Source organism: Xenia sp. Carnegie-2017, unplaced genomic scaffold (assembly GCF_021976095.1).
Source record: "Xenia sp. Carnegie-2017 unplaced genomic scaffold, XeniaSp_v1 HiC_scaffold_23, whole genome shotgun sequence".
NCBI classification, from domain to species: domain Eukaryota; kingdom Metazoa; phylum Cnidaria; class Anthozoa; order Malacalcyonacea; family Xeniidae; genus Xenia; species Xenia sp. Carnegie-2017.
This window is the reverse complement of record NW_025813486.1, coordinates 16,185,494-16,239,469: the sequence shown is the minus strand read 5'-3', so window position 1 is coordinate 16,239,469 and position 53,976 is coordinate 16,185,494. Positions and strand designations below refer to the sequence as shown.

Sequence of the window (53,976 nt, the reverse complement as noted above, 5' to 3'; positions counted from 1 at the left end):
TCATGGCCCAATGGGAACAGTTCTCAGCATATTCTGGAATCTGTTGTATGGGAAATACCAAAAGCAAATTGGGCACTAAATCTCTCTCAATGTTGATGGAGTACTTGGTTGTACCTGTAAATTCAATTTAAACTCATTGTTTGCTTGAGCAATAACTATTGGAAATACCTGCTTAAAATAGTCTACCTCTGTTGAAGTTAATGGTAGAAGATGCTGTTCCTGTATGTTTAACTCAGGCACATCATCTTTTTCTACCATAACTATTGTACATGCCAGTTTATAACTTGGAAGTACTTCTGATCTCCCTGGCTCAATCTCATGGTTGATTACATTAATGTCTCCAACTGCTGATGTCATAGTTTCTTGTACATGCAAATTTTATTCAAACTCATTGTCTGCCTGTGCAATAACTGCTGGAAATAACTGTTTAAAATAGTGTACCTCTGTTGATGCTGACGTTGATGGTTGAGGAAGTTGTTCCTGTATGTTTAACTCTGGCACATCATATATTGGTTCCCTAACTATAGTAGATGCCTGTGAATCAAAACAAAATACTTCTGATGTTTCTTGATCAATCTCAAGATTCATTGCATTAATGCCAGAATCTGAATCAGACACAAAGTTACTAAAAACATTATCCATATAATGTAAAAGAGCATAAATATGTAATGCGACTGTACGGTTTGCAAATTTCCTCTTCATATCAACTCAAAGTAAATTCTTCATCACAACCAGGCAGGGTGGTAGCTTTTTTTTGTCACTGTGAACAAAGTAATAGAACTTATTGTCGTCATGCTTTATAATGTCTTTATTGAAACACTGATGTTTTGCTCCTGCTTTCTTTATCAATCGTCATAGTTTATATTCATTGGTACAGTTAACAAAAGTAAACGAAAATACACACTCCAAAAAACATCTTGTAAACTCAAGATTCGAGTTATAAAAGCAAGAGACAAGATTCAAAGCAATATTTCGACTTTATTTCAAAGGCATTATCAAGCTTAAGTGATTATATACAAGCATGCGTGATCTTAAATAATTGTTACAAGAAAATGATGTATGTAATGAAAAGAAAGAAAGGTGATGAAAAAAGGTGTTACTGTCTAGAATTACATCAATGAAATTAAAAATTAGAATTGTTATGATGAAGGCAGTATAAAGTGTTAGTGTTTTTAAGAATGAGATCATTTGTGGAAAAAGAATGCGTTTGATTTATGTCATTAATTGTGTCATATAATCTGAAAATGTCAGTTGCGGCAGTGTGAGTTTGGCTAAGGTTTCCATATTTAGGCAGGCCAGGGGAGTCCTTGGTTAAAATGCTAGAAAGTATCATATTTCTTTCCCAAAAAAGACAAAATACCAATTCTGGATAACAGCATTTTAATATATAAGGTTAGTTGTCCAGGCTGTTTTAAGTCATATATAGGTAAAACAAACAGAACCCTTCTTACTAGACTTAATAAACATCAAAAATCCAACACCAACAAAAGTGCCATTCGTAACCATTTAACAAACTGCCATGACACACAACACATAACTGACATTTTCAGATTATATAACACAATTAAAGTGCTTATCTCTCAATTTTTTTTTAATTTTCTGATTGAGGTAAAAAAATCATTGTAAATGTTATTTTACAATTTTCTGATTGATGGCTTCGTTTATGAGATAAATGCGTTTCTTTTCTCAAAATGGGCAATAATGGAGAAAAATTGCTGCGCATTCAATTTGCTTGATGAGAGCCTGAATCGAGAAGTATGTGACGTAACATAAGGACAGGAAATTTTGTGAAGTGTGATTTTTGTTATAATTTCTACTTAATCTACTATGGCTCTGCATCAAAATGCCTTATAGATGTGCAGTTTTCGGCTGTTCAAACCGAGCAAATTCTGCGGAAGGAATTTCTCTTCACCGTATACCATTTTACGGTGATGAGCGTCCTGAGCGAAGACGTAAAATCTGGGTGAATTTTATTGCAAGAAAACGCGCTCAATGGACACCGACTAAGTATTCGGCTGTTTGTTTGTTTTACTTATGGCAAAGTAATTTGGGCAAAGTTCAAATCTTTCCTGAGTCACATAGTAGACAAGCACACCAACTTGGATAATTCACTGTTTTCAAGTTGTTTTCATGGCCCTGATATTAAACCAAGGGAATATTTGTTAGAAGGTTTGTGAAGGCATTGTTTAAAGATAGCTTCCCTAACAGTTTATCACCATTCTTTGTTGTAATGTTTAAGGTTCAGTTGCTCATAAAAAGCTTTGTGCTAAATTGTTAAACCCACAGCTGATGAAGTCAATTCACCAGGCTTCACCAGTTGCTCAAACAAGTTGTTTGGAAGAATTCCATTTTGTCCTGAATCATTTTGCTCCAAATGTATTGCATGTGGGATATTTCCATAATGACAATGTTAGTTCTTTTGCAACTTCCACAATTCTTTATTGTTTTAGACACATTTTGGCATTCATCCACTTCAACAACAACTTAAGGCGTGATGTAAAGATGAAGAATGATAGAAGAATTAGAATAATTAATTCATTAGAATTTACATAATAGTTCAGGGAGTTTGAGATCAGACTCCAACACCCCCACTTGATCTCATAACTTCATAAAGTTTCTTTGGAATTTCTTCAAGATCAACATAACATAAAAATTTACATAAATGTTTATATAAGTGTTCTTTAGTATAGCTTTCCTTTAAATGATAATAAATGGCATTAGTGAAGATGTCAGCTACCATATCATTAGTAGGACAATAATTTACCACAACATTTCCTGCATTAATATTCGAACGAATGAAGTGGTATTTTACATCAATATGCTTTCTTCTTTGTCCACTAACTGGATCTTTAGATAATGCTATTGTTCCTTGGTTGTCTTCGTAAATTTCGACTGGGTCTTCTTACTCAATCAGTTTGCCCAACAACTGGACCAAATGCAATGCCTCTTGAACAGCAAGTGATAACGCAACATATTCTGATTCACAAGAGGATAACGCAATGGTTTGCTGCTTCTTTGATTTTCATGAAATTAGAGGCCCTTCCTTTGACAAACTAAAACAATATCCACTAACACTTCTTCTATCAACAGCACAACTAGCCCAATCAGCATCACTATAACCAATCAACCTCAAATTCTGATATCCCATTCGATAGCATATCTCATAATCTAACGAACCTTTCAAGTAACGCAGAAAATTCTTGGTGGCAACCCAATGCTCCTTAAGTGGTTTAGCCAAATATTGAGATAGGACGGTAATCGTCCAACTTATGTCTGGTCGTGTACATGTCATTGCATAGATCAAACTACCAATCAACTCATGATATTGCCTTACACACTCAAAGCTCTCCCCGGTAAATTCCATCTTTTGCTCTGATGGTGTGTGTCTAGGTTTACATTCACCCATGCCAAACCTCTCTAACAACCTTACAATGTAATCTCTCTGACTCATCTTAACATGCCCTCTTCCTTGATCAAACTTAATACCAAGAAAGTATGAAAGTTTACCAAGATCTTTCATTTGGAATCTACGTATTAACAGTTGTTTAGTCTGACATAGATTTTTCACAGTTTGCCGCAATGATCAAATCATCGACCCAAATAAGAATAATCACTAAGCTTTCATTAACTCTCTTAAAATAAACACAGTGATCTACTTTGCTCTGAGTAAAACCATTCTCTACAAGATGTGTATGTAATACAACATTCCAATTTCGACCTGATTGCTTTAAACCGTACAGTGACTTGTTTAACTTATAAACTAATTTCTCTTCTGAGTTAAGGGAAGGGGTTTCAAAACTTTCTGCTTGTTCAATAAATTTCTCACAGTCTATGGGTGCATTTAAGTGTGCTGTCTTTACATCTGTTGCAAAATCAAATCATTTTGGGCAGCCACTTGCATTAACACACGAACAGTAGTCATGTTTGCTGTAGGTGCAAAGGTATCATTATAATCTTTGCCCTTAACTTGGCTATACCCCTCTGCAACAAATCTAGCTTTATATGTCTTAGCTTTTCCTGGGACATCTTTAATGGTGTATACCCATTTACCCCCCACTGCTTTTCTACCTTCTGGTAAAATTGTTAAGCTGAATGTATCGCTTTTCTTAAGAGAACTCATTTCTTCTAACATCGCTGCTTTCCAGTGCTTAGCATCGGCGGAGTTCATAGCCTCAGCATATGATTGGGGAAATCCGCTGATCTTATAACAATAATCAGTATACATTAAAGGTGGCTCATTCTCACATTGAATAATTTTTGCATGGTCAATCAGGTAGTCTTGCGCTTTTCTAACTCGTTGCGGGTATCTTAAATTGTTTTCTAATCGTGAACTATTATTTGATTCTTCACATGCTACTATCTCATTCTCACCTTTACTTACATCAATCTCCTCACTTGCATCATGTACATTCGGAGTTTTTTCATGCATTGATTCTGACTCCCTTGTACTGCCCTTGCTATCAACTGGCAATCCCAAATCTTCTATCTCAGTTGTCTGTGTTTGATGCTCACAAACATTCTTCTGGATGAACTTCACAATTCTATACCTTAAAACCTTATTGCTTTTTGGGAAATACACTAAGTACGCTGGACTTTCGCTGTCAAATCCAACAAAAATTCCTTTTGAACACCTAGGACCTAATTTTTGCTTGCAGTGCTCATAAGCAAAACATTCACTACCAAATACCCTCATGTTAGCTAAGTTTAGTTTACGACCTGTAAGAGCAAAATACGGTGTCTGATTTAAGCAGTTATTCAAACATCTATTCCTTATATATGCAGCTGCCTTAACTGCATAAGGCCAAAGCATCTTATTCAATTTTGATTCTGTGAGTAAGCACCTACCCAGATCAAATAGTGTCCTCCAATGGCACTCCGCAGTGCCATTTTGATGAGGTGAGTGTGGGGCAGAGGTTTCATGCTTGATACCGTTACTACGCATCAGTGTTTTGAAGTCACTGGAGATAAATTCACCAACATTGTCGGATCTCATTCTCTTAATGTTTCCATATGGGGCAGAGTCAGAAATGAATTTCTTTGTTGCTTCAGTAGTGTCACACTTTTTCTTAAGAAAATACACGAAAACAGCCCCTGAATAATCATCTGTAAAGGATATAGGGTATTTGAATCCTTCCTTTGAAGCAGGATCTATAGGACCAGCAAGATCAGTGTGTACAAGTTCCAAAGGGTTCTTTAATCGAATGTCAGGATTTCTATTTCTACTTTGAGTCATCTTTCCCAGAAGACAAGTTTCACAATCTTTAGATCACAAGTGTAGTTTACAGAATCTTCATTTTCGTGGTCTTTGTTAGGTACGGTGGGTAAATAATAAAGTTTACCATGTTTCTCTATGTTAAACTTGGTGCCATCAGTGCTCTTTAATTCTGCTGACTGTGGGTGCAATTCAACACTTCTCCTCTCTCGGTTGCAGCTTGCACAGAAAATATATCTTGTGGATAGGAAGGTATGTACAGTGCTTTCTTCAAAGATACAGCTGTACATTTCCCTGTGGAATCAATTATGTGTATGCTTACATTACCCCTCTTTAGTGCCACATTGTTTGACTTTGTGCCATCTGCCAACTGAATGTAATGTGAGTTGGGTTTGAATGCATCGTCGAGGCTTGTAAACTTGGACTCGTTAGTGATAATGTGGGATGTTGCTCCACAATCAACCAATAACTTTTCTTGAAATCTCTTATCTTTAACATTTTGTTCTACTTTATCTTGGAATGCAAAGGAATGCTCTTTATCAAAATTTGATGTCAGTTTTACCTCATCTTTTGTCTTTTCTTTCATTCTCTTCTTTCGACATATACTTTCATCATGGGTTGAACTTTGACATGTTTTGCACCACATCTTTTTTGGTTTTTCTTTGTTTTGGCACTGTCTAGCGAAATGTCCCGGTTTTCCACATGAGTAACACTTTTTCTTCTCTTTTCCGTGATTATCATGATTGAATTTCTTGGTATCAAACTTGAAGATCGAATCTTTACCACGATGATCGTCTCGGGCTCGTTCACTTTCTTCAAAACTACGTAAACGCTTGCTTAAATTCACTAAATGATTGTTTAGTCTCGCTATGGGTAACAAACACAGAGAAAGGTTTGAACGATTCTGGAAGTCCCTTTAGTACCATGGCTATCAATAATCCCATTGCTCACAATTTCACCCGCATTCTTTAAGGCTGTTGCAGCTGTCTCAGCTCGTATTAAATATTCGGTGACAGTTTCATTTGCTGATTTCATCAAAGATGTTAATTGTGTGTACAGTGATATAATTCTTGGTTTGCTCGTCCCGCGTAATGTCCTTTTAATATTTTTAAAGCTTTTCTACCATAATCGACGGCATCTCTCATAATTAAAGATAGACTTTTATCATCAAGAAACTGGATCAACTCGGCAAATGCCTCTGCATTTTTATCTCTGTCTATATCTTCGTCTTCGTCGGCAGTAATTACTTTGTGCAACTTTTGTAAACGCATATATCCGAGGAATTTAATCTCCCATTGCTCATATTTTTGTTCATCTCCATCAAAAAATAGTCGCCCATACCTTCCAAGAACTTCTTTCCTGAGCCCATAACCTGTTGACGGTGCGTCTGTTGACATGATGGAAGATAAAACGGATTCAATATAACAACAGTTTAATATACGCAATGTTACAGAGTAGGCAGTAGAAGAGAAGCACATGGAATAATTAATTCATTACAATTTACATAATAGTTCAGGGACTTTGAGATCAGACTCCAACACCCGCCACCAATGAATGTCATGCTGCAAAAGCAACCCAGATCTGAGGTGTTACTAAAACACGTCCATCGAAAATGCATTGTGGTCAATGATGTCCCCTCTCAATTACAGGTAATTAATAATGATTATATAACATGTTGTAGCTAAACATGGTTTGAAAATCATTTTAAATAATAAAAATGTTTTTGTTTCATGCCAGCAGCTACCAGTGTGCCATTCAGCTGTCAGTCAAAAGTGGCAGTTTCAAAAGAAACAAGTCAACCGAAAAGTTTAACATGCAAGCAGCCAATAAAGGTCACAAACATCTGGCAGATTGTCCAAAAAAATAGGAAAACGTAAACGTAATTTTCACATCACTCATTTATTTCATTTTCTTTGTATCCTCTAAATTCCGACTTTTTATCATTAAATTTTGATCTTATTGTATGGTATGCACATGCTGGTAATGGTCTTCTTTCTTCTCCTAAGCATCCATAAATCATAGATGTGAATTCTCTGTACACAACACATTGTAAAAACCTGAATATAAAGCCAAATTGTTACTAATGAGTCATAACACTAAAATATACTTAAATATTGGGAAATAACATAATATGCTATCATACATGTTTTCAGATCCTGTTTCTCTGTATCGTCTTTGTTCACTGGTTTTGTATTTCTTAGTAGCCATTTTTAGCGACCACTTTTCCAAACAAACTGGTCTGAAACCTGGGTTTAGAGTGACACAATATGGAATAGTTGACAGATCTGCCAGAACCGACTGGTGTGTTAAGCTTTTAGCAACAGACTTAAGTTCTTGGCAGCACCAGGCCTCTAAAGGATTCTAAAGAAGTGTAACTTGACAAAAACCACACTTGCACCTGATCAATAAAGAAAATCACATGAATGTTTTATGCAGTGCAGTGTTTGAAATTAAATGAAGATATGATCTTCGCACTTTGCTGGACAATTTAAGCAATCGTCTCAATAACCCGAAAAATCAGGTGACTCAGCGGGATTTGAACCCATGACATCTGCAGTGCCGTGCAGTGCTCTGACCAACTGAGCTATGAAGTCAAACACCGCACTGCATAAAACATTCATACGATATTCCTTTCACGAGAAAACATGAACCCAACAAAAATTGACCTGCTCACCACTGTGTGACTTCATAGCTTAATTGGTCAGAGCACTGCACCGGCACCGCAGAGGTCATGGGTTCAAATCCCGTTGAGTCACCTGATTTTTTCAGGTCCTGAGACGATTGCTTAAATTGTCCAGCAAAGTGCGAAGATCATATCTTCATTTAAAGAAAATCACATTAAAAAATTGTAATCGAGCATCTTTTAACAATTTTTTGCCCAAAAGTAAATAAAAAAGCGAGGGAAATCTTGAATGGAAAATTGCACGCTTATGTATATATTTCATAACTAGAAACCTGAATTGAAATACATTTCATAAGTTGAATTGAAATTACAAATTTTATTACTCACCAAGAACTCAACTCAACTGTGTGATCAAGTCTTTTTGTAGCATTTCAAGTTGCTTTTATATTCATTTAACTTTTCAACGTAGTCTTCATACCATGCTTGTTCGGCCATTGGTTCATCAGCGTACAGATAGGACTTGGACTCTCCCAGATTTTCATCTATTGTATTATATTCCTGGTCATTAATGTTCTTTGTTTCATCTTCAATGACATAACAGGGAATATAATCACACTCCAAATCACATTGTGAACTATGAGAGCTTTCCGAATCAGAATTCAACTCCGCCATCTAACTGTTGATAATAAGCCCTTGACTTGTTCCTTAATTAACGTCACAGAGACTTGATCCAGGCCCTATGCCAATTATCAACTTTTACTGTCAAATTTCATATTTGATCAATAATAATTCGAAAACAACGCACAGATGTCAAACCAAAGGGCGTTTGATTGCTTCAGAGATTGCACAAAATTATGAGGAAATATGCAAAGTATTTTACTCACTTTGTGATCTTAAGTTAAGAAATGTATGTGTTGCACATCAATGGAAACACACGAATAAAATCTTCTGGGAAAAGACATTAAAACTCTTGAACCTTAGGAAAAGGGTTTTTCAAAAGATACATATGTTCTTTCCAATTGTAGATGGCTGAATGATGAAGTGATAAATTGTTACCTTCTATTACTAACAAAAAACATGGAGAAGTTGGGATTGCGTAGTTTTGCACTCACGGCACAATTCATGACAAAACTTCAATCCGTATGTCAGCCAAATACGAACATCATTCAAGCGGTCGTCTTGTAACTCTTAAATGTTTATGTAATGGGGAAATACCAAGACAGTTCCAATGGAAACATAATGATCACATTGTTTCATTAAATCAAACTTATTGCTTCACATTGGTACATCACAACTGTGGTGAGTACGTATGTCATGTTCTTTTCAACGACGATCATGCACGTATCACAAACACATGAATTGTTAGCGCATTGTGAACAATCGATTAACAAACAAACTGACTGTCTTGAAAATACTAATGAATTCATCATTCATGTGCAACTGGCTGCTCTAATGCGCCGTTGCTACATAAATGTCAGACAAAGCAACTCGCTGCATAAATAGAGAGTTTACGAAACTTCACATTTTGACGACGACGCTGGGAGTTAATGCTAGTGCGCATGCTTCTTGACAGTTTGTCTGCTTCCTTTGCGACGACGCCGTGAAATCGTCTTCTTTGGACGCATCCTGCATGTTCAAGATGGCGGATGGACATCAAAACACAAAAAGGTAGGAATCGAACAGTTTTAAGTGTTATAGCATTTTTTAGCAATAAGTTCTTGTCATGTTCAGTTTGTACTGAGATAAGGGCAAATTATTTAACACACAGAGTACTAAATCGATTTTTTTTTCAAATATTACAACTCAACTAATATTTCATTATATTTTATATCACACGAAATATTATATATTTATAATTAATTTATTTGTTTGGTTTCCTTTGCCTTCTTAATTATTTTTGCAATTTTAGCAAAAAAGCAATGACTTGGACAAATGAGCATAATGAAATTCTAATTCGTGAAATGTACTTTTTCCAACCATGGAACTTCTAAAAAGGATCACAGCAACGAGGTAATGCATGGGAAATGATCAGTGATTCTTAAATGATATGGATAGCCCAAAGTTTAACGTGACGCAAAAGTCTGTTTGAAACCACTACACTTTACTTCAAAAACAACAAAAGAAGAGCCATCTGCAGTAGAAACTTCCATTGAGGAAATTATTCATTTGTTCAGAAATGGAGATAAAGAAGAGAAAATTTTGGAAGAGAAACAAAAACAAAATTCTGTTGCAGAAGTAGAAAAGGCTGTGGAAATGAGACAACAGTCAATGGAAACATTAGCTAAAACTTACAAAAGAAAATCTCAAAGTAAAGATGGTGAAAAACCTAAATGAAGAATGTCATCCAATGGAAGTGAAACCATTGCCTATTTAAAACTAAAGTCAAAAGTTGATGCAAAACTTAAAAGAGAAGAATTGATGTTGAGAAAAGCTGAAGCTGATGAAAGAACAACAACAAAACAACATCATTTCTCAACAGGAAGATCTCACTAAAGCCTTAACTGACAGAATTGCTGTTCAGTAAAGGCAGCAAGAGCAACTAATGCATCTACTGCAACTTCAAAACACTGCTTTACTAACATTGATGCAGAATATTGTTAAAAGAAACTGAAATGTTTTGTTAAAACAGCGCATATATTTTTCTTGAGAGTAGACCAAACTTTTTTCACATACACACAATTTACTGTTATTGATAATATAGATGAAACATTCATAAAGTTATCCATAACAAGAGTATATTTGAGTGATGTTAAAAAGATATAGATGAAACATTCATAAAGTTATCCATAACAAGAGTATATTTGAGTCATGTTCCGGATGACTTAACTCTGTCCATTAAACAATTAGTCAACTTGATAACATTGAATATTTTCGAACTTTTTACACAAAATATTCATGTATAGATGGAGGTTGAAGTTCAAAAAACTATGAGGTTGTAGAACCATAAAAACAGCATCTTGCATTATGTATTTTTAGGTTCTTTTTGAAGTCAAGGAATTTAAAATAATTAAATATGTCCCCAAAAATCCATTCGACAGACACTCTTACACTGCTCATTGCTTTGTTCCATTGTTGCTGTTGAGGAGTTATTCTTGCTCCTTTAAATGGGCATTGTAGTTGAGGTTGATGAGGATAGGCAGGGTCACCATAAATGCAAACAGGAGTTTCATTAGGGTAATGAAAAAAATTACGAAGGTGTCTTTGCAATTCTTTAAGGACCATGTTTTATAGTTTGAAGGCCCGTTCACACAATTCGATTTGTCGGATTAGATTATGTAGGATCCGAAAAAATGGAATGTGTAAACACAAATAAATAGAGCCTCAAATAGTCGAATCGGTCAATCTAAAAAATCTTCTGGAAATAGAACTTACTCTATTTTCATACCACAATAAATTACATACATTTGAAAGGCTTGGAAAGAAGAACAAAAATTCGAAAAATATATCAATAAATGTAACATATAGCTATAATGTATATATGTCATTTTGCCCTGAAGAATGCATTCTGATAATATCGAAACATGTTTGCGACTAAAAAATCGTCGTTTTCTCAAATAGTAATGTTTACTAGACTATCCAGGAGTTGTGATTTTTTTGTTATCCTAGTTTTCGTATATCAATGTCAAGTATGATGACTTTGGAAATTACTTTTTATCAGCAAAAACTAAATATGTTACTTTTTGTTAGTTTCGTCGTTAAAAACATCAGCAACAGCCTACTTGTCTCGGTTTAGGGATCATTTTAGTATTTTTTCAGAAGACAAAACTAATACCAAAAATTCTATAACTTTCCTGCACAAGAACACAACTGACATTTCCTTCCGGCATTTGAAATCTTCAAAGGTGGCCTTGGGGCCTTTTCTCTACTTTACCAATTAGGAGTGCAAATGTTACATCATAAGAAATTAGTAATGCTATTGGTCCATCAAAAGTGATGACAAGTAAGAAACCATTGTTGATATCATGCATCATCAATTCGTTATTCACTTTTGATATTGCTGTTGATTGTGCCGTGCATTGTTGATTCTTTTGGAAGTGTGGAAAGAAAAGTAAGTGAACAATCATTTATAGCAGCTAGATTGTTTCAATAATGGTCCCCAATGTAAAATATGTTTATACAATGTTTATACAGTTCATTGACTTATGGTTCATGCTTTTGCAACAGTGCATGGATTCATGACTCCATGCTCAATGACTATAGATAATAAAGAAAGCTGAGCCAATGACAATTGACAATATGGCCCCATCCTTTGGCTATGAATCTCATGAAGAACTCACAAAATTTCTACATATGCTTCAAAATCTGTTCAGGCATACACAACAATCGTTATCAAACGACCATCTTGGCTTAGAGCACTGTAAAAGCAAAACTGTATACCAATTGCTTCTGCAATTTTACTTTCACTAAATGATCCTCATCCTTGAAATGATCCCTGCCTTACAGGGATGCAAAATGCACAAATACAAATTCAAACACTTCGATTACTGGTGGAAAGGTTAATTTTTGACATGGTAGTCAAATTTGAGGTTACAGGTGCTTTGGAAACATCTTATGATGAAAACCTTAGAGATATTATTTCATTTTTACCAAGCAATGGCGGAAGGCCTTCATACAATATCACAAAATGCAAATAGAGCAGTTAGAGACAGGATTGAATTGGAAAAGCATTGCAAATTTGCATAGCTCCTGGTGTGCCAATTCATTAATAATGGCTTTGTAGTTTTCCACACTTTGTACTTTGAAGCATTTGAATGTGGAAAGAAACTCTAAGATGTCTTTGTCATTCTTGCTAAATTCACCACCAAGACAGGAATCCATCACCTAAAAACAATCAAACCTGCACATTACATTACCATGTTGCATTGCCATTTCAAGAAAAGTGAATATAAATTTTTTATATGTAATCCTATAAAAAACCTGAAGAGCCTGACAGATTGAAAGTTATAAAAAAAAAACTTTCTATGCATAATTCTATCATCAGATGCAATATATTTCTGGAAAGACTTGAGCAGAAATTCTATAGTAATGTCTTTTTCTCCAAACAAAACATGTAACCACAAATAACTGAGACAACTTCAGTGGAAAGTGACTACAGTTCTTGTAGGCAAAAAACAAGACTCTTGGTACTGCTTCCCATTCTTTTTTTCTAAAGATCGTGTCTTATAAATGGATTTTTTCCTGGAGCCAACCATTAACGAGTTAAAACAATCTTGCCAAAAGTTTGTTAGCATATCCAACATCACTCCTTTACCTTCTTTCTCAGGTCTCCTCGCTCATCCAGTACCTGAACTTCAAGCAAACAATCCACGATTGCTGGGTCGCTGAAAATTGAGATGATATCCTTGCAAATGCTTCTTATTTGTATAACCACATGCTTTGCAGGATTTTCTAAACAATATGAAAGGTGGCAGTCATCACCTAAAGAAATTAAATTTAACTATATTGTATGATTTGGCAAAGCAATCTTGGTAAACTTATGAAGCTCATTTGACACTTGCGTATTGGTGGGATTTTTACTAGTCAATACATGTATACAATACTTAAGCAATGATTTAGATAAAGACAATTAAATAACGTTTAAATACAATTATGTATGAAAGTTGAATTACTGATAAAAAGTAAAAGCATCAATAAAAATTTTCCATTGGAGTGGAATTCTTAATATCTGTCATGTGTGATAGTTGAAAAAGCATGGACAAAAACATGCCCAACATGCACAATCTTTACCTTTACAAGAGTAAACTATAGTTTTAAATAGAAAACTATGGATTTTTGGTGAAAACTACAGTTTTTAAAAAAAACTATAGTTCGAAAACTATAGTTTTTATATGAAGAAAAGTGTAGTTTTTATGAGTAAGAAAACTATTGTGTTTAGGAGAAAACTATATTTTTTGAAAACTGACCTGCTCACCATGTGTATTAAAATCAAGAAGTCAAATGCATTAAAAAAGGTTCTTACAATCATCAGACAACAAAGTGATTTCTTCACTTGGTCTCTGTACAGCTGTGGGCATGTTGTTTAATAAATCAAAACTTGTAGCATTATTGATGTCAACAGACGGACCTGTACTAACTGTACAAGTGAAAGGAAATTGTGGTAAATCATCACAATTAACAGGAAGCCTTGCTTGCTGTTCTGGGGCAGTAATATCATCTTTGCATGGCAACACATTCGAGGAATCACATGGAGGCATTTGTCCATGGTAAACAGTGGCATTGGTAAGATCATTTTGTACTAGACTACCAGCATTTGAACCAGACTGATCCTCAACATCAACATTAAATGCATTATCAGGGATATTTGCATCATCCTTCAAAACAATAAAAAGGTGCATTTCTTTTTTTACTAATTGCAAATATTATTTGATTGACAATATGGAAGCACGTTTTGTCCATAACATGTATCAATGAAACAATGAAAACCGGCAATGCTGCAAGCTTTGTAAAAATAATCGCTCTTATATTATGTGTAAAAAGTGCAAAGTTTACCTGTGTTTCAACAAGGAGAGAAACTGTTATCTGGAATATCATACCAGGCAATAAGACCTTAGTTACTGTATATGGAGAATAATCAGTTGATACTTGACATACATTAAAAAATGCCATTTTTTACTATAAATAGTTCAGAGACATTATGGGTGCTGTTTTATTAAAAGTTTTGGGGTTTAGCATATAAATTGGTGTTATTTATAAATTGCATGTTTCAGCAAAATATTAGAGTAGCATGCACCTAAATGCCCAATGTGACAAATATGTCACAGCATAGAAATATGCTCTAAGTATAAAATCTTCAAATTTTTTAAACTTTGCATTTTGGCACTATTTTCAATAAAAATTAAAAAATTCAAATTTTTTTTTCAGGTTTTTCATACTTTGGGTCTTTAAGGATTAGAGTGCATATGAAATGATTTTTTTTCCATTTATATAAACATTTGCCTATGATTTCTTTAATCTAGTAGTGGAGCAGCACAGCCACAATACTCAGCTTCTAAAGCAAATTCTATTTCGTCATTGGATACGTCACTAAGGAGTCATGTGAGATATGCGCACGCAGATCGAGCAATCAGTTGCCCGCGTAGTCTTCGAGCGAACGGTTGTTTTTATCGAATAAAATCTCAACAAAGGAGCGAAAATCATGGCATCACATGACGAATTGGAAAGACGGCTATTGGAAGAAGAGCCAAGCGGTATGAAAGAAGCGACACCACCAGGGATAGCAATGCCAGAAGTGTTGGCTAGTCTCGTCGACAAAGTAGAGAAGATGTCAAGCAAAATTATCAACATGGACAGTTCCATTAAATGGTTGCAGTCCGACAGTCAGGATCCTTGCTTGAACGAAGGACCAAGCAAAAAAACGACGTGTAACTTCACTAATGGAAATAGACAAAGGTTACACTGACGGTGATGCAGAAGGATTGCATCGAGAAAGTGAACCTGATGCCGACTCGGCAAATGAAGGTAGTATAAGCGCCACATGTGTTCGACGCGAACATGACGCTCTGCTACAAGAAATCTCGCACGATTAGGAGCAAGAAGAGGAGGTTGGCGACAATATAAACCAGCAACTTGCTGATATTGTCAACAAACGATGGTCAAACAAGCTCCCAGAAGCAAAACAAAAAGAAAAAATGGAAAAGTATTCAAGACCAAGTAATTGTGAAAAATTTATTGTCCCTCGCGTTAACGCTGAGATATGGGACAAGCTTGACAATAAGACCAAGCACAACGACCTTCGCACTGCTAACACGCAGAAAACAATAGCGAAGGTTGGCGCCGTACTGTCTTTCACGACAGACAAATTGCTACAAATACGTAGTAAAGAATCACCAGACGTTGATAAACTGATCACAATGAATACCGATGCCTTGGCACTTCTTGGCCACACAATGTGTGAACTATCAATGCGTCGACGCGACGCTATTAGGCCAAATTTAAACAAGGATTATAGCAGCCTTTGTGCATCACATGTGCCAGTAACGACTTACTTGTTTGGGGATAACCTTCAAACACAACTAAATGATATTAGGGCATCGAACAAGATCAGCAAGGCAACAGTGCCTCAAAGGTTTGATAAGGTCAGGCAGTATGGCCGCCCTGACTCTCATGGTACCAACAATTCCTCCTCACAGGGAAAACCAAGAAAGAACCATTTTTTATCCAACAATCTGAATTGGAAGAAACACCCACCAAGGTCGACATACCCATCGAAAAAGCCATCAACCTTTCCAGTCAAGCAGCAACAATACCAGTAATGGCCAATAGTGAAAGAAACAAAAATATCATGACAAACTTACAGGTCAGTACTTTAGAGAGAGACTTGCCTTTATTAGTCAGGTATTTACACTCACGAGTGAAACGCTTTCAAGCAGGCCAGTTAAGTCACAAACTTTGGGAATGGCGCAAACTCACCTCGGATTCAGAGGTTTTACATACAGTCTTGGGTGAGGAGATTGAATTTAACGCTTTACCTCACCAACTAGATGCACCAAAACCCAATACATTCACAACATTCGAGAATGGTAGTGTTGCACAGGAAATAAAAAAGCTGTTTGCAAAGGGTGTCATAGTTGAATCGGCTCATGAGGCAAATTAATTTATTTCATCCATTTTCTTAAGACCAAAACCTGATGGGTCTCATAGAATGATATTAAATCTCAAAAGTTTAAATAAGTATGTGGTATATAGGCACTTCAAAATGGACTCCATTTGGAATGCTATTAGTCTAATGAAACCAAACTGCTACATGGCATCAGTTGATCTAAAAGATGCCTATTATTCAGTACGTATCTGTGCTGAACATCAGAAATATTTAAAATTCGATTGGAATGGTAAATTATATAAATTTACTTGCTTCCCTAATGGGTTAGCATTAGCACCAAGAAAATTCACGAAATTGCTTAAGCCTGTGTACTCATCATTACGGAAAAAGGGTCATATATCATCACCTTATATTGATGATTCCATTTTGATAGGTGATAACTTTAATGACTGTGCAGCAAACATTGTTGAGACAGTTAAAGTTTTAGACAACTTAAATTTTGTCACTCACCCTGAAAAATCTGTGTTAATACCAACACAAAAAATTGTATTTCTTGGTTTTATTCTAAATTCAATAACTATGACTGTTTCTTTGACACCAGAAAAAGCAAAGAAGGTAAAATTGGCTGTTACCCACCTACACTCTTGTAGGATACCTCAAATAAGAGAGGTTGCCCAGGTTATTGGGTTTATTATCTCTACATTTGCAGGGGCAATGTATGGGCCCTTATATTTTCGGATTACAGAGGGTGAGAAAGCGGAAGCCCTAAAACAATGTAAGGGAAATTATGATACTCACATGCAGTTATCCTCTAGCAAAAAGGAGCTGGAATGGTGGATAAACAATGTAGAAAGATCAAACAATCTGATCTCTAGACCAGAGCCGCATGTAACTATGTCCACAGATGCATCTAAAGTGGGCTGGGGGTGTGCTATAAATAACATTAAAACTGGAGGGCTCTGGACTCAGGAAGAGAGTCAATCTCATATTTACTATTTAGAAATGCTGGCAGTGTATTTTGGTCTCAAGTCACACCAAAAATCTATTACGAAAATGCAGGTAAAAGTACTAGTTGATAACACTACGGTTCAAAATACCCTAAACAAAATGGGAACAAGTCACTCTCCATTATTGAACAGTCTTATCAAAACTATATGGGACTGGTGCATTGTTAATGAGGTTTGGATCACAGTTGCCCGTATTCCTGGCAAGGAGAATGTTGATGCAGACAGGGAATCTCGGAGGCCAGGCACCACTGAGTGGTGCCTGAATAAACACATATTTCATAGGGCTTGCGAAACTAAATGTAAAGCCAAACATTGACCTTTTGCCTCCAGAATTAATTGCCAATTAAAGCCATACATTTCATATACCCCAGACCCGGAAGCAATTGCAGTCAATGCTTTCCATCATTCATGGCTGGGTTATCAATTTTACGCTTTTCCACCTTTTTGTTTGATTAGTCAGGTGCTACAAAAGATTCAAAAAGAGAAGTCAGAGGGACTGCTTATTATACCAAAGTGGCCAACCCAATCCTGGTGGCCAGTAGCAATGAGAATGCTGATGCAGTCACCAATCTTGCTACCACAAACACCATCAACACTAATTCTTCCCAGCAACCCATTGGAGAAACATCCTCTTCACGAGAAACTAGTGCTAGTAGTGTGTCACTTATCAGGAAACAGTTCAAAGACCGAGGACTTTCTACAACAGCTGTGGAAGTCCTGGAATCAGCATGGAGAGCAGGCACACGAAAGCAATATGAAGGGCATTTGGAAAGATGGAGACAATATTGTTATCAACGGCATATCAATCCCTTTTCTCCCACTGTAGAACAAGGGATAAACTTCCTTCGGAGTTGTTCAAAAAGGCTTGGGTACAGTGCACTAAATACTGCAAGGAGTGCTATCATCGATAGTAAGTTTATCAGATAGTACTAGTTTTGGAACACACCCACTGGTTTGCAGATTCCTTAAAGGAGTCTTCGAAAATCGTCCAGCCTTACCAAGGTACACCAGAATCTGGGATGTACGAATAGTGCTAGAATACTTAAAAACCATGCAGCCAAATGAAACTTTGACACTGAAAAAGCTAACACTTAAACTGACCATGATGTTAGCCCTTATCTCTGCTCAAAGGTGCCAAACCCTTAAAGCCTTATCACTGGACAATATATCTCGGAGGATGATAAGTATGTATTCACCTTCGACCAATTGTTAAAAACATCTCGGCCTGGGAAACACCTAAAGCCTTTCATAGTTAAGAAATATGACCCAGATGCAACACTTTGTCCGTTCAAACTCCTTACGAGTACATTGAAAGAACAAAACTATTAGAAGTAATTCCAAACAGTTGTTAATTTGTTTCCAAAACCCTTTAATGTAGCAAGCACGGACACTATCTCGAGATGGCTTAAAACAATGTTAAAGCTGGCGGAATAAATGATTTTTCTGGCTACAGCACAAGAGCAGCATCCTCGTCAGCTGCAAACAAAGCATCCATATCAATTGAAGCAATTATGGAAGCAGCTGGGTGGTCTAATGCTTCAACATTTCAAAAATATTATAATAAGCCATTAAAAACAAAAGCCGACTTCGGTTGTTCATTATTAAATGCTTCCAATGACTAAGCACGAATTTTTTAATAGTGAGAAGTATAGTTATATGTGTTGTTGAAAAAATTGTCAATACATTTGGGATTATGTTAAAGCTCGTGATCACAACACTTTGAATATCTCACATGACTCCTTAGTGACGTAGTCCAATGACGAAATAGAATTTAAAATTAAACGAGACTTACCTGTAAGTTGAAGTTTGATTGTAATTCTATGAGTTATTGGACAAGGAAACTAGGAGTCACCCATTATATTGGAGGGATGTTTAGTGTAAAAAATCTTATTGCACCCGCCCTAAATGGTGAATGCTGTTGAAATCACTCGCAGCGTAGAAAACTGATTCCTCGATCTGCGTGCGCATATCTCACATGACTCCTTAGTTTCCTTGTCCAATAACTCATAGAATTACAATCAAACTTCAACTTACAGGTAAGTCTCGTTTAATTTTTAAATTATTCTCTACCTTTAGTTTGTACCAATTATGGAAAATTCTATATACGGTTTATTGGAACTAAGATATGAAACAGTGTTGATGAATCACTAAGAAATTTTTCTTATTCTTATTTCAAAAAAAACTAAAACTTCGATTAGTTGATAAGCATTAATTTCAAATGAATTGTGTGATTCAAAGTTTGGCCAATTTCCATTACAATCGCTTTGCCCGCGCGGTCCTAGCGGGCGTGATCACAAATTGCACGCGCGTACACAATGCAATTTCCATTGATTGGTCTTGGCGGCTTCGCGCGTTCGTTTAAAATTACTTGTTTCCAAGATGGCGGCTTTAAATAGGAGACTACTTATTTTGATTTTATTAAGGCGACGGTTGCAAAGAAGGAAATATAGAAAGCGTTTTGGATAAGGAATATATACTTAAATAGAAAAGCAAAGGGAATATCATACTTTGGTACGTGAGGCAATGTTATTCGACCACGAGTTTTTCTTTCAAATGTTTCGAATGATACCAAGTAAGTTTGAAGAGCTACTTGGCTTAGTTGCACCAAGAATCACACGTTGGAAAGCCCGGCGAGAAGCCATTGGGCCAGAAGAAAGACTTGCAGTAACATTGACGTACTTAGTTACTGGTGATGCATTCATTTCTATTGCAGCAAGTTATCGATTAAGTGCTGCCACTGTTGGGCGGGTTGTCAAAGAAACATGTCAAGTATTATGGGAAGTACTTTGTGCTAAAAAGTATTTGAATGTTCCTCAAACACCTAATGGATGGATTGAGCTGGCTCGTGGCTTTGAAGTTAGATGGAACTTTCCAAATTGCGTGGGTGCAATTGATGGGAAACATGTTACCATACAATGCCCCCCAAGAGGAGGTTCCATGTTTTTCAACTACAAAAAATTTCACAGTGTTGTCTTGATGGCAGTAGTCAATTCAAAATATGAGTTTATTATGGTTGACATTGGCGATTACGGAAGGCTTAGTGATGGAAGTGTATTTGCCAGCAGCAACCTTGGCATTGCAATGGAGAACAACATGTTGAATTTACCACCTGAACGAACACTGCCAGGCACAAACAAACATTTTCCATACGTTTTTGTGGGAGATGATGCATTCCCATTACGAACATATATGGTTAAACCCTATCCGAGAGGTGTCATTCAATTACCTGAAAAAATTGCGAATTATCGTTTTTCAAGAGCTAGACGAATTGTTGAGAATGCTTTTGGAATAGCAACATCAAGATTCAGATTGTTTAGATGTGCAATTACTGCAAGTGTTGAGGTTGCTGTTGAAGCTACAAAGGCTATCACTGTACTACACAACTTTTTGATGGCTGGTAGACATTCTGAGATTAATAACTCATACTGTCCACATGATTATGTTGATGTTGAATGCGAAGGCCATGTGAGAGAAGGGCTTTGGAGGAGGCAAGGGAACAACTGCCCTGGTCTTCAGGATGTCACGAACTTGGGATCCAATAATTATTCAGTTAATGCAAAAAATGTTCGCGATAATTTTCGAGATTATTTTAATTTGAATGCAGGATCTGTTCCATGGCAACAGGCAGCTGTTACAAGCACATCTGACAGTTTCAACATAAATTATTGAGTTTGACCACCAACGTTTGATGCAAGTCTACAAACAATATTAAACTTATTATCTGTGTGGGTCTACTAATTTCAATAAAGGTCATAACAGAACATTATTTCATTATTTATATGTTTATATATTTTCATCAAATCAAAATGTTTATAATAAGTAGACTGAAATTTTCCTAGATTAAGGTTTAAAATAAAAATGGAGGAAATATGTTAACTTCTTTTCTTTTATGTAATTTTACAACAAAAATGACACACATAATACATTGGTCATATTTTTCTGAACATAACCATCAGCTTTTGTAAATTCAAATTTCATTCTACTCATTCTCACCAAATTCATATTTCATTAACACTTGTTGTATTTCTACCCTGGCCATCCTATTTTTCTTGGGTGGTAGTTTCTCCAATATTTCAACAATACTGTTGCAGAACAAATGATTGCTACTTCTCCAGTCTTGTGTTTGTTGTTTCTGTTCATCTGACTGAGATAATGCATTGACAAGAAGCAAGTCTATTTTATCTTGACGGTCAGATCTCTTTGTTGTACGCTTTGGTGTTTGGTTGGTCAGTATATCTGGACCAGCATGAGCTTTCCTTTTGTTACAACGAGTTTTATAAGTCGACATATCAGGTGTTGATCCCAAGCAAGTAGTGGAGGTGAAGGTGCAAAGCTGTCATCACTTATACTTCCAGAATCAGTATTAATAATTTCATTAGATAGAGTAATATTGCTAGTTGTTTCTCGATTAGAAACAAAGTCTTTAAGGAAAAGTAGATTCTCAAACAGCTTGCATGATGGTGTTTTAGAAGCACCTGCCCCTGATTTTTCAGCATCTTTTATTTTCTTCAGACATCTCATCATACCATCTCGTAAGTTCTTCCATCTGCGCTTCAAAATATCAGCTAAAAGTAAGGAGTGCATTTGTATTTATTAACTCCTGGCTTTTAGTCATTTTATACCAGCTGGTAATATTATGCAAAATCAACAAACATAAACTCAAACTTTTAACACAGAAGTTAATGCATGCTTCATGTAATCACTGAAAGACGCCAAGTACTCAAAAACCTATTCACAAGTTTGTGAAACATATCTTGTGGAGTGTTAAATCATTAATCTGCATCTATATTTAGTTATTTACCAATTATGAAGGATTAACAAAGTCATACACACCATTCCTGTTTAATTTGAGAGATATTTCTTTCCAGGCTTGGTTCTTTTTTACTGTGTCTTTATACCCTCTTGATGATGTGTCCCACAGTATTCGGTATCTGTGAACTTCTTCCACCAAATGTTCGTCTAGTTGTTCATCATCGTCCTTTTCTTCCAAATCAAGCTGTTGGGATTCCAGCAAATTTTGTGCTTCCAGTGGTATAAAAGATGAATTGTTAAACTCCGCCATGTTTATCATACATTGCATTGATTGCTTTTGTAGTATGCGGTGTGATTGGTTAATACCAATCACGTGTATCTTTGGACGCGCGACTTCGCCAAGAAAGTAAAAAATTTTTAACTTTCAAAGCGTGCACACCAGTGTTCAGGCGAAGACGCGCGCTGTCGACAATATTCACACAGCGCATGCTCAAAAATGTTCGCTTCGCCCGCGCGGGCAAAGCGATTGTAATGGAAATTGGCCTTAATAGTCTGCTTGGTTCGACGAACAACTCCAGCAGAAACAGCGCCTCGACGCAAAGTCGAAGTAGAGAGGCTAGGAACTGGGTTGAGCTCGACGTTAGTAATCTATTCAACTGACAAATGGACTATTTTATAGGGAAAATTAAACATTAAGTATGCCTCTTTATCGCAGACAAGGTGGGGGCATCATCAACGTTGATTGGGCGTCGTCTTTAGAGTCTGCGAAATCAGTTATAACTGGTACAGTGTCTTTTTTGACCGATACCATTGTCCAGGTTCCCTTAGATAGACTAGATAATCTTGAAATCTTAAATAATCGAATGGATTGTACGTGTTCTTTTTTCATAACTCTACTAAACAACGCAAACACTGATCAAGAAACATTCGATTTGCTTGCAAATGTCTTAAACAGTTTATTGTCAATTCAAAGAGCACTTTGTCTTGAAATGGAAAGGCTCCAATCAATCAATGATGAAAATTGTTACAGGTGTCCAATTAATCCAACACACGGGCGGGGTCGACCAAAATACCACATCACAAAAAATCAACTGGAATTTTTTCGAAGCAAGCACTTTTCGTGGGTTAACATTGCCAAATTACTTCATGTGTCTACGCAAACATAATGGAGGAGAAAAAACGAATTAGACATCAATGACCAGTTTTCTCATATATCAAAGAATGAGCTTACCGAAGCTATGGAAGACATAAGGAAAGTTACCCCAAATATTGGTCAGAGTAGGATGGTAGGTGCGCTAAGGGCTAGAGGGATTCATGTTCAGAGGCAAAGGGTGAGAGAGAGTGTTTAAGAAAAATTGATCCAGTTGGAACAGCTCTTAGATGGAACTCAGCAGTCTACCGACGTAAGTATTATGTTCCGCATCCTAATGCTCTTTGGCACATTGATGGCAACCACAAGCTAATACGTTGGTGGATAGTTATTCACGCATGTATTGATGGTTACAGCTGACTTATTATATACCTGCAATTTGCCAATAATAATCGCTCATCATCTGTGCTGGATTTTTTTTTACACAGGGAGTCAAAGAGTTTGGTTTGCCATCAAGAGTCAGATCAGACCATGGCTTAGTAGTAATGTAGGCGTTGCACGCTTTATGCTGACCAACAGGGGTTGTGGGAGGGGAAGTATTATAACGGGTAAATCGGTGCATAACATTAGAGTCGAGCGTCTCCATAGAGACATTTATTGTGGCGTACTTTCTCATTATGTCTGGCTATTTACTAACATGGAAGAAGATGGTTTGCTTGATTGTCTTAATGAACATCACCTATTCGCACTACATTACGTTTACATCCCAAGAATTCAAAGATCTCTTAACGAATTTAAGTGGCAATGGAATAGCCACCCCTTGAATACTGCTGAGAATCTGAGCCCTGAACAACTATTTATCAGTGGATCTATGTCAAATTGCAATGAAAATATACTGGTAGAAGAGAGTGACCAAGACGAACTTGGTGCCGGCATGGATTTAGACGAAAGTGAAACTCTCTTAATCAGTGATGACGACTATAATGTTTCTGTGCCACAAGTAAATGTCAATGAAGAGCAAACAATTTTGGTACACAAAACAATTGATCCCCTAAATGATGATGGAAATCATGGTGTTAATGTGTTTAGAGAGTGTTTACAGTTGATGAGCGAAACAACAATCAATAATAGAATGTACAGTTCTCCTAATTTTTTTTCAATATAAAAATCACGTTCATTAACATAACATTTTCGTTATTAAACAATATATTCTGTAGAAAAAACAACGCTAATTCAAAATTGGAATCACAAATAGGTTGGAACTAGTTGGTGTCTCCCATACTTAACGAAATATTAACCTAACCTTAACATAATTGTTTAGTTGTCTAAGCAATGTGAAATGACCAAGACAATTTATCAGCTACGATATTGCTGAACTCTTCGGCTAACTCGTTGTAACATTGGTATGTACTTGGGAGCTCTAACAATGGTGCACATGTATGCGAAATTGGCCGCCTAGCAAAACCCTGGGTAACCACAAATTCTACTTTGATCTGTCCAGTTACAATAATGTCGCTACCTGTAGTGAACTGAAGAAATGGTGTTAAAGACTGATCCCTTAAAGACTTAATGTACTGCTTTGAAAAAGCCATACATTGGTTTTCAGCATCATTATTTGGTTCGCATTTGAGTAGTTCTATAACCTTAGGTGTGGTTGGTTTCTTTTCATGATACAGTTTTCTAATCTCTTCGATGGACTGGAAAGGAGGAAATGACTTCAATTTATGGATATAAGGCATCCAACAGTGAACTACATATTTAGGCTTCTGCACAAGTTCTTGATGTGCAATCTCACAAAATGTGGACATCACTTTTTCTTCACTCGGCATGCGGCGGAAACACTTGTACGAACTCAATAGTTCTAGGACTTCATCATCATTAGGAGATAACTCCTTCTTCATACACTTATCGAAGATCTCACGTTCATCATCACAGATGTACATTCTGAAGGATTGTATCAAGTCATCACACTTTAAACTTTCTTCCTCAAAAAAGACATGTAGCTTTAAATGCTGCGGAAAATGAAATTGGGAAATATTTTTCCCTTATGTAGCCATAAATAAAAATTTTGACAATTGCAACCCATTGCATTTTTTGATGGTCATGCCTGATTGAAGGCACTTTTTTCAGCACACAATTGCCAATGAATAAAAAAATTGTTGCCAAAAGCTCGTAGGACCTCCTGGCTACACCCACTCCTTCACCCTTTTCGGCAAACCGTTAAAACCAATGACAGTGAACGTTAAAACACTGCTCAAAATGTTTGGGTCTTGAAAAAGTACTATCAGGTCATTTTAATGTTTGTCCTGTGTACTGTAACAGCTCTCACATCACAACTTTCCAAGTGTTCATCTGTCAAAGGGTACACTAAGTTGGAGAAAAAAGGAATTATATTCAGAAAATGTGCATCATGTTTCTTTCTATTTATTTTGAAATTTTTAGGGAGTTTTGAATAGTTTTTCTGTCTGTTGTTATATTTTCATTTAACATATACAGTCACTTTTAAGGAAGAATATTACCTGAATTATGACTAACTTTTGACATTTTAACTAACTTGACATACTTTGTAAAATGCTATAAAAGCATTCTTAAAATGAAACAAACCTGAACCTTTTTGATTTTAATGGAACCGGAAGCGCTCAAATGAATAAGACATTTTTGCTTGGTTTTTAATGCGTTATCTTAATTTTATTGACTTACCATCCCCATGACTTGGTTCAGGTAAGGAAGAAGATTGAGACAGTGGCAGTTGTGGAACACCAGTAGATTGTTCTACATATACTGGCTCTAAAAGTTAAAGACTATTAGTATGATTAAAACACTTGTGAACCTACCATTTCATTCTATGAATGATTTTTTTGGGGGGGCATATCTAATTATAGTAACAAAGTAAAATGTAGCTTGATATTGTTAGGTTACCATTTGATTGTTCCTCAAATGCATTAGGTACTCTAGCAGGAACTGGGATCTCAGAAACTTGCAATTGATGCTCTTGCATTGGTGACTCTAAAACTTTGAGCAATAAATTAAGAGTTTGGTATTAAGATTGGTAAATAATTAGAGTCACTCACATTCTAGTAACTTAAGTATTTATTTAAACATCTGACTTTCAAACTATAAGCACATTTATTAACTGTTTTGGCTAAACCAACAGGAGTTGGTACAAATGAAAAAATAGTTTAATTTAGCTAGGTCTACTTTCATGGCTTGCAGGATTTAGTTATTTTCTTAAGTCATACGTTTGGCAATATGATATTAATACATTCATATTTTCCACAGTCTTTATTGATATTGAATGGAAGTACTTTCCTGTTTTGGTATGGTGATTTGTGTATGATATTTACATATTGGCACACTGACTCCGACAAAAATTCACAAAACCTTATCCCTATATGCATATACAAAAAGGCTGCATGTTAAGCACAACCTCATTTTATATGTGTTACAAAATTGTTAATTTATGGCTGAACTCCAGTTACCTAATGTCTGACTCAGACTGAATTTCCAGGACTTCTGGTTATTGCTTAATTAATGCTGGTTTCAGCAATTCATCATCAGCAGAATTGTCACTCTCACTACAAGCACTAAGTTTTTCATTGGAGCGTACGTAAACAGCACCTTTGCCTGACAACTTCATGAGCCTGTTGCAGTTCATAGTCACCCCAGGGGCTAAATTTGGTAAAACAAGTTTTCCATATGAGGCCTATAGTAAAAAAGACAAGGAAATAATGTATATATGCATTAACAAATTCCATATTTATAAACAAAACATTTATCACTGATTAAATAAACGGCGTCTTAAATCCAGATATTATAATATTCATACAGAAACTATAAGGCAAAAGGTATTTCCAGAAAAGTAGGAGCAAATGGCTTATAATACTAATTCATTTGTGTGCTGTTTGTTAACTCCCCTCACTACGCACCCACCAATACATCCTGGACAAGATGTTTAAGCTTATGCTAGTACATATATTAGTATATATGGTTTATGGTACCTTCACATACTCATAACCACAATTTTGGATCTGCGGAAAAATGTTTTCTATTTCTTCTTTTAAATTAATATCGTCCCATTCTCTTACAAAGGAAAGCTGTGAATAACAAAACCGTCACTTTCCAACGAAACACGAGAAGAATGAGTAGGAACTGAAGTTTGAGTTGGTTCGGAACCAACACCAGGTCTTTATGTACTGCTTTGGGTTTCGAGGTTGATTTCGAGGTCGTCGATGTGCGCTTTCGTTTTTTCTTGTTGCCAGAAAGATGCGACGTTGAATCACGACTCAATGGCATTTGGGTTGATGTTGACCTTATTGCTGCGTGATTTGCTAAGCTTGGAAAACTCCTTCGCAGTTCTTCCGTTAAAGTCGAGCCGGTCGAGCAGTTGTTTCCGCTGGAGTAGTTCGTCGAACCAAGCGGACTATTAGAGTATATTTGAACTTTCCAACTGACTAATTCTTTGTAACGCGTTATTCAAGTAAAACTGAAGTTCATTTTGATTCAGCATCTTCAACAATCGAGATTCGAGAATCTATTTTAACTTGCAAATGGCGGCCACTCACGCTACCGCCCATGTGATAAAAACAAGGCCGCAAAGCATCATAATTAGAACATATTATTTTCGGAGAGCATATATTTTTTAAGTTTAGCATATATTTTTTAAGTTTAGCATAAGTTTTTCAAGTTTAGCATAAATTTTTCAAGTTTGGCAAATATTTTTTAATTTTGGCATATATTTTTTAAGTTTATCAAATATATTTTGAGTTGAGAACGGATTTATTCGATTCAGAAAATGCAAATTTGAAGTTCAGCACATATATTTTCTGATAGACATATTTGTCCGGCTTGGCACCTCATATATTTATAATGCATTAAAATGATTTACATGTATATGTAAATTTTTAGTTTAGAATGAAACAATTAAATAAATGTCTTAGTTATGTGAGTTAAAGTTGGTGTTAAAATGCTCTTTTAATAATTGCTGAAAAACTGATGATAAATGTCTAAAAAATCATTAAACATAAAATGAGCATTGTTGCTAGATACCCCCGGAAAGTTTACACTATGACTGATTGACTTGTGTGAAGTTTTGATACTCACCACAATACTGCAAAGTTCCTATGGAAAATTTGCCCAATAAAAGCATGTAATTTGGTGACACCAATTGAAGAACAAATTTGGGATATAGTGCAATCAGATGGGTTAAAGACTACAATCAGAACTCAATGTCTGTGATTCAGATGTGCTCAGAGTTCTATCTGAAATTACAAAGGTATTGCAGGGCAACGAAAACATCTCATTGAACAACTTGTTTGAAATTGAAAATTGAAGTAGTTGCAGTATGACAGTCCAGTAAAAAATATCCAACCTCAATAAAAGCATTTACTTATTAAAATAATGTTATCCTGACATGTTTAAATTTAGCTTTGCAGCTACAGAACATGGTTGTAAGCATGGAATAGTACTCCTTAAGGCATATGAATTTGCAATAAAAAACCAAAAGAACTTTAAATTTAAAGAGTGTGGGCTGTTGGTAAATCAGCAGTATCTCCGGTTACATGCCACTCCAGATTTCCTTTCTGAATGTGACTGGTAAAGGGGTGCAGTAAAATCAGAAGCCCCTACTGTTTAAATTACATGGATTTTGAAGATTATTTATGCAAGCCAGGGTCTTGTTTGGATGAAACATGGCAAAGAAGAAAGATCACCAGTACTAATAACAGGTACAGCAGCAACTGTTTAAAACAGCAAAAAATAGTGACTTAGTTGTTTGTAGTTTTAAAAGACATTTGTATGTGATGGAGTATTTGCTGACCAAGATAAAAATGATACAGGAGAGGCAGTTGTTCAATTTTTTACAAACCTGCCTTATTTTTACCTAGCACTTGTTTTGTCTTTAATTCAAAACAGTTCTGAACAGTTGTTGTTACAAAAAAAGCTCTATATCTGAACACAGCAATCTGTGTATGCAAATGCCAAAATAACATGGACTTGTCCAGATTGTGCTTGCTGCTAGTAACATCAAAGAGCAAACAATTTTCACCAATATAAAAAAGCAACATTAGTTCTGCAGAAAACAACAAAAACATTGAATGTATGTTAATTGCCATTTTGATGAGTATTTTTGGAGAATCGTGTGCAATTAGTTTTAAAAAAAATTTAAACAGCTTAAAGGTGTCAAAGATATGTGGAACAAATCCTTTGGACTATCCAAATGACAAAATATTTAGAAAAAATATTGTGATTTGTTTAAAGCTTATTTTAATGATACAAATTTCTTGGAATGTGACCTCTAAATTCAACCAAAGATATCTAAACAGCAATTATAACTCTTCTGATGCATTTAGTGTTTCAATGATTCCAACAATTTATTTAAAAAACTTCACAATGAAAGTTCTCATTTTTAATAACAATTATATATAATGCTATTTATATGTTATATGTTATTTAATGCTATTTATAATAAATAGTTTCCTTGTAAAGTTCATTTATAGCAATTTTTGACTTTTTTTGAATCTCAACATATTTCTACAAATGTCAACTCTTTCATTTTTCATTAAATAAGAAATTTGGCAAAGAACTGCAAATCTTCTTCAGATGGATACAATTTTTCCCTAATGGATTTTGTTGTAATTTGCCTTTCCTTGTGACAAGAAAATATGACCCCAATAATAAATAAATGCAGTGCATCAAATATGCACAATTTACAATGCTTCTCAAGCTGTTGTTGTTGTTGTATAACAAAAACATTACTGCATATAATGAGGAATGGACCGCATATAATGACAGGTGGAATGCATACAACGAAAATATCACTGCAAATAATGATGGATGAACCACATATATGTGAAAATATTACTGCATTTAATGACGGATGGACCACATATAATGATAAATTAACAAGACGTAACAAAATATCATGGCACAAGACAGCTCTGGCATTCCGTATCAGTGCCTTTAGAAAGATGATCACATGGTGAACATTTCTTTGCTATATTTAAGTAGTCATCGCGTAGCTTTCGTAATATATATATTTTTATATGTTTGTAATGACGACGTTTCACGAAGTAAGTGGCACGAACCATAATCACAATTGATAATCACAATTGTGTTTTTCTTCAAATGAAAGGAATATTTGATCATATTAATGATGGTATTGATGTTGTTTCAACAGACATTAATGAACTACGAAACTATTGTGAAGGCTATATACAAAGCGAGATGCATTTGGCGCACGATGATGTAAGAAATTCACCCCGCGTTTGTATGTATTTGAAAATGCAATTTTCGAGTTATTTTCAGGAGAGATGTGGTGAACATGTTCCAGTAAGGTTAATGGCTTATCAAAAGTCTTCCAACTTTTGGAGCATTTTAACTCGAAGAATATTGCTAGAGAGTTAAAATTGCTTCGACAACTGCGAGCCGTGCGAGTATTTGTCAAGTGCTATTATTTGTCAAACAATTAAAGAAGGAATCGTGTTGATGGTTGTGTTAACTAAACTAGAAGTTATTGTGTGGGAGCCTTCTAAGCTACAATTTTCTAAGAGCCAGAGTAAGTAATGACATCTCAGACTTTTTCAATATGCTACCTCAATTATGTTTTTCTTAGTATCTTGGTCAGGCAAAATTTGAATGATGTATACACAGCTACTCTATGTGCAATGTGTTTTCAAGGTGATCTTTTCTTTTAGAAATAAAAAGTCTGCCAATAAATGCTCAATATTAGTGTGTGTTTATTTATACAGTTTGTGCTTGTGTCATGTGTTACTGACTCATATATGAATGCTGTGTTCTCATGTGACATCAATTAGGCCAACTTGTTCAGTTACATCAAAGTTTCGACATTAAATATTGAGTGAAATCAATCAAGTAGGAATACTTATTACTATATGGATTTTTGCCAACTTGGCAGCCCTGAAAACACGCTATTCATCAGTTTTTCTGCAAACTATGTATTTCTAATATCCACTTTGTCTTTATATATACCATCTTTAAATCTTCAAAGTAATTGTCAATTAGGTATTTATCATGTTCTTCTTTAAACTAGTCCACCATTTCTTTAAAGTAGTACACTATCCAAAAAGTGTTGAAAATGGAGCACTATATTCCTGCTAACCAAGTAGTCAATGAATATTTGAAAATGGGTGCTATTACTTTTTTCAAAATAGATGTGTTGTATGTTATCCTTTCCCCTAATATTCTATGTTTAGCAGAAGTATTGCAATTTGCGAATGGCTGAGTAATCATTGAAGAAACAGTTGTAAGTCAATAAATTGCAAATTCTGATATGAGTATGCTGTATGGTATGCATGTGCCCTTTAACTACAGTCACTGACTTCACTATAAAATCATATTTTCCCTTTCCCCATAAATCTGCTACTAGAATTAGATGAAAAAAACACCTGTGAAGATTGCTCATTTAAAGTTGTTTGGTTTTCGAAGAAAATACTTTTATTCAAGTTTTTCGTGTATACAACCCTTATTATGTACAAACAAAAAAGGTACTTTTTTCTTTAGTGTCCTTTTTCTCTTTTCATTGGAAGAAATAACAATTGTCATTTCATCACCCACGACATTAAGCAATGTAAAAGTTTTTGCAAGTTGTGCAAACAATGCTAAATTCCTCTAATAAGTGTCAAATACGACGTAGTAAGTAATTTTTTTCGTATTTCATAATAAAAATAGATACTTGTGAGAATTGAGTGATTTTGCTTAATAGGATTGTTTCATAGGTTTTTTATTTCCACTTTGGAAACACTGAAAATCACTTTTCTGATGGTCAAAATTTCAAAAATGACTAAAACAGGGGAGCATGCTTCCAGACCCTCCAGTCACAGCTTGCATCTTTGATGCTCGCAATGACCCAGTGACGTGGTCAGCTCAGGAGCTGGATCCTCCCCTGGGATATCATGGTTTCGTGTGGTCTTAGTTTAATAGTGTCAATGATGGCGAGGAAGCTGCTGGAAGCACAAATAGTGCTCAATAACCTGTATAGAGCGACATATAAATTCATAAAATTACAATTAAATAATGTTTAGAGTGTAAGTTTATTACTGGTGTAGATGACAAGCCATTCAGCTCCATATTGGTGGCTCCACATCCGTGAACATGGAGCTGGCTCTACATTCGAGTTGAATATGGAGCTTAGACAAGTGGTTTCTAAACAAATTCATCCTGCCGCTTAACCTGTGGTGGAAATTAATATTTTTATTTTTATAATTAATGTATTTTTTTCTATTTTTTCCACATTTTGTGTAATGTCATCTCATATAATGGTGCCTATGTAATAATATAATCTGCTGTTGTCAGAACTTTTATTTAGAAGCTATCTGTATGTATGCCATAGTGTATCCTTGCTTTAAAAGGTTGCAACACCAGTGTATCAGCATGAGTAAAAAATTGAGAACTATGGTTGTTACTTGTCATACAATGGTGGTGTTTTATACTGGAACATGAAACATACTCTCCTTATTGCAAAGTCACAGGTCGTACCAAAACACACAATACAAACGAAAGCCATAATCTGAAAAGCAACATCACGTAATTATATTTCACAAAATGAGGCTTTACACTTACATTATTTTGTTGTCTTCCATTTTCCAAGTCAAAAGAAGTGGCTTAATTTTATTTCTTTATATTCTACTGCGGCGTTTGCCAACATTCACGATGAATTACTTGATGAGTTACTATGATTTTGGCACCTGGCACAACATTTACAATTCACATTGGGCACAACAATCATCACTACATTTGACTAAAATTTATCATTTAAAATGACAACTTAGGGCCTGTTCATATGGGGTGGGATAGCCCACCTAGCCGGATAATGACGATGCAGCGAGATCCGACCTTGTAGAGTATTTTATAGGTTTTGCATCTTGTGTTCATATGGAAAGTGAGCCAGCCCGATTAGGTGAGATCTCGGTATGAGGAAGCCAGGATCTCTGTCAAGTGGGATGAAAATATACCATATGAACACAAATTAGTTAGTGTAGCCCAGTGAGCGGGATAAAAACAACACTTTGGAACACATGTGACACGAGTCCCATAAACAAAAATGGCGGAAAATAGTGAGCTTGCTGTCAGTAAACAGACGAAGAAAAGAGCATTTCGTTGGAATTCTGAAATGATTCACAACTTGATAACATGCTTAACTGCTTACAAATCGCAGATGGAATATCAAGCGATTGATTTGGACGCGGACAGACCGGCTCAATATAAAGAATTAAGGAAAGAAATGGCTAAATTGTACAAGGTCGAAGACATTTCGTTGTTTGGTCCAGTGTCTTTAACCTCTCCAATTAATCCATCTGAACACAATGAAAAGAATAAAAAGGAGTTCTTAGCGATGCAAAAGAAGGAGAATTCTCAAATACAAAAGAGTCATCAAAGGATTCAAGAGAAAGTTAAAGAAATTCGACAAAACTTTGCAAAAGCTGTAACTGCTGGCACGAAGAGTGGAAGCGGAAAAATTGTATTTGAGTTTTACAATGAATTGGTTCGTATTTGGGGAGGATATCCCTCCACAGAACCTCTTCCTTTTGGTATCGATGCCGAAAGTTTTATTGAGGAGGAAACATCAAAAAATGTTACCTTGTCAGAACCACTGGAGAATTTAACCAGTCCGTCTACCCAAGATGTTTGCTTAGAAAATGAAAATAACGGAGACAAAGAACCCCGAAATATTTTGAAAAGAAAAGCAGAGAGTCATGTTCCAAAATTAATCGACAACAAGCGGAAACATCTTGAAAAGACATTGTCTGCAGCCCAATGTGACAAGATGTTATTAGATGAGGCCAGAGAAGATATGAAATTCCATAAAGATCTGGCAGCTAGTATGGAGCTCCACTGAATCTTTGCCAATGCTTTGGAAGGAATAAGCTCTATGATGTTGCAACTTGGCAAGAGTATATCTCAGTCAGTTGAAATGTTAGCACAAGCAATGGTACACAGCAGTATGTGCCACAACAACAGCCTGGTGGTGTTAATCACAACATATTTTACCAAAACCAAAGTATGTACCAAACAATGGGGATTCCCCAACCTGTATTTCTACTAAACAACGAGACACAAAATGGAGAAGGAAATCCACAAATTCAAATGAACAACACAGGTTTTAATAATTAATATGCACTTATTTAATATTTTACAGGTCTGGTATTAAACATAAAGTTTTTTTTCTGTTTTTTAAATGTCAGACTTTTGTGCCAGGTAGAATGACATGTATATAATTAGTCAATAAACGTCTGACAATTTCACCTTCTCCATTATTGCAAGAATACACTGGGTCTGGGATGTTGATATTTTCTTCTTCATTTCTTTTTGCTTGATCAATTTGCATGGTTACTAGGTTCTCATTTATATAAGCTGAGTGTTTCTCGCAATAGTTATGCAACACAAAGCAAGCATAAACTATTATTGGTACCTTTTCTAATTTAAGGTCAACCGTTTTGTTAAAACTGCCCATCGTGCTTTCAGGCGGCCAAAAGCACATTCAATAGGATTCCTAGCTGATCTTAACAAATTGTTGAAAATGACTTGCTCATTATTTTCACATGAATCATATTCCTTCATAGAAAAGGGGGTTAGTGGGTAGGGTGGGTCACCAATTAGATAATTTGGAACTTTCTCATACCCTTGCAAAACTGATTGAAAGACTGCTGGCAATTTTCCTTTTCGCAGTTTGTCATTTATTGATGAATTGGCAAACACTTTGGCATCATGAACACTGCCTGGCCAGCGGCATTCAACATCCATGAATGTTCCTCTGTAGTCACATACTGCTTGGACGTTCAAAGAATGAAAACATTTGTTATTATAATAGTCTTGTGGATTTTTTGATGGGCAAATGATTGGTATGTGTGTGCCATCAATGCAACCAAATGCTTGTTGCATGCCAAATTTACACTCAAACTCTGCTACTTTCATTCTCATCTCATCTATGTTTTTTGGAAGATATACATAACTAGGGCCTAGCAATGTTACAATAGCTTTGCATGTTTCAAATACTATGTTTGATGTTGTATTTATTCCAATACCAAAAGCATTCGCCGTCATACATAGAGAACCGCTGTCTTTCAAGAAGTATAACGTAACGCTAATTTCTTTTCGGCTTATAGCCCTTTTGTTTGGACCATTTAGATTTGGAGCGATTGATTGATGCAACACTTCAGTTAGTTCTGTAAAGGCTTCCTTGGACATTCAAAAGTTCTTTTTCCATGTCTCCTGGGGGGCTATACCATACAGCATGTTTTGCCACCATTGATCAGTACGGCCAAATTGCTCATTGCCACTGAACTATATATGTTTAGTTTTTAAATATACCGAAACCATTTCAAAACATATGCGTGCTTGAGTACTGTGTTGTATTTCATGACAAAACCTTGGAAATTATGTACAATGCATATTGAAAACAATGATTTGTAAAGTGACTATTAAGTCAGTTCAGCCTATATTTCAACAACCGTTCCAAACAGTTAAACAAAAACATAAAAGATGAAAGTATGAATATCATTAAAAAGATATAACAAAAAAGATTAACTAATATTTTTGTCTAATAAGTCAGTTTACATTTTTGTTGATAATGACTTGCAAATCTTGGAATGTTGAAAAGTTATAAAATTCATACATCATCAAACAATGGTAACAGTTCACAGTCAACCTCCTGCTCTTCTTTGCCCTCTCGGTTTGTGTTTTGGTTTCGTTCTTCATCAAGCTGGTACATGTTTTCCGTTGTGAACAGCTGAAACATTCTTTCTGTCACTATGAATTCTTTGCAACATTTGGACTGGAAATAGAGAGTTGTTCGATTCGTGTCAACGCATCCAGCGTCTTAGAAGACATTCGGTTGCGAAGCTTATTCTCTATAAATGTCACAGTACTAAATAAACGCTCAACGATAGCATTACTAATTGGCACTGACAAACAAGACAGTCCATAGTTTGCTAAAGTTGCAAACTTTGCATCTTCAAGATCAGATCTTTGCATTTGTCGGCCAAAAAGATTCGGTATCAGTTGGAATGATACCCCCAGATAGCTGTTCCTTCCAGTTAATGTGAATCATTTGCCGGTATTCTTCAATTTTGTCACTGTCCTCTCCCATCAGGTGCTGGTACGGTAGCTTTCCAAAATCCACTCGTCGAACTTGGTTGGGAACTACATCTGGGGTGAGTGCAACAAGCTCTGAAAACACATTTTTTTGATCAGGAAGACGTGCCTCTACCTGAGAAATACAAGTCATCAGCATTTTGAGACAGCGTTGTTTTACAGCCAGCAGGGTGTTCTCGTTGTTGCTGTCGTTCTTTTGCAGAGGATTGAACTCGGCCATAAATTTACTTCCAAAACCAATTTGGTGCAGAGTTTTCTTATTACCGCGGTTATCATACACTCTTGATTTCATTGTGCGATGGTGAAGATCAAGCTCTCTCAACACTTTGTCAGGACTGGACTTGCTCGACTGGAAAAGTGCATTTATTCGTTCAAACTCAATAAGCACTGGAAGCGCAAATGTAAGATACAAGTGGTTAACATTATCTTGTACCATGCGGAGGAGCTCTCTTGCCTTGTACCTTTGGGATGGCATCAACTTTTGACTCTCAGTGGTGATGTTTTCATAATATTTTTGCAGAACGTCCCAATTCTTGTAAATTGCTGAAATAACTTTGCCTCTTGAAAGCTAACGCGTACTACAGAACTTCACAAATGGCATCGTAGTTCCTGAAAAACCGATAAATCCTGTGCTATCATTCAATTCATTGTGCAACGCTTTATACTCATCACGGCGAATTGTGCTCTGCGAAAACCAAGCAGGAATTTCCTCTAAAAGATATGAAAGGTTACTGGGCAGCTTGTTGAAACCATGCTGAACACATAAGGCCAACGAATGGCAAATGCACTTCATAAGTATACAACTTGGGTTAATTTGTTTGATTCTGGACCACACTGAGTTATGCTGCCCAACCATTACACTGGCACCATCGCATCCAAATCCCACACAATTCTTCAAATATAAACAGTACCAGTCCAGTGTTTTCTTCATGGCATTAAAAATCAGCTCCCCAGTTGCAAAAGACATTGGAACAATTTCAAGTAAGCAGTCAGTTACTTTGCACTGTTTATCACTGAAGTAATGAATAATAATTGCCAGATCCTTAGCGACTGATATATCCGTCGCTTCGTCCACAATTAAAGAAAAATGCTTTCCTTCAACATCTTTTTTGAGATCTTCCTTTAAAGCTGGACCTACGACTTCGGTGATGATCTTCGTGCATTTGGTGCGGTGCAATCTAATATGTTCCAAATCACTTTTTTGCCATATTTTGCCAATATCTCACCAAAATGATCTGTCCGGATGGATCCATGGCAAGCTGTCTGAACAGCGATCATAATCTCGGACTCCTGTTAGGCACGTTTTGATGTTGAACTGGTTGATGGAAAGAAAGTTGTCAACGGCCGTGAAAAAGAACTTCTAGATACAAAAGAGCGATGAATATCACTTTTTTCGTGGGTCGCCAGAGCATCTCGCTTAGCCTGTAACAAGCGACAGCAAAGTTTACAATATGCTTTGTCCTTATTATTAGGTGCTTCAGATACCCAGCTAAAATCTTTTTCCCAATTGGAATTGTACTTGCGGCCGCTATCGTAACTTGATTTCCATTTTGGCATTTTGAAAATTTTATAACGAAAAAAAGAACGTTCCCAAACAAACAACTCTAAACCTTTAATCACAGCCTGATTTTCACATCTGTTAATACTAAGTAAATGTTTGTTATACAAACAAAGCACAAATAGGACATGAAATATGATATATTGATATGTTTCACGAATACTGCACGTGAATTAGCACGTGATACGCCATTAACTAGAATCGAACATTGAACTATTGAACAGCAGAACTACCGATTGAGAATTAGGCGTGTTTCGTGAAATAGGAAACAAGTTATTTTGCAAGAATGACATTAAACATTAATTAGAAAACTATGAGTGTATCATGCAACAATTAAACATATTTTCATGTGAAAATGCAACAGAGCTGAATATTGAATAACAAATCAGGCCGAGGAAGAGCATAAGTACTGGGTACAACCACAACAGTACTCATCTGATACGTCATTATCAGTCAATTACGAGTAATATAATTAATAATAAAATTTCATGACATCAAAATTTGAAAAGGCCAAAATAGGCCAAAATCGATTTGGCCAGCTAGCTTTAGTTTTCCCGGCCAAACAGGTTTCAAAAAGGCCAAATTTCAGTTATTTGGCCGATAAAAGGCCAAACTGGCAACCCTGGTTCAAATGTGGTGATGAACTTCCTAATGATTGTGAAGTTGATAATGGTGCCAAATTCACAGAAGTTGTCGCGAACATTCAATTTGCCGTGGGATTCTATTTTGTCACTGGATTTTATTTTGCCATGGCCTTTTATTTTGCCGTTTTATTTGTGTCTTTTATTTATCATCAATTCAGAAAATTTGATGTGTATAAAAAAAAGTTTGCTGTTTTTTAAGTGTTTTGTTACTGTCTTTGATTTGATGTTGTTGTTGTTTCCTTAAACTTTTGCCATGACACTTGTGGGCCACCGTACACCTCCGAAGGGATTGTTTATATTTGCGAATTGAGTAATTCAGAGAAATCAAACAGTCGGGGTTTGAGGATGTATTTCAACAATAATATGAAGATAGCGTGTTTAATATGGAGAGGAGACAACCAAGCCAACGAAGAGATATAGACACACACGAGGAACATCTATCGACTTTAGCGAAGGAAACTGTGACGAAAGTAGCGACCTTAAAATCCGTATTGCAGAAATTAGCTTATTTTATTCGAGCTACAGTCGGTATTATAAACGGACATTCGAAAGAAGCGTTGATACGACAACAAACAACATTAAAGTAAACGAAGTTTATAGCTTAATTGAGGAGATATAGTGCCTGAAAATTGATGCAGGCAATTTTGACGAATGCGCAGATGAATCGACGAGTGGATGTAAAGAGAAAATAAGCGAATATGAAGCTGCGCTAGATCAATTGAGTGGGCAACTGTTGCACTTCAAAGAAAATAAACAGGAAAGCAAAGTACAAGAAAGATTTCAACGTGAAGCGGAAGCACGAGCTCAGACGTAGAATAAATAATACATAGAAGGGCAACTCGTGTCTGTAACATTTGATGTAAGTGTATGACGTGCCAAACATGTCTTCATTACCCTTTTAGCGATACGTCCACGCATAATTACAAATATTCCAAACAATTTACATTTTTTAAGTTCAACGTACATATATTTACACTTTATTTCATACATTCCGATTGCATTTACAAATATTCTGATCACTATTTACAAATATTCTGATCACTATTCACAAATTTTCTGATCGCTATTTCCAAATATTCCGTTTAAAATTTCCTAATATTCCCTATTCAAACTTCCAATTATTCTGATCGCAGTTACCAGTATTCTGATCGCATTTACAAATATTCTGATCACTATTTACAAATATGTACCTCACAAGAATACATCGCGTGATGTTACTTGAATTTAATGTACTTATCTGATTGAGCAAGATGGTGGAGAGTTTAGCTGAGGCATGTCTACAGGCCGTCAAAGCGTTGCGTTCGTTGCAAAGTATTACAAGCGACGATATAAGTAGAGTGGCTTCATAAACATCTGCAGACCCTTCTGCTACATCATAATGTAAACAATTTTCAGCTTCAATGACCTATCTCTAGCAGAAAGGTATCGTCCAGGAAGAGATGTAGAAATCCTGATCTAGGAAAACGAGGAACACCTTATAGAGATCTTGTAATTATCCCAAATCCATATACAAAGAAAGTGCCTACACATTACGCAAGGGTTGCCCTTGAAAAGAGCAAACTAGTTTTGTCTGCATATCCTTTTGACAGATCATGGGAACGCTGTAACGTTTAAGTCAAACATTTGTAAATAGATTCCTGGGGAATGTATGCTTTTTGAATATGTTAAAGTAAGTTAAAGGCAGTTAACGATTGTTAATAGTTTTAGAAATATTTTTTGTTACAATTGTTTTGTTCTATTCATTGGAAAATCAAGGATTGTTACCTTTCAAAAACACCTCTATGCAAGATGATAGTACTTACCAGAAAAAATATTTCATAACCAGGGGCGGATCTAGGATTTTTCAAACATCAGTCATAAAACGTCAAAGGCGCTACGCACTTGGGGGGGTCTGAGGCATTCTCCCCTGAGAAATTTTGAATTTCAGAGCCTTGAAAATGCCATTTTCAGCATTTTAGAGCAAAACAAAATGTATTTTGTGGGTATCGTTTTTGCATGAAAACAATACATTTTGCTTACGTTTTTTTCAAAAAAAAATTGAAGTGAACAATACTTGAATGTTTTGCCAAATATTTAGGCTCATTATCATGCCAAATATATGGCTCATTCATATGTCTAGGAGCGTAAGATTTATTTTACAATAATGCTATTCAAAACAGATATAGTCTTTAAAATTTCTACCAAGTTGTCAGGCATAGACCCCCCTAGAGACCCCCATTCAAACCTCTATGTAATGAATTTAGTTAAGTTAGAAATTTGGTACTACAAGTGACAGTTCATAGATATAGAAAAGCTCAGACTTCAAACCATGCAAGTTTATTGTAACCCTTTACCCATCTCCACGTACAGTGCAATCAAATTCACCTTTTGAGAAAAAACTCAAAATTTTTTCTGCCAAGGATTAAGCAAAACTTATCAGAGTGAATGTTTGCAATTAAGGACAGCGTAATCCCATTAATGTTTCTTAGGCATTTCACTAGACTGTTATCTTCTGTAAGTATATGCAAGGTGTGCTATATAGCAATCACTAGTAGCATTGTATTTGCAAATACAAACAGAATGTAACCAACATGTCTTTATTTATATAATTACATGAATGAAAGAATGTTTTATGAAGTGCGGTGTTTGAAATTAAATGTAGATATGATCTTTGCACTTTGTTGGACAGTTTAAGCAATTGTCTCACGAACCTGAAAATTCAGGTGACTCAACAGGATTCGAACCCATGACCTCCACAGTGCCGGTGCAGTGCTCTGAGCTATAAAGTCACACAGTGGTGAGCAGTTCAATTTTTGTTGGGTTCATGTTTCAAACACCACACTGCATAAAACATTCTTTCGTATGACATTCCTTTCACAAGAAAACATGAACCCAACAAAAATTGACCTGCTCACCACTGTGTGACTTTATAGCTTAATTGGTCAGAGCACTGCACCGGCACCGCAGAGGTCATGGGTTCCAATCCCGTTGAGTCACCTGAATTTTTCAGGTTCATGAGACAATTGCTTAAATTGTCCAACAAAGTGCGAAGATCATATCTACATTTAATTACATCAATGTTAAAATCGGTTCATGTGTCATGCTTACTGGTTATGATAAATATCTTTTCATATGATCAAAGCTCGTTTAAATGTAAATCTGAAATAATTTAGTTTAGAAATTATAATGATCATCAGAAAAATTACCTAGTGATCATGAAAAATACTTTGCTGTTTTGCCAAATTTCAAGGTTTATCTGCATATACAGGAACACATTTTTACTTTGTAGAAAATGCTTTTCATACATCAATAGCCCTTTGGAATTTATGGCAAACAATCTGGCATGAGCCGTAGATTAACAGACCTTTACATCTCTACATGAGGTGTTCAGTTAGAAAAGGGGGCAATATGTGACATGGGACAACATTTCATGTATGTGAAATACTCAGGTTAAAAACCATTCCAGTCAAATTGTCAAAATAAAAAGCTTCATGGATCAGAAGACTCAAAATCACAGGTTATAGTAAACAGCTTCTCATGTAATCAATGTTAGTTTTCTCAAATCTTAAACAATATGTAGTATAACTGTCCAATGATTGAATGATCAATGATCATAAACTGAAAAACCCCAAACATTTGTTTATGATAAAGTAAATAATAGTATGGCGCCTTATGGCTACAGATTTTTTGTCCATTGAAATATATTTGCAGGAATGTAGGATTTCGCTGCCGTATAACGGCCACGATTCCCAAGCACTAAAGAAATCATAGCTAAAAGTCCTTTGGCAACAACAATTTTAGAAGCATCAATCTGCTTACCATACGCCATATTGACATAAATCGCATCACACACTCGCATAATTGACTTTGATATATTACATTCATGCATACACTTCACTTGTCCTTTACTTACTATTTTGGATGTAAAATTTCTGCCGATAAAACTCAAAACAATGTTGGCTTTCTTTTGAACATCAATGACTGAAATGTCGCTCGCGAGATCGTCTTTGCCAAGCATTTACAATTTATCCATAAATTTTTCACCCTCTTGAAAAAATTCACAGTTTGGACAGCAGCATTCATGTCAATATATGAATTTGTAAAAGATTTCCATAAATTCCATCTGATTGTAGTTTAGTTTCTATCGTGCTTATAAAAATTACTATGAAACGATCAAACATTCAATTCACACAGTGAGCTTGACTATGTTAGTTCAGTTGGCTATCAGTCGAAATCTGTCAAACCAATCACAATAAAACAAAAATTCAAATGAACCAATTGTAAGATAGCAATTAGACTCCTTTATACGTCCGGCCACCCCTCTTATCAGTCGAGACTATTCCAGACTGTCCACTGATCTGGCCATTGACCAATAAAATAAGCGTTTTTGGCGTTCATAGACTCCTTTATCCGTCGAACCAGTCAAGCCACCCCGCTGTAGATGCATAAGCGGCAAAAAGTTGTTAACGACAACAACAAAGTTGCCACAAATATGGCCGTTAACAACAGTAACTATAATTACGAAGGGAACGTCCCTGAACATATTGATCAAACACAATGACCCTCTGGTAGAAGAAATTGCTCAAGGCTATGAACGATGAAAAAACCGCACCAAAAATGTCAGAACAACTGGCAAAATTATAAATTCTCATTGGTTGACTAAGCTGGGAGATGAAAGTCTTCGAGAGACTTGATCCTTACGTCCAATTAACTGTGACCGACTCATCACACCAAAAGTCAACCCAGAAATCTGGGGGCGTCTCAACAGAGAAACACCTAACAAAGACCTAAAACTGTCCTATTTGCAGAGTAACCTAACAATGGTTGGTAGTATTTTCTCGCAGACAACAGATATGCTGTTGATGGCTCGGGTAGAAAACAACAATGTAGACATTGAAAGCCTGATTCGCAGAAACATAGACGCCCTTGCTATCATGGGCCATATCAGTTATAATTTGGCTCAAAGAAGACACGATGTTATTTGCGAGCAATCAACAGGGAGTACGCCACATTGTGCGCTTCACATATGCCAGTAACCATTCTGCTCAGTTTCTGCACAGACGCCATTACTCCTCATATCAAGCTACAACTTAAATGGGCCAACAAAAGCCTTTATCATGGAAACAGCCACATCAGGGTGGCAAACCACAATACAGGAAAAAATACAGACATCGTTTCAACCAAAATCATCTGGTGGATCAGCACAAACAAAAGCGATAAATATTTAGACAAAATTGAAGGTAAGCAATTACAATAATCTTTATTGTTAGCTTACTTAAAGATTAAGTTAAAACGTTTAAAGCAGGCATATTAGCTGCCTATGTTTCAGAATGGTTGGCTTTAACCTCTGATGCAGAAATACTAGAGACCTTGACTGGTCAGAAAATTGAATTTTCTGCAATTCCTTCACAGGCAACACCTATGCAAAATGTAAAACTTACAGAGGTACAAACCAAACTGATAGATCTTGAAATTGAGACACTCTTTAACAAGGTGGCTATCGTACAATGTACTTGTAAAAAGGAGATTTCATTTCTCCCATTTTTTCCAGTCCAAAAAAGGATGGCACTCTTCGTGTGCTTTTAAACTTGAAATCATTGAATAAATCTATTACTTAGTACCATTTTAAAATGGAAACGATACAATCAGCAATAAGGTCCATAATTCCAAGCTGCTGCATGGCCTTCGTAGACCTAAAAGATGCGTATTACTTTGTACCAATCCATGCTGAATACCATAAATATTTAAATCTCAATGGGAAGGGAAGCTATTCAAGTTTATTTGTTTTTCTAATGGAATAGCATTATGTCCTTGGAAATTCACTAAATTACTAAAACCAGTTTTTGCACTCCTAAGGAAACAAGGACATACATCAGTTGGCTTCATTGATGACTCTTGGTTAAAATCAATGACTTATGATGATTGTATTAACAACATTATAGCTACTTTAAGTTTGTTTGACAAGCTGGGATTTACTGTGCACCCAGTTAAGTCAATTCTTATCCCTACAAAACTCATTGTTTTTTGGGGCGTTTTCCTTTACCCCTCAAAATGTGTGTGTCATTAACTTCTGAAAGAGTGCAAAAAGTAATTAATACTTGTAACAAATCTCTTAAAACAGATTGTCCCATCATAAGACAAGTAACCCAAGTTCTTGGTCTTATAACCCCCCTTCCGGGTGTAATGTATGGCCCACTTCACTATAGATATTTGGAGATGGACAAAACTAATGCTCTTAAAGGAAACAAAGAGAATTTTAACAAGAAATGTCAATCTCATATGAATCTAAACTAGATTTACAATGGTGGATAACATCTGTGCCAGATGCCTATAACCCAATAAGTCATGAAGAGATTGAAGTCACTCTCTCCATACAACAACATAGACAATACAACAACAGGTGGTAACTGGTCACCTGCTGAAAAGGAAAATGATAAAAATTATCAGGAAATACTAGCAGCATTCTTGGCACTGCAATCTTTTTCCTTTGCACTTGCAGGGAAACATGTCAGAGTACTAAGAGATTACACAACTGCAGTTAGCTCTATTACCAACATGGGCACATGTCACTCAAAAGCTAATAATGCATTAGTGAGGGAAATCTGGGGATGGTGTATAAATAACAATGTTTGGCTAACTGCAGCCCACATTCCGGGAAAGAAGAATTGTAATTTATATAAATTATTAAATTTCACTTATTGTTGTGCACGTACTAATCGTGCTGTAACCCATGAGTATTAAGGATGAAAAGAAGCATATTGCAGTTTAAAGAAAATTTTAAATAAAATATATAAAAAAATGAATTTTGATTATCCCCGATTTAAATCTGAATGTGGAATTATTGCATTTGATTTTTTGGGTCAAAATACGAGTGATTTTGGATTTGATATTAATAACTGCATCACATATGCTTATATTTTTGGGGGAGTTTAGAAATCAAATTAATTATTGATATAAAATACCCATATATTTTGAATATTGATTTTAATTTCATTATTGTTGTGTATTCAACATGAGAAGAACAAAAAAATTATATAAATTAAAAAGAAAAAATAGAAAAGTAATTGATGTTGATTTTCCCTTAAAAAACAAATTATACTCATTGATTCAGTAATAAATCCTAATTATCTATAATGGATGATATATTAAATAAAGAAAATGTAAATGAAGAAGGAAAATATGATATGGAAAAGGAAGATAATTTTCAAGAAAATGTAGAAGAAATTGATAAAGATAAAAAAATTTAATTAAAGAAAAATAATGGGGAATATTTTGATTTTCAAAATAATTTTGACAAATTGACTGAAGAAAAATTTGATACTGATGATGATAATTATGATGATGATAATGATGAGGATAATGAGGTAGAAAATATTATAAATGAAAAGGTTTTAAAAGCAATTGTCAAATTAGTTGAATTTTTAAAACAAAAACAAAGTGAAAAAAATTATTTATTAATTCTAGAGTAGAAAATAGAATAAAATTTATTAAAAATAAAAATATATTTAACAATTTGATTTTTATTTTGAAAAATATTTATTAGAAGTTTAAAACAAAAACATAGTGATAATATAAACATTTATTATGTGAAGATGTTCAAACAGGATATCTATTAGAAGATGCTTATAACATAATTATTAGTAATAGTAAACAATAGTGTTGAGAAATTTGGTCTTGTCGACACAAGTGAAATAAATAAATTATTGGCAGAATTGAAGAGAAGATGTGAAGAAGATGATTGGTTTAATGGAATAACTAACAATACAAAAAGACATGAAGTAATAAAGCATATAATGTATTAAAAAAATAAAGAAAAGGGAATTTAATTAATTTTTTGAATAAAGTGGATGATTTAAAAAGTGCAGAAAACGAGAAAGTTGTAGATACAAATGATATAATGGATGATGGGGATACTTTAAATATAGATGGTGGTGGTACTTCCTTTAAAACACCAATAATAATGAGGGGTTCAAAAGCACAACATTACAATTTAATTTCAAGATTTTTCAATAATTATGGTATAAACAAAAAAGAGTTAAAAATAAATGGGAAAAAACTTAATTTTACCTACTTTGATTTAGTAAATGATTTAATATCTAATAGAAAAACATAAAATCTCAAAGAACATGAAATAAGATCTATTTTACTTGAGTTAAAAAGAAAAGGAATGCCAATTTCATAGAATGTTTTTTCCAAGGATTAAAAAAGTTTATGAACAAAAATGTAGGAATGAGAAGAAAAATACTCAAATATGTTGTAGTTATAAAAATATATTTAAAAAATAAATTATCTAAAATATGTTTGTAAATGTAGATCGTCCAGGTTGGTATAGTCCTCAGAAGGACTGTTTTTGTTGTTGTTGACTGACATTTCGACAACCTTAGCAGTAGTAGTCATTTTCAGAGTCAAATGACGAGTAAACGTCAGGTTAGCCATATTTGTTTTCTGGTTCTTACTTCATTGTACTGTGTGTACAGGAAATGTGTATTGTCATTGTGAATTAGTGTGAAGTGAAATATTTTTATTTTTAAGCTGGATTTCCACTTCCCGGTAAGGACGGTAACGGTAAACGGTAAACGGTACACATGAAGGAAATTCTCCGTTTATTAATTTCCTCTTGTTTTGGCGGACATTTTAAAACAGATGCGCATCATCATGGCTAAACTTAGAACAAAAACATTAATGATGCTGTTGCTATTGAAAAGAAGAATGCAACTGCGAAAAAAATACAAAAAGAGAATGTGGGTTCGAAGAATATTTCAGGAAAGAAAGCAAAAAGGAGAGTTTCACCTTGTAGAAGAGATGAGACTTTTTGATAGGGAATACTACTTCAAATACTTCAGGTTGTCCGTATCCCAGTTCGAAGAACTTTTGCAGCTTGTTGCTCCTAAAATCGCCAAGTGCAGTGAAAAAGAGAACCAATATCTCCGAGTGAGCGGCTCTCAGTTACTCTAAGATACTTGGTCACTGGAAACTCACGCTTCGCTGTCAAGCAATTTCCGTATACATCCTACAACTATCAGCCGTGTTATAAGAGAGACCACGGCAGCTATTTGGGATGTTCTTTCACCCATTTACGTTAAGTGTCCCGAAAGTGAAGTCGAATGGATGAACATTGCGAAAGATTTTAATCGCAAATGGAATTTTCCACATTGCTTGGGGGCAATTGATGGCAAGCATATAGTCATGCAAGCTCCAGCAAGATCAGGGTCGAGTTTCTTTAATTATAAAAACTCACTCAATTGTTCTTTAGCAGTGTGCGATGCACAATACGGTTCACCCTCGTAGATATCGGAGACTCGGGCAGAAATAGTGATGGAGGCGTTTTTTCTAGTAGTAATCTAGGATATGCAATAGAACATGATCTTTTGCATCTACCCAGAAATGAGAAGATACCTGGATCAGAAAACAAATTTCCTTATGTTTTTGTTGGGGACGAGGCATTCCGTTTGTCTGAGCAACTGATGAAACCCAACCCGCGCGAGGTACTCTCTTTGAAAGAGAGGATTTATAACTATCGTTTGTCTAGAGCTAGGAGGGTCATTGAAAACTCATTTGGCATAGCTGCTGCACGTTTCTGAATTTGGCGACGCCCCATTATTGGTAAAGTTGACTTGGTCGTTTGTACAACAAAAGCGGTTGTGGCATTGCATAATTACTTGATGCATGGCAAATCTTTTGAGGCAAGTAGGTACTGTCCTCCAGGTTTTGCAGATACCAAAAACAGCTATGGATTTAAAAAAGGAGCCTGGCGCAACGAAGTAGAAGCATTTCATAGCACAGCTGGGTTGGCTGACATTCAACAACTTGGTTCTAATAATTACAGTAAAATAGCCAAGAGAATACGAGAAAATTTTTGTGATTATTTCATGTCTGAGGCAGGGCAAGTACCATGGCAATTGAAGCATGTCACAGCAACACATGAATAATACAAGTTATCTTTAACTGGGTTTGACAATTGTTGGAGCATTCATTAATGAAACATGTACATATGAGTAAAGTAGAACATATATAATGTGCAGAAAGTTTGTAATTTCTTAAGTTTTAAGTATGCTAGTTTTCTAATAAACTTGTATAAAAATACCCACATATAACCAGAATTTTAATGCTCTAATCGTGCATTTATAATTACAATTACAGTTGCTTTTTTCTGAAGGCTCTAATAAGGCCTTCAGAAAAAGCAACTGTAATTATAAATGACAAAACAACAAGCATCAGTTGAAAACCAATTTACCTTCAACAAAACACACTAGAATTAAATAAAACAAGAACTTAAACATCAAAATGGTATTTACAGTTCCAGTTAATGCAGTAATATAGCATGCAGTTAATCATTCATCATCAATGTCAAAGCTCATTAATACCTCTAAAAGTTTGATTCTAGCTCTCTTGTTCTTCTTAGATGAGAGTTGTTTTAAATGTGCCACCAGACTTTTACAAAAAAGTAAATCAGAATCATTTGTGTCTTCACCAGATTTATTAATGTCTTTGACTATTGCTGCAGTAAGAGCTGCATTCAAAGGGTCATCATCTTCTTTTCGTTTTCGAGTTTTTGTTGAGGCTGCTATGATTTCTGAGGATGGTTTGGGCTTGGGTGATGGATTTCTCATTCCAGGTGCAGCAATTGCTATTTCATTGGAACTGCCTGAGGATACTTGAGTTAAATCAAATGGTGACGATGATCGACTATCTGATAGTCTGGGTACATTCACATTGCTTGTTGATTTTCTATTAGAAACACTATCTCTAAGGAAACTCAATTCAACAAAGAAGGCACATGTGGGTAACTTTTTTGCTTCTGCTCCAGATCGTGATTCCAATTCTCTCTTTTTCAGACACTTTCGAACTTTTCTCTTAACCTTTTGAACTCATTTTCTGCTTCAATTGCTGAAAACATATGGGTAAAATAACTAATTGTTGTCAAAAGCATACCAAGTCACAAATTTAAAAGAAAGCACAACACAACATGTGGTGTGCAATACTCATAATATTTTACACATCTGGTTTAATAGCAAAAATAAAAGCATCTGCAAATGAGTTTATGAACAAAATATCAATATCATCTAAGTTTTGCTATGGACTTTACATAACTAGGACAAAACTAACAATATGGTTTTTTAGATGTAATGCTAGGTATGCAAACACACAGGTATAAACACATGAAATGGCATGTAACAAAGTAAAAACATGAGAGATTTCATTTCTGGTTACCACAATAAACATGATAAGCTTCCTGCTTGTCATTTGTCAAAGGATGCTTTGTCATTGATGCATATTTAGAGACTGTACCTTGCACATGGAGTTGCTCTGAAATTTTTAACCATGCTTGTTTCTTCATAACACTGTTCTTCAACCCTTTGGACTTCAAATCCCATAGGCAAGGATAATTCCTCACTTCATCAATCAAATTACTACTGAAGTGATTCTGACTTTGTAAAGAGTACTCGCTCTCTTCGTTATGTCCAAAATTGTCTATCGTATTATCACTGGTTTGGCTAAGCAGTTGCTGCTCCTTGAAACATCTTCAGTCGCCGTCGTCTTCTGCATTATATCTTGATCCAATATATACGTGGATTCTTCAGATCCAGTAAATATTTGGCTACCATAATAATTGACATGCGGATTGCTTCTCTGAAAACTTAATAATTTTGTGAGCATCAATTCAGTATTATCCGCCATCTTGCTACTACCCAGGAGTCAATTTTTGTGGTATAATTTGATTGGCTAAAAAGTGAAACGGTATGAATTCCGCGGAAAAAAGTTGACTTGACTTCAACTTTTAAAATTGGAAAGCAGTACGGTGTGCATACCGTTTTGCGTTTACCGTTTTCCGTCCTTGCCGGGAAGTGGAAATCCAGCTTTAGTTGTGATGAGTGATTTAGGTGTGATGTTTTTAGTTGTAATGTGTGGGTGTCAATTGTGTGTTGTCATTGGCCCTTTTTATACTAGAGACGGATCATCCGTCTGGACGAATCATCCGTCTGACAGATCATCCGTCTAAGTATAAACACGAGACGAACTATCCACACAAAATTCATATAGACGAACGAGACGAACTTGTCAATTCGGCTCGGCAGCAAACGTCTATGGCAGAAAATTCAAATTCAAAATGGCGGCAGAAATGCAATTGGTGAAGTATTTATCTCGAAAAGAAAACTAAATGAAGAGTGGCATTACGAGCAAAGCGTCGTTTCGAAGATGAATTAGCTGATGAGATCGAACTAGCGCTTGCTGCAGCATCATCTGTTATTTTTCTCACTAGAAAACAAAGGAAGGACAGGCGTCCTGATGAGCGCAGGAGAAATACTTGGTGGTCTGAAGGCTATCAGTCTTGGAGTGATGCAGCATTCAAGAGGCGCTTCAGAGTGTCTCGTGCGACGTTTGATTTTCTTCTTAACGAAATTGGTCACGAAATTGTTAAACAACCAACTCGAATGAAACCCCATCCAACAACTCTTGATACACAATTGGCAATTTGTTTGTATCGGTTGGCACATGGAGTTACCTATCTAACAGTAGGAGATTTATTTGGTGTTGCTGCATCAACTGCTTATTGCATCTTCATGGACGTTTGCAAAGTGCTGGTCAAGATCTTGTATGACAGGTTTATTTACCTACCAAAGACAATAGATGAATGGACACACGAACTCCAAGGGTTTCTTGAAAATTGGGAGTTTCCATGTGTTGGGGCATGGGATGGCTTTCATGTATATGTTTCAAGTAGATTGAAGAATTTTATAGTTACAAGAAGCGATATTCTGTTACTAATATGGGGTTTATTGGATATAATAAAAGGTTTATGTTTGCTGCAGTAGGTGCACCTGGCTCAACTCATGATTCAAGGCTTTTAAAGAATTGTGAAGTATACTCAGAAATTGAACATGGCAAAGTGCTGCCAAAAAAATCACAGAACCTACAACCCTATGGAGAAATACCACTTACAACTGTTGGTGATTCAGCCTTTCCATCCCACTCGTGGTTGCTTAAGCCATACAAAGAAGGAATCGAGAACCCCAAAAGGTACTTCAACAGGAGGCTTTGTTCTGCCCGAGTTGTGTCCAAGCATGCATATGGGATGCTTAAAGGTAGATGGCAAATCTTGTACAAGAAGACAGAATGTCATTTGGATAATATTCAAATATTAATCATGACTTGCATTTTGCTACATAACATTTGCATTGACAGAAATGATCCATGTAAGCCCAGATGGCGCCTTGAAGTAAACCAGCTCAATCTCATTCGTGGATCTGGCCAAGCAACAAATGCAGCTGAAGATGTAAGATGCATGATATCTAATTGGCTATGGACATTGCGGCAAGAAAGAGCCATATAAATTATGAATAAGTTTTAATAGTTTACTAGTTTAGCAATTTTTGCTTTTGTGTTTCATAAAAATCTGTTGTTGTTACAACATAAGTCATCTTCTAATATGCATTTTCCTCAGTGAGGTGCATCACTAACCAAACTGTCTTTCAAGCATTTGGCTATTTCTCATCTGCCAGTAGTTTGTGGCCAGAGAGACTGTTACAAATGTTAACTCTCACACAGAGAACAAACCTAACCAGAATAAAACATATACTTGTATTTAGCTGGAAAACTCAGGGGAAAATTAACATTTAGTGTAAGACTCACGTTTATTGATGAAGTTAAATACCTATACAATATACTTGTAAATTTGTTGTAAATTTGTTTCCTTCAAAAAAAAAATTTCATTTTAATCAATGATACATCTGGCATTCTGATTTGTGTACAATGTATACATTGTACACAAATATACTGGAATGTGTTCACTTAATGGAAAAAATATCAATATTTTTTGTATTACATGAAAACAGAAAAAATATCAGCATCAAAATATTAATAAAATCAAATAAAGGAATATTTTACATTGATATTTCCAAAGTCACAATTAACATCCAATTAACAAGCATATACAAGTAAATTAAATGGGTGATTGCTAGATAGTATACTTCAAAATAAGATTTCCGCTGGGAGACTGGTGCGAGTTTTGCAATATCTTCAGAAAAAAGAAACGAGAGCATCACGAATAACGAACAAAGATAGAGCGATAAACCCTGGGTAAACCTATTATCAATGAGAATAGTTTAGTGTAGGAGTTTTATTGTGATGAAGTTGTTGGTATTTGATTGAATCAGTATGCTAGAAATTCATTCTCAAGGTAAGAATCGCAAAAAATATATAAATGTATTGAATAATTATTACTATTTTACTCATATAATTGAAGCAAATTATCAAGATATACAATAAAATACATCCAGGAATATTCACTCATTAATATATATGTACATATATATACGACTATGAGATACAAACATATGAGACTGCGAGATATACAAAGATATATGTCGAATTCAGGTAAATCTTTAACAAACGAAATTTTACACGGGTTGAGCCGGTCGACACATCAACAGCCTTATTAGGTAGCAATATTAGTCTACTACAAATTTATTTACATTAAATCAGTTTATGATTAGCATGATATGGCATTTGAGAACAGTACCTATCAGGTTATTAATTAAGACCAGACACTATATTTTTCTCTGATGGCTGATGCAACACTTTGTCTGTTTCCCACCCTGATTATCATCACTGCAACATGTGAAGAGAGAAACATAACCTGTGTATAGCAATATACTTATCCATAATTTTAACCATAATTGTGCAATGTCCCATAATCCAAATGTGCTTTTCTATGGCCTTTCATTATGTCTCATGCATGATTATTTTTATATATATAGTGGTGGATCTAGGAAAATACATTGAAACAGTCCATCAATTGGTTTCATTTAACCTTGAAAAATTCCTAAACAAAGCCATTGTTATAAAGGTACTTGAATTGAAAAATATTGCCCATAACTTATTTTTCCTTACCCTAGATCCACTACTGATTTTATAAAAATGTACATCATGAACAGTCCTTCAGCATTTTATCATTGTTGACCTTTCCAGAATATGACAAGGCTCTTTGTTTACTTCATGTGGGAACATTGTGAGCTGTTTTCTTTCCAGACACTGTTTTAGATGTTGACGCATCTGGCTCTGTTGGAAAATGACTGCTCCAGGATAAATTCCATTAGCAAGAGAAACTGCATTAGCTATGGCAAAAAGACCACAATCTACAAATCCTGCTTGCTTTTGACAGCACCTGAGTTTTACTAGCAGTAGACCTCCTTTTGCTATACTCTTGTATAAGTATACCAATTGCATGGTGAGTGGATGTGTCATCCCAGGATACAGAGAGTCGTAGACTATCACTGATTGTCCATTTGACTGAGATACTAGCCAATGACCTGGAAGATTATGAAGCTGGATTATGTTAGTCATTGAACTGTTTATATTTGGTAAACCTTCCCCACTAAGTTGGTTTGATACTATCAGTGTATCCATTAGGCCACATGCTTCTGGGAATTGGTTTTTAAGAAGAATTTGTGCTGCATTGATGTG

The 53,976-nt window shown here is 35.5% G+C and overlaps 3 protein-coding genes and 1 long non-coding RNA gene across 4 annotated transcripts; 2 read left to right on the top strand and 2 right to left on the bottom strand.

The window, feature by feature from the left end:
- The first annotated feature begins 19,904 nt into the window (after window positions 1-19,904).
- Window positions 19,905-21,050, top strand: LOC124449249 (protein ALP1-like). Its single transcript, XM_047000189.1, has one exon. It carries the CDS (start codon window positions 19,905-19,907, stop codon window positions 21,048-21,050), a length of 1,146 nt encoding a protein of 381 aa, XP_046856145.1.
- A 5,339-nt stretch (window positions 21,051-26,389) lies between these two features.
- On the bottom strand, window positions 26,390-27,268 carry LOC124448593. The gene is made up of 3 exons (XR_006949163.1): window positions 27,222-27,268; window positions 26,703-26,926; window positions 26,390-26,611 (listed from the first exon to the last, which is right to left on the bottom strand). It is a non-coding gene; the product is annotated as an uncharacterized LOC124448593 (long non-coding RNA).
- A 7,385-nt stretch (window positions 27,269-34,653) lies between these two features.
- On the bottom strand, window positions 34,654-35,424 carry LOC124449248 (protein ALP1-like). Its single transcript, XM_047000188.1, has one exon. It carries the CDS (start codon window positions 35,422-35,424, stop codon window positions 34,654-34,656), a length of 771 nt encoding a protein of 256 aa, XP_046856144.1.
- A 15,196-nt stretch (window positions 35,425-50,620) lies between these two features.
- On the top strand, window positions 50,621-51,844 carry LOC124449247. The gene is made up of 4 exons (XM_047000187.1): window positions 50,621-50,641; window positions 50,697-51,231; window positions 51,327-51,531; window positions 51,697-51,844. The coding sequence occupies exons 1-4, from the start codon at window positions 50,621-50,623 to the stop codon at window positions 51,842-51,844; spliced, it is 909 nt and encodes a 302-aa protein (XP_046856143.1).
- Window positions 51,845-53,976: the final 2,132 nt, after the last annotated feature.

Coding starts and splice junctions, on each gene's coding strand:
- LOC124449249 (XM_047000189.1), top strand. CDS start 19,905: ATGTTATTCGACCACGAGTTTTTCTTTCAAATGTTTCGAATGATACCA.
- LOC124449248 (XM_047000188.1), bottom strand. CDS start 35,424: ATGTCCAAGGAAGCCTTTACAGAACTAACTGAAGTGTTGCATCAATCA.
- LOC124449247 (XM_047000187.1), top strand. CDS start 50,621: ATGGCGGCAGAAATGCAATTG. Junction 50,642..50,696: donor TGGCGGCAGAAATGCAATTG/GTGAAGTATTTA, acceptor TTACGAGCAAAG/CGTCGTTTCGAAGATGAATT. Junction 51,232..51,326: donor CTTTCATGTATATGTTTCAA/GTAGATTGAAGA, acceptor TTGCTGCAGTAG/GTGCACCTGGCTCAACTCAT.